Source organism: Sesamum indicum, linkage group LG15 (assembly GCF_000512975.1).
Source record: "Sesamum indicum cultivar Zhongzhi No. 13 linkage group LG15, S_indicum_v1.0, whole genome shotgun sequence".
Lineage (NCBI taxonomy): Eukaryota > Viridiplantae > Streptophyta > Magnoliopsida > Lamiales > Pedaliaceae > Sesamum > Sesamum indicum.
In genome coordinates, this window is record NC_026159.1 from 7,724,731 (window position 1) to 7,783,585 (window position 58,855).

Here is a 58,855-nt window from a genome sequence, read left to right on the forward strand (position 1 = left end):
TTGCACCTATTACATAATATTCAATTACTCTATTATATTTTCTTGTATAATTTAAAAGTTTGTACCAAAATTGTTATAGATTTGAAGTTTCAAATCTAAAAATTAATATTGAATTCCAATTTTCTTATTAAATGAAATCATATTTGATAACACTATTTTTAATTTTATAACAACCCACTGTTCATTTCAATTTAAATTTTTGGGTTCTAGATTTCCAAACCTAACACTATATGTAGGCCTGGGAGTTTAGGTAGATATACAACTCATTCTTTCTTTGTATTTTACTTTCTTATTCTCCCTACTGTATACTTTCTAGGACGGCTTGATAAGTTCTAATCATTAAATTTTTATTGTGATCGTGCCCACAATAAAAACATCAATTGTGGTATTTTTTTAATTTTATTTTGAAATGACGGTGAGCTAATAGTACCTATACAAAGGGAAAAGACATCAATATCTTAAAATAAGGTCAAGAGTACGAGTATTCAAAATTCAGTTAATCATTCAAAAATCCACCAAATTGAATTTTTGGTTCAAATTAAAAATCGAACCGAAATCTCTATTCAATTTTTGTTTTAAAAAAAAGTTTGATACAGTGGATCGATATCATTTGGCTAGGTCGATTAACCATGCCAACCAAATAAACAAAATTAAACAAATACATGTGTATATATGTATATATTATAATTTTATAAAATACATAGATAAATTATATTTATAATTAATAAATCTATATTATATTATAATAATATAGAAATAAAAAAGCTATTAAATTTCCATTTCAACGTATCGAATTATTAATTAACCAAGAAAACAGTTCGATTAGGTTAACTGAATTGCACACCCCTAGTCAAGAGCTAATGGTTTTATTTGAGAATTTTATGTATTATTTATAGGTGTCTCTTGATTGACTCGAATCTATTTTAACATAAAATTAAAGCTTTCTACAACAATATTTTGAACAAAAATAATTAACAGAAGCATCTAATTGGGTGGCCCTCATTCTTCTTCCTCTATAAAGGTCATAAGATAAGCAATCCCCATTCCATTTCAGGGCTTCCAACTTCCATCACGTACGATTCACTTCTAATGTGTCAGCCGAATTTGACGCGGAGTGGTGCGGTTACAACTATCTTAAGTGGCAAAAATACATTTTTAAATAATAATTTATTTTAAACTAATTTTTATTTTGAATAAATTACAACTTTTCTTGAAATTTCTCATAATTATGAATCCCCCTCTTTGTTTGTAATACCCCTATAATTTAAACGATCATTTAACAATTAACCTATTTTGTTAATCTCTATTAAATTTTCATCTAATTTTTTTATAGTAAATTAATACTAAAAATTATAATTTTATTTATTTTTTAATTTTTTTTATTGACTAAACAAATAATTTTTTATAATTATTTTAATTTTTTCATTCACTTCATCTGAATTCAAAAAAAGTACATTAAAGGTATAATTAACAATTTTATTACTCCTTTCAAGAACTACATAAACTATAAAAATGGTTGTTGTAATTTACTTTTTTAGTTTCTTCATATTCTTTTTATCTCATTTAAAAAATATATATAATTTTGTTGATCCTTTACATATTATTATTTTCTAAAATTTTAAATTTTTCTCTCTATTTCAAAATTATAATCCATTTCCTTCCATTTTATGAAAACACCAATCAAATACATGCCACAAAATTTTTGTACTTACTGCAATTTACATTTATATGATATTTGCAAATTAAATTACCCACTATTAAAAAAAATAATAGCAATTTACCCTTATATTTTTTAACATTTTTGCATATACATAGCAAACAAAACATAGAAACCTAACATTGAGGACCTGGCGATGTTTTTTATATAACCCTATTTTTTTAGTGCCAGAACTACTTCATATTCAGGTGATTTTTATGTTTTCAGTAAAATGTCCGTATATTTGTTTATTAAATTATTTAATTTTATTTCAATATCTATTTTAATAACTTTGAACTTTTCACTATTATATTTTAAATATTATATTAATTTTCCTTCACTCGTAAAAAGTTAATCAAAAAAATACATATAATAAAATTTTCGTCATACTGTCGCACACAAATCAAGTTGAAACCAATTTCATGTTCCATTAAAACTCAAAAAAAAATTCCACAGGAATCAAAAACACTTTTTTCTTATGAAAAACCAAGCAAAAAATCAACATAATTATTCTAAATTGTTTTACAAATTAGATATGTTTGCTGTAGAACACAAGAATATCAAGTTGAATTATTAATAATACATACGTGTCACATAATTGATTCTTTATCACTAATTAATTATCTATGATTCACATAACAATGGCTCCAAACAGGGGGAAAAAAGAAGAGATCAAATGGGCATTGGTTATAGCTCTCAGTCAAAGGCCAAAGTTTTTCCACAGGAGAAAACTGATAGGGTAATCCCTCAAAGATTTTAACCCAGAGGAAGAAACTTCAAAGAAGTTACCATCCACCTTGAATCGCTTCACAGAGCCTTCATCTTAACTCTACTGAGAAAAGATTCATAAAACCACTGCAAAGCAGATACAAAGAGAAACGGCGATAGCTTCCTCCGACCTAAAATCAAATCGGAAGTTATCCCAACAGGCTCTCTTCGGTGTGGTTAAAGCAAAATCAATCATCACTGAGCAATTTCCCAACACCAAAAATTGAAACAAAAAAAAGGGAAAAAATAAGAGATGATCGTGAGAAGAAAGTGTGGAACCTACGAGAAAACGCAGGAATCCACTTGGAGAATCAGAGCTGCGTGTCCATAAGTACCCCATAACAACGACTAATTTAGCATCCTTTCGTATTTCCTCTGCGAGTTTATGCTGAAACAGAGAAAATCATAGAAGATGCGAACTGATCACGGTCTTTTGCAAACAAAAATTGAGTTTTATTTGTTGTAGAAATGGAAATCGAAGTTGAAATGGAGAAGAAAACAGAGAAGGCTCCGCCGTTGACATCTGAACGAACAGAGAGGCGAGGCTGCTGATATATATAAGGGGAGAAATTAGGGTTTTATTGGAGCTGGAGGCTTGAAGTTGGGCTTCACTAGGGGATCAAAGATAGAACTGATGTAGCGGATGGGTTCAAATGAATCAGATTCATATAAAAAACAAACACACACACACACACACACACACACACACACATTTTGGATGCGATTGAAATATTTGTTTACGGCCCAAAGTGCGGATCTTTATTTATTTATTTAGGATAAATTACAATAATTTTTCTTAAAATTTGACATAATTATAAATATTATGTTATTATTTAAAAAATTATTAATATCCTCTTATTTTAGAGATCGTCTGAATATTAGCTCATTCAGTTAGTTTCAGTTCATTTTGAGTAATAAATCGATCAAAATACCCTTGAGGATTAGAATTTATAATTTTATTTATTTTTAAAATTTTTTAATTGACAAAGTGGATAATATTTTTATAATTTTTCAACCTTTTACATCCACTCTATCCGTTTTTTTTTATAAATTTTTATTTAAAAACAAAGAAAAAAAATACAGTAAGGGCATAGTTGATAATTTTATATCTCCATCGAATGATTGTATAATTTTATCAAACATCAGTGTAAATTTTTAAAACATAAAAAAATATCATAATTATGTCAGATTTTAAGAGAAATTATTGTAATTTACTCTATGGTGAACAATAAATTTATTTATTTATTTGGGTAAACAGTAAATTTTATGAAATAAAAAATGATGCACGACAGGTATATTAATTGAACTTGAACTATGAGATTATGCTCAAAATTCTAAAAGACAGTAACTCGATCTTTTTGTTATTTAGGCTCAATTTATGAGTTGATTGAATAGGATATTCTTAATAATTCAGTTCAAACAGTGGGTTACTTATTGCATAGCGATCTTATTTGTTTCAAATCAACATCATGTGATATTATTCATTCATATTTGTTCTTTTAAATATATTTTATAATAGAATGAAGTCCCCAAATGATACATGATTATAACGTATAGTTACACATATGATAGTGATCATGAAATTTGCGTCCAAATTCTTGGCTTAAATGTACGCACAAGGTTGGTTTTAGAGGTAAAAATCAAGCCGGGGTTGTGAAGCTTAAATTGCTCGCACAAGGTACGAACTGTTCAAGGAGACCCCAATACCTGAGTTCCATGCTAAAATGTTCATGATTGATGGCGGAGGTTGACAGTTCCATGCTAAAATGTTCATGATTGATGAGCAACCTCCGCCAAAATACTATTAGAATCTTCGTCCACGAGGTGTCTCCTCTTTGCCACATGGATTGCCCCTGGGTGTATATCAATGATGTTAGGTCCCACTCTACACTTCCTCGATAGAGTTGATGGTCTCGTTTTACCCCTTCGCACATTCTAGATCCTCTACGGTGGAACAAATCCTTCACTATAGACTATAATGGCACATTCACAAGCGACTCGACCAAGAGGTTAGGATCACCTAGGTCCTCTACTCCCATAACCACATCCAAGCTTGAGTGTAGCCGCTCCGTCCTTACGAACTTGCGGTGATCTGGACGTAGTTGGCAACTCAACTTCCTCTCCTGATGATCAATTCCTTACGTGTGGTCCCGACATGTAGTATGTCCAGTTTATTCTATTCTACCGCGCTTTGTTAATGGGGAGACTCTTTGCTTAGTTCCTATTACACTTCTTTACCCCTCGTTTACGAGCCCAGGCTTACACTAGCCCTTTCTGGCCTGATCTTACTTGGTTTTGGTCTTCTCCCCCACGAGCTGCTTTCGCATGCCATTGTCACCCTCTAAACTCATTTGTACTTGGTGTTAAGAAATTCCCAAAATTGTCCACCCCTTCGACTCTTGTCATTCGAAGCCTACCGCTTGATGCCTCCCATGAAACCCAAACCCATTGGTCCTTTCTCACTAGGTCTCGGCAAGGTAGCTCCCAGCCAAGGCCCATATGGTATCTAACCTGGATCAACGAAATTATCATAGTTTCACAATATTTACTGATATGCCCCAGCTTACCGCATAAGTAACAGAAGTGTAGTAGCCTTTCATACGTGAATGTGACCAAGCGTTTGTCCCCCATCGCCGTATGTATCTTTAGCGCCCTTTTAAGTGGTAGGTTAACGTTTAGTGAGACCCGGATACAAGGGAGGCACCCAAGGACATTTGCCCATGTTCATCTATTTCTGTGTCTCGAAATTTTCCAAGCTTGCTACCTATGAACGTCCCAATCCCCAGTGTCATCTTGCTTAGCGTAAGGTCATGCATATGCACAAAAAAGTCGCACCAATTGAGGTTCACGTGCATGGGATTTTCCTCCACTTTTATGCCATTAATAGTTAATATGTTCCTGTCAAAGCTCCACGGGGCAACCTTCAAGCGCCCTATTGCTATCAATAAGATGGCAAAATAGCAACAGTAATCGGTCCTCGGAAGCTGGACAATCTTCATCCTTTCAACAGCATTAATCATACCTTTAACCAAGCGACTTAGCCCTTTGAAATTATACGTCCGCTCCGCTAGTAACCTACCAACAAGACAAAGCTGATGACTATCTCCATCCGCATTCCACAATCCGTCCCGCATAACAATCCCTGACTCCTCATCATCCCTGAGTTCCTATGCTTCTCCCTACATCGCAGAGTCAATTCCATATCCCCGTTTAGTGTAATAGAAGGAAGCCGAAACTACTAAGACGCACCAAACGTTGAGCCGGTGCAAGCTTAGCGCCATCGAGTCTCTAGTTACGAAAAATTATAAGAAGCTAGATCGAAAGCCGTGAGAGGGGGTTCCCGTGTGACAACAACTACGAAAACTCTCAATCAGTAGACCCACGAACTGCTTCGAGACGGCGGAACGAAACCCACCAGGCACCGGCCAACACAAAGTAGTCGGATCAAGATTGGTAAAAGAGATGTTCTAAGTGGGACTCTCATACGATAGCTAGAGAACAAAACCACTCTCGTACAAGACAACTCAAATACAATTTTCAGGTCTGAATAAAACCCAACTTTGCCGTTCTTAATTCATATGTAACTGTAGTCACGGTTAAATAGTAATTATCAATTTTACCTTAAACATGATCAACTTTAGAGTACTCCATATATATATGAATTTGTGGTCCATTGTCTCTATTCTATAATATTTATATCTGTAAGTTTTCATATTTAACAATGTTTTTTATTATTCTATTAATTTAATTTATAAATCTAGAAATTTAGAAAAAAAAAAAAATACAAACAATCTTATTGTGATACTGCAAATGAGCAAAATTACCGCATATTAAAAAGAAGCAAATTATTTTCCTATGTTTTTAAAAATGTTATGCAGCAATTTTCTCCCGTGTATTTTTCAAAATGATTGCTTTATTTTAAAAGATACAAAAGATAAATTGCTATTATTTTTTTTAAGGAGATAATTTACTTATTTGTAATATCATATTGAGGTAAATTGCATTAAACGTCTTGAAAAAATTATAACCAGTAGTAAATTGAGAGAATGAATTTTAGGTGGATTTCACATTCCGTTCCTTGATGAAATAGGAAAATAATGTGATCCAAAGCAAACATGGATCAGGACTTCAACATCAAACAAATCTCTCCCTCTCTCTCTCTCTCTCTCTCTCTCTCTCTATATATATATATATATATATACATAAAACGAGAGTTTGGATCAATTAGTTTCAGTTTGGCGGGAAACAAAGGAAAGAGCAACCAAAATGGGTGGACATGCATTCTTTATTCCTGGCAGAGATAACTGTGAATCCCCTTACTCTCTCCGCTTAGCGAAGCACCTCAGTTCAAGACTACATCACAACTTGAGCCATATTTCACAGCATGAAGTTGATGTTTTCTTCGGCCGCAACGTCGAGCCCGTAACTATAACTGACGTGATCCGGCAACCAACTCAAGAAACGTCACTGGAAGAGAAAGTGCACGTCGACCGGCTGCCCGGGAGATCCTTAACAGCTGTGAAGAAAATAACTCAGAAAAATTCAGCACGCAGAGCAAAGCAAGAAGAGCATATGGATGAGGAAGCGGGGCTCGGATGGTCCGATCAGAAAGCCAACGAGAAGCTGTTGAGGGAGAAGTTCAGGTCCAAGATGATTACGCTTACAATTTGTTTGTCGCTGCTTTTACGGTCTTTACTTCTTTTGTTTTTCGTTTTGTAGTAATTAGTACAGATTTGAAATAGCATTGGTCCAAGATTGGAAGGCGTTTATCAAGAAATGATTGATCAAGAATCAAGATCTTAATGGAATAAAGAAAGTTCAATGGATAACTGCAATTTGTTTAATTTTTTTATAGTTTTTTGTTCTTTGGTTCTTTCGTTAATTTTTTAGGTAGTATAGTTTACAAAAAAGGAAAAAAAATCCATATTCGAGTACGTAAATTCTGTTTCTGGAGTATCATGATGTGTTATTTGAAATGTTCATATAATTTCTTGTGAAAAATAAATATTATTTTAGCTATCTATGCTTTTTAAGAAAGAAGCACACTGTCTCTTTGGGAGAGGGTAATTTTCTCCTTTTGAAAAAATATAAAGAGGTAAAATAGTATCTTATTTTTAGAAAGAACTTACATGAACATTTTAAATAACATAAGGAGATAATTTATAATTTTAAACAACTAACGGCTTGGACTGATGCTCAACAGCAGACTCGGACTCGAGAACATCCTCAACTGGCTATTGCGTTGGTCCCTCGACTGGGGCATCATCAACTGTAGGTGTAGAGGTCAGTTGTAAAAATATTCTGATAAAGACGTTCCTCAGTAATATCATCATGACTTTCGAAGTCATGTGCGAACAAATCCAACGAGCGCGCATAGATGCTCAAGATCGGTTTGAGGTCAAGGTGGAGATCATCAGACAGATGGCACCTCTTGATCCGGATGGAGATTGGGAGAGGTGAGGGGCTCGCGCTCTCGACAATCCCCATACATCCACGAGTGAACCATCGTTGGAAAGTCTCTATAATATTAAAGAAAATCTGGACCGCAATGGAATAAGAGCTACATCATTTGAGTCATTAAAATCTAAAGTTTCTAGAGCATGTCAGGGAATATTGGCGGGAGACCCATGCGTATTCACATTATGCTCATGCACTACTAGATTTTCTTGAGATTTGATGCGACGTGAGGATCTCACGAAGGTGGACTCAGTGAGTTATTAATTTTCAAATGTCGAAAAATATACTTTGCATAGATAACACTAATTAGAAACGTACAATCAATGTGTTTGCCCATATAAATAATATCTTTATTATATAAAATATGGAGAAAGATGTTCATAATGTTTGGATTCGTTTTTTGAGTGTTTTGTGGAGATAGAGAGAGAAAAACAAAGATAAATAAGTGTGTGTTAGAAATAGTATGTATGTTTGGATTTGTTTTTGGAGATAATTTAAAATAAGTATTATATGTTTAATGTTGTGTTTTGGGAGACAAAAATTACTATTCATTATCAAATCATGTCTTTTTTTATATATATTTATGTGTATGTGTGTGTATATATATCTGTATGTATTTATGTTAAAACAGTTAAAAACACATAAATAAGGTGTTTTTGAATAATGGCAAACATTGAATATGTTTTGACTTGTCTTAAAAATAATTTAGAAATGAAAACAAACATAGTGGTTGATTTTTGAGGAGTTAATTGAACATGACGAGTGGGGAAACACAATATATAAACTTTAGATAACAACCAAAAAAATAGACCAAAAATATAAGATAACAAAACCCCCTTCCAATTATATATAATAGAGATATTTATATAACTGATTTGAATAAATTATTCATTGATTAAAAATTAGCACAAAATTAAAGAATTACATGATAAATAATTTCATGACATTTTACACTCTTGAAATTTGTTTTACATTCATTATATTTATTCACTTGCATCTAAATAAATTGATTGATAATATTCAATCGAACTGGTGGAAAAAGCCTAATCGTTTTTTCTCGGAGTACTCCCGATCTATATTTTCTAATGGGTTTGGATTTGGATCTGGATCTAATAATATGCACTAGACCTGCTTATGAACAGGCGGTAATCTAGACAAGGATCGGATAGAACTTTCTCGTCAGGCCATTGAACTTGAAGGTTAACTGAATTTCGATAAACTCCAGTAATGCTGCAGCAATAGCTATGACAAACTCACTTCGCAGATCCATGACAATTTACTGTGCAGATTGACACAACCAGGTAGTCTAGAAATCTTCAAGTTCCGGCGGTGTAGCGGCAACTTCCATGTCAATATGGTAATCAAGTATAATATTCATTACATTTTGCCGCATAGTGAATAAATGTAGGCTGGAGAATGATTCACATAACGAATAGGGAATGAATGTAGGGGGGAGAATGATTCTCACCAACGCATTCGAGTGTGGAATAAGGCCTCATGAAATAGCTAACACCAGCAACAACAAAAGGAGGCACATCGGCAAAATGCTAAACAAAGCATCATCATATAGCTTATTTTTTAATCAAAATTCAAAATGCCGGGCGACTACAAGAAAACGGGCAACGCATACTTTGCGTGATACTGAGTTCTGATCAAAGTCCTGGATAACCAAAAATGTAGAAAAAAACTAAATGATTTGACATGCTATTATAGCCTAATAAGTTGCAATGTATCCACATGGTAATGGAGGGATTAAAAAGCAGCTGATAAACTCAAATATCAACATCCGACATAGATAACTTGCCGGTGGGAGCAGCAACAAAAAGCATGCAAGCATATCCCACCATTACAGATTGACCACCGATTTTTCTACAATACCGGATACAATACACTGAATCAAGTATTTCACAGTTTGATGGTCACTTTGCTGATTTTGAGTGTTTAATAAGCCAATTAATGACGGCATCTATGTTAACTGACTCCTTGCAAGATATCATATAGCAGCATACTTCCCTGTCTGTGACTGAATTTAGTTCCCTGGAGAAAAATGAACATGACCAACCACGACAAATATTAGTGAAAGGTTGACAAAAATAAATGCTTTTTACATAAAGAGCAGTTAGCCCTGTTTGTGCTAACTTACAGCTGATCAACCAGTGCTTGCTGTGAAAGAGCTTCTGACTTATCAATTTTGTTGCCGAGGACAAGCAAAGGAATTCCAGCCAATGAAGGTTTCTTCAAGAGATCATGTAATTCACTTCGAGAGATAGGTATGCTGTCTCGATCAGCAGCATCAACAACATATCTGTTGCACGTAAGAGAGAAACAAAGCAAAGGGAATTTAGAAGTCGAACCAGGTCCACTTCTCTGCTTCTTTTGTCTGTATTGCAATTTATGAGAGTTTTCATGTTTCCAGTTGTTCCCTTCAGTAGCTTCGTCATCAATAAATAATTAGAAACCTCAACATGCCCAGCTAAGTTAGACATGTTTCATGCGTACAGGTATGCAACATGGCAACATTACGTTATACACGTGACACAGAATTATTGTTCTTTATGACACAAATAAAATGATTATTCCAATTAAACACGTGATCTACCAAATTAGGAAGAAAATTGAAATATGGGCATTACAGTATAGCTGAGACACCACGACAATAACGCTCCCACATGGAACGAAATCTTCGTTGCCCTCCCAAATCCCAGAGTTTTATGGTCACATTTCCTTTTGTAACCTTGCGCATATTAAATCCAACCTGTTCTCCAGAATAAGAAGAAAAGTTTCTGCTAAGGATAGTGATAGCCAGAAGAAAGCAGCTGTGGTTTCATTAACAACTCAATATGATACCTACCGTTGGAATCATATCCTCGCTATAACCTCCTGTCTGATAAAAGACAATCTCCATTAGTGTAACGAAATGAGGTAACAGAAAACATGGGCACATTTACGTCTGTGCATGCATGTGCATCGTGTCAAAGAGAGAAATCAAATGTTTGATATACACTCACAGCAATGGCATTAACAAGTGAAGTCTTCCCCGCATTTTGTAGCCCCACGAGAGAGAGTTCCATCTCCTGTTTGAAGAATAAGCTGATATGGCACATAGTTAGAAATAAAAAAATTAAAATTTAACACCATCAACTAGCAAAAGTTTGAAACACTAACTAGTGACTGTTTAATGCAGGAACATACATACAAATTATCTCATGGCCGACACTACCAACTTCAAATAAATGCAAGCACATCATCCATGATTTAGATGGCACCCAACTGCTTATTCAGACATTTTTTCTTCTAAATACCCCAGACAAGAAGGCCAATATTAAGAACGATAAGAATTATTTCGGCTCCAATTTTAAATACCTCTAAAATACATAAAATAACACGGAAAGACACATAAACTAGAGGTGCTTGAAGGAGAAATGACCTAGGAATATTACATCACTTAATATATAAGATATACGAGATTCAGAGATTGTCAGGTTCTGATTCAAATTCAATTAGTTCAGTCTATTTGAGACACAGAAACACAACAAAATCTTACAGTTCGTTTATCAGTTTGTATCTCTGTAATACTCAGGCATTAAGGTGCAATGCTTCCTAATCCATTTCCCCCCGTTTGTTATTTCTTTACGTCTAAAATCTTCTCAAGGTATAACATAAACCAAGACACCAAGGGGGTTGTGCTTGGATCGAGGATTAAGATCAATTGAATCCAATACAGAGTCAAAATCAACCAAAGTTATATGAAAAATAGTTCAAGATCGGTGCCGAGAGATTATAACTCCATTACAGTTTGAATATCCTAAAAGCACAACAGATTTATTATACTGTGTTTAAGTTTCTTAGGTCTAAAATCCTTCATTGCAACTTAAGAATAACTACTGGAAGATCTTTCCTAATTGCATAAGCCACCATAGAAACTAGTAGCAGTCAGCAGCGGAGACTGGATACTGATTCTTTAATAAAAACAACATATTTTCAAGGCCATTTTCTTTTCTTGCTCAGAAATATATATACTGCCAAATAAATCCAAATCCAACATAAATAAAAATACTGCAGAATAAACCCACTTAATCCTTTAATATGACAGACCTAAAGCAGAATATACCTATTTATTCTATCCTTTGACAGAACAAAAAACTAGCATCAAATAAATACCAGCATGTTAATCCAACAAATACAAGAATTGGTAAAACATACGTCCGGCAACCATTTATTTTGAGGAAGAAAAAATTAAAAAAAAAAAAACCAAGAACTAAGTAGCCTAAAGAAACAACTGCAAACCCTTAAACTGAATACAGAGGGAATATATATATATATATATATATATGTAAGAAAAACTTACCTTCTTAGCCAGTTGAGTAAAGAATCCCACAAGCCCATGTTCGAAATATTAACAAGGAGATAATATTTTGATGAGAAGAACTCAGAGAAATTCCGAGAAAGAAAACAAAGAAGGAGAACCTTCTGGTTCTTGAATTCTCAGAGGAGAAAGACGAGAGAAGAGATGAGAAAAGGGACAAGAAAGGGATGTCTGACGTGCGAGAAAAGGGCGAAATTTCACCGACTGAAAAGATATTCGCAACCTTTTTTTGTTAGTTTCCGGGCACAATAGGGCTGAGGTTTCTCAATTACCTCTTCTTCTTTACCCTTTCCCGGGTGTTCTTAGACCCTCGTGTGGTACTGAAGTGTGGTAGGACTAAAACTTGAAACTTTTCTGAAATTAAATAAGGGGAGATAGAGGAATGATTACCAACCAAAAAACGTTTATAATTTTTAAATATTATATGCACACGGATCCATGCGAGAGTGTTTGAAAAAGTTGAAAGTTGTAACAAAATTAAAATTAAATAGCATTTGTAAAAAAAAAAAAGTAAAAAATGGATAAAAGCTACACAACTTAATCGACGAAACACTGTTTTATGCCTATGTATTGAAAGAATACTCTTTTTTTTTGTTTATAGTTTGCCTGTTGTTTGTTACTATTAATTATTTTTTTCACAAAAAATACTAAATTTTATTTTGATTATTATTTTATATTTATATTTTTTAAGTATTATAAAAATATATTTAATTTAATAATACTCCCACTAAATAATATAATTATTGATTCATACACAATAATTAAACTTGCATGATTGTAAAAAGTAATTAATTTATGAATTGATCAAATAATAATATATGAATAAAATAATATAATTAGATGATATAGCACATAAAATATAAAAAACTTAAAATATTAAATATGTGTTTAAATTTAATTATTGGTAAAATTTAAATTATTTAAAAATTCCTATATCAACTTTAAATATATAATTTTGAAAATAAATTAAAAACGGTAGAGTTGAATTAAGATTATTATAATAAGGGAAAAGTAGTATAAAATAAAGTTGAATTCATTTACAAAAAAGCAAAAACAGCTAAAAACACCCCTCAAGGTGCTTCTAGCTTTTGGCTTAAAACCGTTTTCTTTAGAGGTTTTAGAAACATAAGTTGGTATCCAAAATACTTCAAAAGTGCTTTTGGAGTTAAAAGCTGAAAAGCACTTTTCTAAAGCGCACGCAAACGCTTCCTTTATACCCATCTTACTGAATTAAACTAGTCTTATCATGGCCAAAGTTAAGTTTATATAAACTCAATCGAATTAGAGTGGGCGTCGAATTTATTGGACGCCCATCTTTAAATGAAATCGAACTCGATCGCACATAATTATTAATTAGTAATCATGTCATATTCATTGTGTATGCAAAATATAACAAGAATATATTTGATAGTTATCAAGAATTCAATGTAATGTATTTACAAGGAATATTGAAATTTAGGGATCTTGGCCATTTTATACTAGTAAGAAGTCTAGAGGCATTTACATAATTAAAAGGTACCATTATGTAGCCCCACATTAGTCGCAGCACATCAAGTTTGGCGGGATCAAATCCCTTTTCGGGCATTCATTCAACAGTAATTAAAAATAAAATACAAATTAAAATGGCTAGATTTGAAAATAAAAATTTACATGGAAACATAAATCTGGAATTTGCCTCTTGTAGTTGATCTTCAATTGGTACAAGCATTTTTTCGTTTCTTTCCTTTCGACTTTCACATAAGAGTTAAAGCAAGTTCTCTTTAGTTTGTGCACACCACACTGTGGATCTGTCCACCCCTCTTGCTATAAATGAATGGATCAATATGTATGGCCGAGTTGGATTTGGAGAAAACCCCCCTTTTGTCCGTCACTTGCGTCATGGATGGGTGAAGTTGTAGCTCTCACACATGGGCTCACTGGCTTGGGCTTGGACATATTAAATGCGAGCTTGGGCTTGATTTTAATTCAATATACAAATTAGTTTATATCCAGCTACATTTAATTGGGCCTGTAAATTAATCCCATTTAAAGGCATAATTCAAATTTATTTAATCAAATTAAATAAATCAAGTTGGAATCAATAAAGTAATAAATTCAAATGAATCAATCTCATTAATTTAATTGGACAATGCTCAATTTCAGTTAATCATATTAACTTGAATTTGGTGGGCTCTCCATTAAATAATCACATAATTTAATCTATAGAATTAATTTGAACATCTCAAATTAATTATTTTCTTTTAGAATTCATGTTAGAGTAGGTGACCAGAAATTCAATCTGATTTGATGTTTAATAATTTGTTTTACCAATTTCTTTCATTGTAATGTTGAATAACATAAATAAGTAAAGTCATTTGGCCATATTTGTTGTATTTACTTACTGCTTATATGCTATTACGGACAAAGCCCACATACCACCTAACAACCTATAGAGTTAGATTATGCATAACGGCAACTTTGGGTTTGAAATGTCCAAAGTCAAGAACCTTTGAGATAGGGCATCAAAGGTTCTATTAAGATTTGCACTAAGAGCTGCATTCATGTTATGAGTGTTGTGTTTCATCAACGATAAATGTATGAAGACTATATACTTCAATGGTGGCTGACATGAAATTATCAAGCCGACTGAATTTGACGCGTGAGGAGTTATCATATGGATATCCATGTGGCTTGAACGGCTGATGCAAACTCATCGGCTTCGACAAGACATGATTTAGTTCTCAAAATTAAGGATCTAGAGTAATCCCATACTTGGGCCAGCTATACCTAAGAAGTAATCATGTTATGACGTGGTTATGATCATAAACCTTATTCCAGTGCAGTCGAAACACATATAGCGGCCATTGAAATGCAATATAGAATTCATTGTCTACCATAAGATGATAGGGGATCTTCTATACGCTCTGAAGCGTGTTGCAGTACAAAAGTCTATAGCTACAACTAACGGTCAGATAGGAGAAGTCTCCTATGTTAAGTACATTTAAACTCCCTCTGAAAATGCGAAATTAAGCTTTCTCCCAAAGAAGTTTTCAAATTATACTTACATTTCCCTTAAAAAATTTACTATTTATACCTCACTCCCTTTCGTTAGCGTTTGGACGAAAAATGCTGACTTTATCAAAAAAAATATTTACATAAACTTTTAATTTTTATCCCTCATTTAATATTTTCACGTCTAATTTTGCACTTACAAGAAAAAAATTATAATAATGTTAACATCACTCCATGTATACATATATATATCGCATATAACCCTTTATAAGTACAAAAATGACTCTATGGTCTATTTTAACAAATAATCATTGTCTTTTGCGTAATTACAGAAATCTCTTCTGACAGTTAAAAAGTAGAGGTAGTTTGTGTAATATTATTGACGTTTTCCTTGTATGCATGTGTAATTTTTTTAAAAATTAATGATGATTTATATAAATAATGTCGACGTTTCTAATGGATGTACGTGCAATTTTATAAAAAAAAAAGAGAATTAATTTATATAAATAAACCTTACATTGATAACGTAAATTTAATTATTCCCATATAAACGGGCAGTAGGTAGTCTAATAAATTACCCTCGCATCAATGAAATGGATATGAGCTGAGTGAGTAAAGCTTATGAATGAAACAAGTCAGTTCAACACTATCCAATTGGATTTCACAATGATTATACGGTGGAATGATTGCGTTTTTATGTCGAATGAGATATTAAAGAAAACACGACTTTGATTAGCATTTAAAAATCAATCATAAGCCCACCAGATATTACGTACTCTTAACTCAAATTTCGTAACTTCGAAAGCAAAATGTAAACTACAGCTAATATCGACACTTAACAACCATCATCATCTCATCATCATCATTTCACCTCTTCGCTTCACACACTTTGATTCTATCATTAATAAATACACAAAGATATTAATTAGATGTAAACATTGTTTACTTTTTTTTATTTTAAAGGTAAATTATTAACTATTTATTATCTACTGTTGTTTTTTAATGACAACTCTGTTTTTTAAATTAATATTTTCAAAATATTCAGCAAATATATGTCTAACATGGCAAAAAAAATATCTAAATTGATGAATGATCTCGCTCGAAATATGCGATCTTGAGTGGTAATCTCGATCACAGCCACGTACTCTCCCAAGATCTAGTGATTGGGTCTTGAGGATAAAGCACGAACGTGAGACTCGTCGGATTCGTCCACGACAACGACTCTCCGACTCTCAAGTTAGAGTTATTCGAGGTAAAAATATGCGAACTGGAGAATGTAGGTTGAAAATATCAAATGTCAGTTACCTCAAAAAGTAGTGTGTTGGGGTATTTATAAGGCCCATGTGGATACTGTTGTTTGGGCCACGCGTCGCCATCGGAAGAATGGGCATCCTTGATCGAACGGCCCTCCATGTGTCGGGGTCTTCGGTCACTAAGTGGGTCTGGATCATGGACTATCCGACCTGCTTTCATTGACGTGCGGATCTTGAGCTTTCAATGACGAAAATACCCTACATCAAGGTTATTTTCGATATTCTGCATTAAAATTGGGATTCTCCCCATCAATGAAGATACATATTGTTATCCATTTTTCAAAAGTTGTCAGCCATTTAAATTTAAGAAATTAAGTACATTTTTTTGATAAGAAATTAATGATAATTTTTTTATTGATTTAAAACATCATCTATTTTAAATATATTAAATATTTATTTTTTATTTATTCAAAATCTTATCTCCAAAATTAATATTAATTTAATTTATATTTTATCTTAAATAATTTTATATTTTAAGATGAAGTTTTATTTGATATTAATTCAATTTGCATTTATCTTACTAAGTCTATAGTTTTAAGATTAAGTTTTATTTACTATATGTTTGTGTAATTCCATCCGACATCACCAATAAGAGTTTTGCTTTATGGATTATTGTTTTCTAAAAAATATATGAAAGTAAATTGTTTTTGTTTATTTTCATATGAGATAATAATTTATACATTTATAATATCACAGGAATCACTTGTATCTTTTTTTAAATTCTGAATCTGGCCCCGGGCTTCAATCGAAGGGTTCCAACACTGTGGCAAACTTATCAGTATAATTCATTGTATTTTTATAAAATTGTATAGAAAAATATACACTATTGTATTTGTATGGTTCATTGTATTTTTAAAATTAATTAAATATAATTAATTTATAAAAAATAAAACTAAACAAAAAAAAAGTTAATACAATTCACAATTTGTGAATTGTACTCATGTCATGGATTGGAACTGCGACATAATCCACGACTTGATCAATTTTTTTAAAATAAATATTTTTTTATTACATCCGAGACTCGTTATATTTATATTATATAATTTATTTAAATTATATTTATATAACTTTTTATTTTTTAATAATAAAAAAATAATTAACCCGGATTATGCACATATATATATAAATATGATTTGTTTTCAGTGTGGCATTTTAGGTGATACACAATCATAGCGCTGTTACATGTGCTACAACTATTATAAAATAAAAAAAGGACTTTTAGATTCCAAAAGATAATTTTGATACCACTATACCAAATTATGTTTTTTTTTTTTCCCTAAATTATGCTTAGAGGTTACACCATTAAGTGTTACATACCAAAAAAAATAAAAGAAAATATACCAAAAAAAGAGAAAATATAACTATTTTCCTATGAGAGGGAATTGAAATCAGTCATTGGATGAGAACTTTGTTCAAACTCGTAGCAACAATTTATTGGTTAATTTCCAGTAGTAGATATGGGCATCTCAAAGCATCAATGATCTTTATGATGGTATGATTTAATTACATATGACAATATGTGATGTGCATAAAAATTAGTTAGTTCAAGTGGTCGGTGAAAAAAAAAAAAAAAACAAAGAGATTCATAACGCTCCAAAGAAACCCAGGTCATGAGAGGTTCGAAACACCCTAAGAGACCTAAAAGGATCTAGTAGACAGTCGTGGTGGATGTTCTCCAGAGAACAATTTGGTAAAGGGAGAGCCAGCAGGTCCTCAAGGACACATGACTCCCCTAGAAAGAAGGACTCCATTCCCCAACAAACTACAATATCCTTCCTCGAATCTGGGGTTATCCCCTAACTACCCTTCAAATCCAAAGGGGATCAACCAGTACCAAATTTAAGAGAGATCAATCTTATCCAACAACTATGAGGTCATGATCCTCCAAATCCGTGATCTCCTCCAACAACCTTGTTGTTGCCTATTAAGAGGGACCTCCCCCAGCGGAAGAAGGAGAGGCAAGGTCAAAAGATGAATGACCAGAAGGAGAATTGACCTCCATACATTCACCCACACACGACAGATCCACACAATCATATTCACACGATTAGAAGGGCCTCCTCCAGACAGACACAGCAGGAGCGACATCCTTCTCACCTTTTTTGCTACTATATTAGCTTAAAACAACCTTATAATTTGTACTTAGAGCTCTGATTTCGTATCAATCTCTCTTGTACACCCCAACTCAAGCAATAACACCCTCTTCTTTACTTATTTCACTATTTTTACCTTCTAACACTTGTTTCATCACTTTCAAATTCAAGCGGACCAAGCATCTCCAATCATTTATCCAATACATGCGTTTTCTGAACACATCAATATGAAATTTTGCGATCGCCTTTGCACTGTTCCAAAAACCAGATTCTTTTTTCTTTGAAAACCCCCTTTGACAGATGAATGTCTTAATTCTACTAATTTTAGAAAACCTTCTTGGTTTTGTGTTTGATTCTAACTTGTTCTTGAATAAACCGACTTTTTTGAGTACTTCAATGTCAATTTTCTCTATTTATATATAAGAGTATAAGTTTTATATTTAATTACGATGCAAGATTTTCATTTTATTGGTGATAATCTAATTATATTGTTCAAATTATAGAGAAAACTTTTTTTTTCGGTAAATATAAATTTCATTAAATAAATGGTAGTACATCGGTACAATACAACATGAAAGGTTAGGCAATAACCTGAACAGGCTAAGAGATCCACCATAAACGAAAAAAGTGCACAAAGTACTAATAGAAGTAGGTAAATCAACACTAAGATCCGTTGTTGGACATCTTCAATAATAAATTTTTCTACAGAAGGTGCCCCGCGTATTCTTCCATCAAATCGTCGAAGATTGCGTTCGCGGCATAAGTGCTATACAAAAGAGCCATATAGTTCTTTTGTTTTGACTAAATATCAACATCAAACATTTTTCTTTGCAGCAACCTTTGTCTCCTTTCACCATTGTGGTTGCTTGAAATTGAATTTTAATTGCATGTTTGTGTTATCTTGAACTGATTTTCACCAACCCAAACATTAGCATATATAATGAATTTTCTTAATCAATTATTACATATTCTCAATTTTTATTTTGTGGAAAGGTGTAATTCTTTCTTTCTTAAAATTTTGGAGGCATAATGTCTGATGTGCTTTACTTTAAGAATAAAATTCCTATGAGTTCATATTTACATGAAAAAAGTGATGTAAATTACATAATAACCAATTTATACAATCAGTATAAGTATATTATATTCAAATAAAAATTTATGCATGTAAAGACTGCGTGCCACTATTTATAGTACCGTACTAACTAAGGGGTTTGAATCGTATAATTCAAGAAGTAATGTATTTAACCTTTATATATATTAACAGTAAAGACACAATCGATATATATCTAAACGACAAATTTTATTTTTATAGATTAAATATATATCTTCATGAAAAATAATTCAAAATACATTTTCAAGTTTCTGCCTAGTGAAATTTTACATTATAGAGATTTTAAAAATTATTTGTTTCTTTTTATTTAAAATATTTTGAATTTTCAAAGACGTCCAACTTTTTCTATGAAAAATTACATGATAAATAAAATATAATTAGCAGAGGAAGAAAGAACAGAAGACTCGTCTCCCAAAATAATGAAGCATAGATACTTTGTCCATGTGAACAAAGTGGTTGTTGATAGTCTTTGTTAAAGCAGGCAGCATGTTCTGTCCAACTTTTGCTTTAAAACACTTGAGAAAAAGATTGACACAAATGGAACAAAGATGTTTTCATTTTTAAAACAGTAATTATTTTAAATATATATTTATTTATATATATTCTCGTTGAAAATATATTAATTTGACGTTACTATTCAATATAAAGCATAATTTTATTAACTGATTCAGCGATTCTCGTTTTCACACAAAAACCTATATAAAATTGAAAAACGCTCAATGATTATGTTTATTTTTTCAGTCCGTTAAATAGGTCTAATATTAATTTTAATCCAATGATTATGTTTATTTTTTATTCATTAAGTTTCAAAATTGATGAAATTTACTGAAAGAATCAGTATTGGCCGAGACTTGGCACCTTTCTAATATTTAGTATTTTGGTGGCCCAAAAATTTTGATCGGAAAATGACATGGTATGCCAATCAGATATTTTTTGGGGAATTGAATAATAAAAAATAAATTAGATGACATGTTGGATATAATTATATTATATGTATTATTATAATTTATAAAAATAAAAATATTATTAAAAGAATAATCACCCCCACCCACACCACCCCCCTCGCAGAGGTTGCAACATCGGTGATGCCAGCCCCCATCCGGGCGATGGTGAAGCCGCTGCTGTTGCACAGGAGGGACATATATATTAATAACTTAGTAACTATTAGGGTGTTCGTTCAGGGACAACTAATTATATATATTTAGTTAGAAAAAAATTTATTTTATCCTAATAATAAATTTAATTAATTAAAAAATTGATTAAAATAGTAATTTTAATAGTTTTTAATAATTTTACAATTATAATTTTTTTCACTCTCAACCAGCTATTCCATATTCCTCTCACACCTTCTCCATCTTTTTAATAAACCCACAATTACGATTTAATTTTTGTCTGTCACTTTCTCCATGTTTTGTTTATCACATTAACTTTTATAATTTTTAATAATTCAATAATTATAATTTATTTTTTGTTTTACACCTTACCCCCACATTGATTTTTTCTCGCAACTTCTTTATTTTTTTTTTATCTCACACTATGTTTATGCGTTTTCACAATTTTTGTTTTCATCTTCATCTAATACTATATTTTTCTTATATGCTCGCGGGATCGCGTCTAACGACAACCAGTTACTAAACTATAATCATACTAATCACTTAAATTATAATATTATAATGTAGAAAAAAAATGTCAATGATACACAGAATTGCAATTATTTGCAGTGTTGCTGAATATTATCTTGCTATGAGTACTCATTATTGCAGAAATGCATTCATTTCAAATCTCTACTCAAATTCAAATGGGCAAATTTAGGTGCATCAAACGGGTTATCCAAACTTGTGGGATTTAATGTCGTACTGTTATGTCCCCACAGAAGGTAAAAGAGTTCCATCACTTAGTTCCTTTTGGACGTTTCAGAAAAACAAGAACTGAAAAGGGCTGCAGATCAAACACATTACGCCTGAAAATGACATATACTTAATTTTGAACGAATCAAACAGAATAACATCACATGAGATTGTTGTTAGTTGGCATCACATGAAATTAAACTCTGTGTGTGTGTGTGTGTGACAGAGAGAGAGAGAGAGAGAGAGAGTTTAAACAATTGTGAGTGGTATGATGAGCAATTAGCTTTGTTAGGAAGGCAGAAAAGATGTATAACAAAAGATCACCAGCTCAACAAGAATAAATTGACGTTATTTTACAGTTCAGACAATCAAGAAGAATGACATTTGAATTCTTTTCTAAGAGAATGTAAGAGGGAAAAAAAGATTACATGAAGAAAAGGAAAAGAAAAAAAAAAAAAAAATTGGCAGTTGATTCGCAATCAAAGAACTTCAAGAATGAACAAACAAGTAAAAACCACCCACTCAAAGTACCTAATTGGAAGGATACTCCTAGGTTTGTGGTGAGACTGAATGCGGCTCGTCGTCGACATCGACAATATCGCCGCTCAAATCTTGCGAACTCGAACGACAAAGCTCTTCGATTTTGCCAACCACCTCGACCATAGAAGGGCGCTTGTCAGGGTATTGGGCAGTGCAGTCGACTGCAAGCTGCAAGAGCTGAACCATATCCTCCTCGACATTCTGGTAACGAAGGAGTTCGAGATCGAAAACTTCAGCCGTCCACTCCTCTCGAACCACGGATTGGACCCATCTTGGGAGATCAACCCCTTCTTCGTTCATCAATGAATGCGTTGGAGCCTTACCGGTTAGCAATTCCAACAGCAATACTCCGAAACTGTACACATCCGCTTTCTGAGAGACTTTTCGAGGATCTGTTACTTCCGGTGCCCGATAGCCTGCTACGCGGTTGGGAGTGGAGGCAGGGCCGGCAAGCTGAGCAAGACCGAAGTCGGAAACACGGGCCTCGTATGACTTAGTGAGGAGAATGTTCGATGACTTGATGTTGCCATGGGAAATAGTAGAGCCTTGTAAATGAAGGTATGAAATTCCTTTGGCAGCACCAAGAGCGATTGCAGCCCTCGTCTCCCAGTTTAACGGCGTCCTCCCAGCTCCCTTGTTTCCTATATGAAGGGAAAGATATGCCGAGATTAGTATACAGATAGATAGATTACAGAAGGCAAGTAGACTTGCATGCATTAACAGAAAATAAAAGTGCACTTGCATCTACAATGTGAACTAACAATGATATGAAAACAACATTGTCATCAATATAACAAGACTTCAACAACAACTGGAATTGTGATGTTATTGTGATGTCTTTCTATTATATACCAATGTCAGACAAAGTTTTCAGACAGGTCACCAGATACATTGTATATAAAACCAGAGAATAAGAAATAGAAACATCAAAGGCATTAGACCGTTAGAAACGATCACTGCTGCCTGACAAATTTCTAATTGCACATTATACAAACTGTAGAATCAGTTGAAATCAGATTCGGCGTTGCAAGAGAAACTATAATCAAAACCATAGCCACCAAAACCAAAATTCAGACATTGAAGAAACTTCATAATATAACAGGCCATTCACAGTTCGCGAATGAGACACGACAGAAGATCAAACTCCATGATAAAGCACAATGCAACATGTGAGCATAAAAGGCAACCAAGATTAGCATCATTTACAAGTATGATACCAGAACAAAGAACTGATTCGATCAATCCAAAACGATGAGAAATTAGAACAAATCAAGAATATGCATACCATGTAAAAGAGCAGACAAGCTCCCCATTGGCAAGTAATCATAAACAAGCAGCTTCTCCTCTCTATTATAGTGATAAGCCCTCAAAGGCACCAAATTCTCATGATCCATTCTCCCGATTTCTTCCATCTTTTCCCTGAACTCCTTTTCCCCCATGTTAACATCCCTCAGCCTCTTTACTGCCACAGCCAACCCGCTTTCCAGCACTGCCTTGTAGGCTGTCCCAAACGTTCCCTTCCCCAAAACCTCAGCCGACGCCCTCAGCAGATCCTCCAGATCAAAATTCCACCCTGGCTTTCCCAATAACACGAGCCCCTTTTTCCCACCGCCCAACAAACTTCCCTCTCCCTTCTCTTTCTCCTTCGTCCCCATTGCAGCAGCGAAGCTGCTGCTTGTGACATCCTTTTCTCCACCGGATTCCACCGTCTTTTCTCGTGGAATCTCAAGTTCTCTCTCCTTAACCACACCCTCATCTTTCGATCTCGATCTCTTTCCCGCTAATACTCTACACAAACAGAACAGAAGCAATAAGATCAGGAGAAACCCGAGCACAGAACCAATTATAATTCCGGCAATCGCCCCACCGGAGAGTTTCTTCTTGGGTTTTTCGTTGCCACAAGAACTAAGTGGAGAACCACAGAGTGAATTCCCAGCAAATGAACTCTTGGGCTTTCCAGAAAGCCCGTTGGGAATCTGTCCAGTAAGGTTATTGTTTGATACATCGAACTGAACAAGAGCGGGCAAATTCAGGTCAGGGATGGGACCCGAGAAATGATTACCCTGCAAATAAAGCGTGCCTAAACGGGTCAAATTATTGAAGGCAGGCGAAATCGGGCCGGAGAAGTTGTTTTCTGCCAAATTTACTCGCACAAGGGACGTGAGAGATAACAACGAATCCGGAATTTGGCCACTAAAGAAATTGTGTTGTAAATAAAGATTGCGGAGAGAAGTAAGAGAAGAAAACATGTCTGCCGGAAGCGGGCCAGAGAGCGCGTTGTAGCGGAGGCTGAGCGTCTGGAGATTGGTCATATTCGAGATGGTGTTGGGCGGCAGCTGCCCGGACAGTCCCATCCCGGGGAGATGGAGCTCCACGACCGATGAGTTATCAGCGGTGCAGATGATGCCGGGCCATGAGCAGGGAGTCCGGCTAGAGAGGTCCCAGAGGAGTACGCGGCCGCCCACGGCCGAGCGGAGGCCCAGGAGAGCGGCGCGGTCGGAGGCGATGTCCGGCGTGGCTGAGGGGAGGAGGAGGAGGAGAATGGCGGCGGTGAAGAGGAGGAAGGGATGCATACTGAATCGCCTCATTTTCAAGAAAAATGTGGGGAATGAAAAAGCGCACAAAACAAATTCTGAGAACTTTCTGAAGCAATCTTTGAGTATTATGATGTTTGAGGAAGTTAAGGAGTAGATTTCATGTTGTTTGCTTTTCTTCTTGTCTGAATCTCTCACTCTGGTTTTTTCATGTTGAGAGAGAGAGAAAGAGAGAAGAGACAGTATGTGCGAAGCGTGAACTGTCACTGTTAGAGAGAGGAGGAGAGTGTGGGTGTCGGAATGGGGATTGGGCGTTCTTGTATTCATCCAACTTGAAACCCCATGTTACCCTTGTTAGCCCCACCCCCTTAATTTATTATATTTTCCTATTCTACTTCTATTATTCTAACAAATGAATGGAAACTTATATTATTCCTATAAAAAGAAAGGGTGGGGGGTGGGGTGGGGGGGGGGGGCTTCAATCCTAAAACTACAGTGGAAGTGATGTATTTAGAATTGGGGGTAGAATTTGGATAAAACAATTTAATGATTTTATTGAAAATGAAATAAAATTTATTAATATTTGAAATATATTAAGTTTAAAATTGTCCTAAATAAATTAAAAGGTTTGTTATTAGGGATTTGAACCATTATTTCAAATCTGTCAATCTAAATGCAAGCAAATATTGTGTTAGGATAAATGCAATTAAATTTGAGAAGACGATTGCGATTGACATTAGAATTTGAAATCAATCAACATTCAATAAAACATAGTTTAGACTTAGAGATCGAAGGATTTAAAATCAATTGAAATCAATCTATTACTTCAAAGGGTGGATTCAAGTTTAACCTAAGGCTATACTTTGATTGATGTGTTTGGAATTAAATATTTTAAATTCATAATAATAAATCCCCTGCACTTATTTGGGTAATTCTATGTTTCAAATAATTTAAAGTCCTTCAATTGTCATTTTGAGTTTATCTTAGTAATATTATGATGGACAACAAGTTCATTTAAAATGAAATTATTTAAAAAAATTTCCTCAAAGTCCTTGTTTAAATCAAAATCTATCCATAACAAATGTAGCCTTAGGAAATAGAATTAATAAACCTACATAGCAATCTAGTGTCTCCCGACTGAAATCGGACGCCTCGGGTGTGGTCTGACCACAAAGTAAGGTGTCGTCAGTGAAAATCAAGTGGTAGATCCTGGGAGTTGCACAACAGACTCCAACACCTTCTAGTAGTTTACCTGGTTCGCCCCTTTGTATCAATGCACTATGAGTCTTATACACAACAACAAGAGATAAGAGGAGGGGTGTCCCCTTGATGAAGACCTCGGTGGGTACAAGATGACCAAAAGAGGAACCACTAAGCATAAATAAATATGTGATACTAGAAACGATGTGCATATTCAGCTCAATAGAACACCTAGCAAAGCCTAATCTAGTTAGCACAAACCGTAGAAATTCCACTCCGTTTTATCATACGCCTTACTTATATCCAATTTCAAAGTTGTACAAGCCTTATGTCTCTGAGTTTTAGTCTTAAGGAAGTAGGTAATCTCAAAAGCTAAGAGAACTTTATATGTGACAAGCTTATCGAGCACAAAGGTAGACTGGTAAAGGCATTGTGATTTTAGCTGATTTGCCACTATCTTATAGGCAATTTTATACTCCACATTGCAAAGACCGATAGGTCTAAATTGGAAATCATTTTCGGTTTCTTACATTTAGGGATGAGAACAATATTCATCTGATTAAAAAAGGAGGAGATAATATAGTTATTCATACAAACAAAGACAACCCCACGTACATCAGATTTAACTCTACGCCAAAATTTCTTCTAGAATATAGGAGATATACTGTCGAACCCCGAAAAATTAAAAGGTGCCATCTTACGTACTTCTTGGTAGACCTCGTCCTCTGTGCATAGCTGCAACAGTTCATGGTTCATCCAGTCATCCACTTTAATAGCATCAATGCAGTGTCTTACGTCCTTAGCCGTAGAGGCATTCGAGTGGAAAAGGGTCTCAAACTACTAAGAGATCAAGTATTGGAGTAGAGACAGTTCCTCAACCCATTGGTCATCATGGTCGCGAAGTTTACGAATGTGGTTTATGTTGGAATAGGTGACCTAAAAATCAATTAGATTGGCGGTTTTGGATGTATTCTATTCTAACAATTAATCGATATTATGTAATATTATTTTAGTGAATAAAATGAGTATTCGCTTATTTGGCATTTACTCTATTGTGCTCATTCTATATGTTTTCATCTGCTTGAACATCACAACAAAGCCCACAGACCAATTGGCAATCATGCAGTTGGGTCGCACATTAAATGGCGGTCATGAAACCAATTGCCAAAATGTCAGGTTTGAAATATTCCAAGTCGAGGACCTCAAAATTGGGTATTGAGAGTCATATGAAAACTTGCATCAAGAGTTGCATTCAATTAGTGAGTATCGTGTTTCATCGGTGACAGACGTGAAACATCTATGCAATCTTGGTGGGTTGTTTGACTAGGTATCGAATCAACTGAACTGACTCACGAAAATCGTCATATTGAAGCCTTGAGGGTTGGTTGGTATGACTTCGATACCTAATTCTGATAGTACGGGAGAAGTCCTCGATCTTGAGGAATCACGGTAGTCACATGCATACGATGGCTGTATCTTGGATGTGCAAGAGAGGTGATTGTGTCACAAACATAATCATCATAAACCTCGTCTAGTGTAGTCGGAATATGTAGCGAGGATGGTGAGTTCCAAAAAGAGGATCTGCTCCCTATTAGCATATGGTAGAGGTATCTCCTATGCACTTGGAGACACAGTCCCGTTTTATAAACCTGTGGCCATAGTAATTGATCGAATAGGAAAAGAGGTTCCTATGTCGATCAATTAAGTGTAACACGGTCTTAAGTATTAAAGCATAGATGCCTAGTCCAGGATGTAAACCAATATCGAATTCCATGTCTTAGACTCCAGGAGATGATAGAGGAAAGGACTATACCGGTATGTACTCGAGAGTCTAAATATTCACACGGTCATTCACCTAGTCTCTAGTGCCATGAGCCTTTGCTAGACGGCCACCCATGGTAACGAGCTTTCTTGATCAAGGGCTGGTAAAAAATTATTAATTAAATTAAATCTAATTAATAATAGTGTGAACATTAGCTCAAGTCTAGCTGAAAAGTGAACCTAAAGAGTCACATACAAATCACTGAGAAAGGACAAGGAATTAATTTAGAATTAATTTCGTAAGTAATTCGATTACTTACAAAAGAGAGATCATTGAATGGAGAATTCCAAGAATAAATTAATGCCATTAATTTATATTGCTCTCTTCTGGTAAGGAGTTCAAGAGATTCCTATTTCTGGTGTGGTGTTGACGCACTTAGGGGGTTGCTACGTCGGAACCTCCACTGAATGTTTCGGCTAAGTTAACGAGAAAACAAGAGGTATCATCTTCACTCCTTTTTATTTTCTCACTTCACTCCAATAATTCTAGTATGGTTTTTATTTTCATACTACATCGAACACCCAGGAACTCCAAAGGTACACCCCTTGGTTCGTTGTTTTTAAGGTTTAATTGTCAATTGTTGTATGCGTTAACGTTTCCGCTTTCGCTATCGCGTTCCCAGGCTGTACCATGCGGTCCCTCAGTTTATGCGCTTTTTGTGATTTGTTTTCTATAAAAGAAGGCAGTGTTATTGTCTCCATCCTTGAGCCGATGTGCGTTAGCCCGTTGCTGCCAATACACCTCCTCTCGAGATATTTTAGCCTCCAATTCCACCTCAACTAGTCTCAGCTGAGTGTAAGGAGAGAGTTTAGTTCCTTTATTCTTTTGTTCATTGCTTTGGATTCCAAGATAGATCCCACACCTTAAATAATGTCAAGCAGATTTTCAATTTGTCAATAGGTTCATTTGTGGATTTCCGTAGCCAAATTTGTCCCAACACCTCCTAATTACCTCTGAACAACCCTTTTCGCTCTACCATGCAACCTCAAACTAGACAGGACACATTGTAGGCATATGGCATCGAGTCTTCTCAATTCCAATTCAAGCAACAATGATCGATGGTCAGACTGTGCTGACTCCAAGTATCTGACTCGTGCCCGTGGAAATAAGATCTTCCATACGTCATCCATCAAGCCCTATCAAGTCTCTCCCTATTAGCATATGGTTCAAGCTGATTATTGCACCACTTGAAAATATCACCTTCATGTCCCAAATCATGTAGGCTTGCCCCCTCCAGTATTAGTCGAAGGTCTCAAATCTGTTATCGCACTCGTATGTTCCCTCCCTACTTCTCAGACTGGGCGAGAATTTCACTAAACTTCCCTCCACAAAGCCAAGCCCTAATTGAAACTTGTTCCAAAATCGAAAAAAGTCTCCATGTTCCCTTCCGGTTGCTAGCATCTACATAATAGAATTCCTATAAATCTAAATATTTGACTATTCAAACCCTTTTCACCGAGCAATAAAAAATCTCTATAGCACTACACTTATTGATCTCTGCCAAAATAACACCAAACCACCTAATCAGCTATATCCACATGAACACCATGCCAATCAAACTTTCTTTTCAACCCATCAATTATACTTTTCTTACTCAATGTCTTCGAAGGGAAGGCTACTTGGGGGTGGTGGGATCTAACTAATTGACCCAAACCTTGAGCTATCCAGGGGTCCCAATCCCCTAGCAGTTTCACTTTATGATTTTCTTGGGTATCAGAGGGACTGCTCTACAGTCGCCGCCGCTGGTGATGTTGGTTCCTCCTTAATCAAAAGTGGGAGATTCTTCTTCTTCGATATCTTTGCCAAAACGTCCAAAGAGGTAGGACTCGAATGATTTTATTTTTTTAGCATTGGATATGATTTTACGTGGAGAGGGTCGGGTCTTGGATTTTTGGAGAGTATGTAAGGGGAAGGGGTTTGGACTGAAGAGAGTTGCAGGAGAGGTGGGTTAAGGTATTTAGGTTTCTGAGCTGCATCTTTGTGGATCAAATTAAGTTAGGTGGTGTGTTGGCTAGGCGGGATGGTTTTGTTGCACGTGGCCAGGAGGGTAGAGGTTGGGGTGAGGAGGCAGTGTTGGGTTAACGTGTTTGGATGGTTAAGTGGTTAGGAGTAGTTAAGGGATAGCGGTAGAGGTTGGGATTAAAGTGGCGAAGAAAAATCCAAGGATGTTTGCTCCCTATTTGTCCGAACCGTGATCACGGGAGACAACATGTGTGGGCTGAGAAAGCATTGGTTGAGGCGTTGCCCATAATCTGGAGACAATATCTAGTCATACTCAAAGGTGTTGCACGCAGCTAGCTGCCATACAAAGCATTTGACTCTGGGTCTTGGAAGCCCTCCTTGTATTGCGGGTTGCAGTTCCTGAAAAGATGATTTATACGTCCACATAAATAGGAGAATTTGGGGAGACATTCATACGATACTAATCAAACATGCTCATCGCCCGTGGAATTGCAGTCATTAACATCAAGATGCACTCTGATCCACAATTAAGCACCCCAAAGCTCATCAACACCCTTCAAATCCACATCAATGAAAGTTCTGAGTGGTTCCCTGGAATAGTTGTTATGTCTTTTGTCATCAAATCCAATGAGATGTCATGAATTTGAACCTGAAACTCATAGCTCCCCAATCAATCTAACCTGAGTTGTCTGTCAGCTCCAATTCTATCAAAATTAGTAGATGTTTCCTCAAAAGACCATGGACTAGTAACCATAACCCACTTTCAGTCAAGAGCATGTTCGAATCAAAACAATATACGTTGCTGAGAAATCAATTTCATATCCAAGTTTTCCTGGGATTAAATGAAGCCAACAAAGTTATATAAGAGCATCAAAGTTAAACGACTTCATTCCAACCAATTTGCCCACCAAGTAATATCCCTCGGGCATCCCCTCACCACCCCATTTTTCGATAAGAATACGGATGCCATTGACCTCCTCATTCGTCAAGCTCAACCCCTCAGTGCCACCTACATCTGAAGATACTCGAGGGTGGGAGAAATATGATCTAGGCCATATTTAGATTGGAGATGAGGCAAAATCAAAGAGGAAAAAAAAACAAAAAAAAAACAGAAAAAGCAAAACAAAGATAGAGATAGGAATTAAAATAAGAGACAACAAAAGAAACTAGTATTAGGATTTTCAATCGCCAAGGGGATCGAGAAACCAAATAACACAAGCACCATTACTCTATTCCAAATTAGAGTAAATGCCCGCGATGAACCAGTTGGAAGTCATTTGCAAGTTGGGGAGACACAAAAGAAGGACTCTAGTTGAGCAGCATTGTTTGATAGTTACCACGAAAGAACTCTAGTCGAGCGAGGAGCTCTTACAACAGAAAGAAAAACTATAAACCTACACTTAATGCAGTGACAAAGCAGGCTCTTAATAGTGAAAAACTACAACTTATGTGTAACGTTATTACATATTCCCCTTATTAGCAACACATCTATTTTGTATGAGAGTTGGCAGAATTTTTATGTCACAAGAAAAAGGAGAGTGCATACCAAACACAATAACACTAATCAATATCCAACAATCAAAATTCCCTTCTACTCCTAATAATTCTTACCAACCAAAAAACTAATTATATTTTAATTTAGTGGTTAAAATTGATATCCTAACAATAAATTCAAAATTACAGATTTGCGCCAGTCCCATTGAATGTGTGTTGTCTAACTTTGTACAAATTATTATAATTTATTTATTATATATTTAATTATATTAATATATTTTATCGAGATGTTGACGTAATAATATATGTAATTATATATTGATTGCAGCTCAAGTAGCAAAAAGAGCATTTGTAAACTTAAATGACCCAACTTCAAATTCCATGAGCAATAAATTTCCGAATTAGGAGCATAATGTTGTATTTTTATCAATTTTACTTAATGAAATTTAAATTTCTCAAAAACAATAATGTATGTAATTACCAATTAAAAAAAAAAATCATGTGCCAACCAAAAATTATGCAACATTGAGCAACGACACGAGAATAATGTGTTCAAATTGGAATTTTTGGAATTTTGCAACACTATTCGTCTCTTTTGTTTCTATTATTATTGTGTTGATTTTAATCTTTTAGGCATAAAACGCACTATCAATGCTTGTAAACTTTTTTTTTTTCAATTTAATTTGTGAATTGTTGGAAAATAGCAAAACATTTGTAGAAGCATAAAAAAGAAATGGTGTTATGTATGTCAATATAAGAAATAATGTTATTAACAACAACATAAATTCCTCGTAAGATAAAAAAAAGTTAGCAACGAAATTAATAAAAAAAAATATTTTCTTGGTAATTAGCTCGTCGCTAATTCTAACATCCAGTTCTTGTTGTCGCTGATTTTATTAGAAATTTTACTATTGAAAATATTTGGTAGCTAGTAAATTTTTGGGAGGAGCTTTTCAATTTTTTTTCCTAGGCCAAATATGAAATTTTGTAACACTAAAGTTCTTTTCTAATTATAGCAAAGAAATAACAAAAACTTAAAACTTTTATCCCTTATTAAATTCGTTGTCGATTAATTACCAACAAATTTACTCCAGTGATGATTAATATTACCCTGATTAATATATACATGTGCAAAATGACAAGAATTTTTATTTTGGCACAATAATAAATTTTATAGTGAGCGACAGTTATTTAATAAAAATATTGTGCGCAAAATTGTCGCTATAAACAATTATAATAATAATAATAAGATAATAATTCTTGTATAATCATATTATCCCTAATTATTTATAATGATAATTTCATGCATAATTATTTTTTAATAATTTTGCGGAGATAAAATCAAAATTATAGTTTGAGATAATATGAAAATTATCAATTAATGCTTTATTGTAGTGGTTGAGTATTGGACAAATGGTGCATGGAAGCTGTTGAGAAGTTCACATTGTTTAAGTATATATATACATATATATATATATAGAGAGAGAGAGAGGGAGAGAGAGAGAGGGAGAGAGAGAGGGTGTAGTGACAGTGATACAGCTGATGAAGAGATCTTGGTTTGACTTAATGAGACGCTCCTGTCTGGATTTTCGCTTCTATTTAATCCAAATGTGTTGATTTTTTCACATTCTCAGCCACCGCATTCATTGAGATTCCTGTCTCATTTATTGCCACCAAAATCGGCCGTTATTGAAACTCTAACCCTATTTTTACTTTTTCTTTTTTTATTTTTTTTCAATAAAAATAAAAATAATATAATTACGTCAATATATAAATTAAGCCGTACATAAATTCGAAAAGTACTGTAAACTCATATTACCATCAATTCCCCATATGTGATATGTTTTTTTTCTACTTAATATAAGGAAGATCAATGTTGATTTCCCAACTACCTACCAAGCGACTCAAACCCGTAACCAAAGTTATAAGTGATATAATTATATAATTATTGGATGATAAGGTGGAAACATTAACTCTAGTCTTACTAAAATTTTAAGTTTTGTTTAAAACAAGGGTAAATTACAATAACCTCCCCTCAGGTTGGTCATAATTATGAATATACTCTCGTTATTTGAAAAATTACAAATAACCCCCTGATGTTTGAAGAAATTATGTAATTTTTGAATGAAGGTATGAAATTGTCAAATTTACCCTTATTGTATTTTTTAAAAAAAAATAAAAACTTATAAAAAATCTAACAGGGTGTATGAAAAACTTTAAAAATTATAAAAAAAATTTACACTTAGTACAAGAAAAAAGAACAAATGTAAAAAATAAATAAAATTATATTCTTTAATATACAAGGGCATTTTGATCAATTCACCATAAAAAATGGATGCATACCTAACTGATTGGGCTAATTGTTAGACTGTCATTTAAATCAGGGGGTTATTAGTCATTTTTCAAACAATAAAGGGGTTTTTGTAATTATACAAAACCTTAAGGAAATCGTTGTAATTTACCCTTAAAACAAAAGCCTGATAAAATATAAAAGTCTATGATGTTGGTGACGTTATTATTACATAAAAGGTAAAAGAAATTAATGTTGAACGGATGTTGTTATGAAAAAAATATAAAAATTTTAAAAATACGTAAAATTATAATAGAGGGTCTAAAAGGGCATGATAGGTAACTCAATATAAAATTTGGATGAAATTCTACTAATAGAATGAGTCAATTTTCAGATGAGGGTTATTATGGAAAAGCTAGTATGGATAATTTCTCAAACAATAAAAAAATATTTGTATTTATATAAATTATAAAACATTGAGAGAGTTGGATGTAAAAATATGAAAACATGATCCTATTCTCATCCCATTTATTACCGGATTCTCTATATATGTATTGTAAGGGCAATTCCAAAATTTCTCAAACAATAATAAGATAAAAATGAATACCTAATCAAAACTAATAAAATAAAAGGTTAAATATACTTTGAACCCCTCACTATAAAAAATAGGGAATTTGTAACGATTTTTTTGGAACGACCAAAATGCACTGCTTTTTTTTACGTATTTGTAATGGATTGGATGTGATGACGTCATGGAAGGATTGGTAAAAGTTTACGGTATGAAATATTTGTAACAGTCTTAAGAAAGAATTAAAAGCCATTACAATTACCGTGAAAAAAGAACCACGAGAAAAATATACAATAAGGTATTACAAAAATCGCATCATTAGGGACGACTTTTTTTTTTATAGATAGTATTACAAAAGCTATCCCAAAGGCGGACATGCTAATGACTATATTTTTTAAAGGCTAGTGTTCAATGGCTATACTAAACGTTCCAAAAGCCGTTAGAAAGGTCTTTACAAAATAGATTATATATAATTGTACTGCAAGTTGTTTTCATTTATTTCATTTGTTGTAGAATTCATGATTATATATAAATTTTACCATGATTAATCAATCTTTGCTATGATTTTTAGTCACAGTCAAAATATATATCATGGTTTTAGCCATGACTAATGTTTTGGCCACAGTTGCAGAAATAATGGCTAACAGTTGTTACGAAGCTATGATTGATTTGTATTTGCCACGATTTTTTTTATTTTTACTATAATAATTAATTATAATAAAATTATATTTTTTTAGTGAAACCTTCTTTATCACACATTATAACGTAAGCTCGACCACTTGGACCGTCCATAGACGGGTGCCCCTCTCGAGTACAATGAAGGTAACCAACCTATGGCATGACTGGTTTTGATCGCCCATCGACCTCATCCAGATAAGTAATAAGTTTTCAAACCAAATGCTTCAGTTTTTCAACAAGCTGGTAGAATTGTCAAATTTAAGTCCCCCAGTAGTTCACAACCCCAACGTTGGTCCTATACCCCAATAGGTAGCACTAAAACTTGTAGAAGAAAGCAATGGTCATTAGCTAAAATAACGGGTGAATAGCAATTTATCCATATGTGATATTGAAAATGAGCACATTATCCGTTATGGGAAAAATATAGTAATTTATTTTCCCTGTACTTTTCAAACTGAAACAATTTACCTCCTTATATAGAGAAGTAAATTGCTTCATTTTAAAAATCATAGGAGGGTAAATTGTTGTATTTTAAAAATACAGGAAGGTAAATTGCTATTTGTTTTTTCATAAGATGGTAATTTGCTAATTTGCTATATCACAAGGGAATTGTTTGCATTTTTTTTCTTAAAATAAGATTTCTAGCATGTCAAGCACGAGAAATGTTATAATCAAATATAATATTAACAACAAAATATGAAATGATAATTTTAATTAAAGTTGTCGTTATATATTTATATATAAAAAATAATGATAATTTTGATTTTTTCACAATATAATTATTAGTGACGATAATTATAAATAATTAAAAATAAAGCTGTCATGATATATAATTAGTTATGTATTTATAATGACAATTAAATGATGCATCTATAGTGACGATTTAGTCATACTACAGATGTATTAATAATTATAATTTATTGTGATTACGATATTATGATATATTGTCATTAATTGTTTATTATTACAATTTTAAACATTGGTTTTTGTCACTAAATAGTAATAGTGACGACTTTTATGCAAATCTCATCACAGCTGTAAAAATTATGAAAATTATTAGGGTGATAAGATAAATGCTTTTTTCACCTAATATATATAATCAATAGCAATTTTTATGTTAGCATACCACTCATTTATTTTGGAATGTATCAAAATAAGGTTTAATTTTTTTCAAAATAAAAATTATTTTTTATAAATATCATTTCATTTAAAATAATGATGTGATAGTTAAGTACATATTTTTCTTTAAAACATATTGAATTTTTTTTTCTCTTTTCTTCTCATAAAAAAGCAATATGTTCAATCAAAATGATTAAATATTAATGGGTTGGAGAAACTACAGTATTAAACGACCACATCATCTAAAAATTTAAACTGTTAGAGAAGAAAATCATTTAATATTAACATCTTAACACGTTCCCCTCGTCTACAAACCATCATATGAACTGTCAGAGAAAATAATCGTTCAACGTTAATATCTGAACGCACCCCCATCACTTAATTTGCACGTAAAATATGTTTTTTTATAAACGGATTAAAATCAAATTTGTACCCAAAATCATTTATTTTATAGATTATAGTATCTATTAAATGATATGTTTTTTGAAAAAATCTTAGATTATTAGAGAGTCGAATCATTTATAATTAATTAGATTATTAAAAAAAAAAAAACTCATGATTTTGTCCAACATGTCCGGGCTGGATGATTGAGAGTGTGATTCATGCGAATCATTTGAATGACCACCGTCTTCATAAAGGTTGCATTTCCCACATAATCTATTAATACTTCAATTATTTAATTTAGGGCAGTGTAGGAGAGAGAGAGAGTGGACAGCTTATTACAAATTAAACAAAGATTAGTTGTAATGACAACTGTTTTAGGTCCACTTGGGTGAAGATTCCCATGTATTATAATAATGGTCCGTGTAATAAGCAGCAAGCAAAGTATTTAATGAATTTAGGATGGGGTAATTAATTATATGTTTAAGTATTTTTGTACTATTAATCACCAATCAAGCTCCACTATAATCCAGTAATTTGTATAGTTCTCTCTCACTCTCTCCACACACACACATATATATATATATACTAGTGGTTGTGAGACATGATTTTTATGTGTATATAATGAATATAAATTTTTTTATATATATATGAAAAATATTATTATGAATAAAAATAAAATATATAAATGATCAATACATTATGAGCTCATTTACTCCATCACAATTTGTATTGATAAAATTTGGGATTAAACTAAGTTTATGCTTGCTTGTAGTATTTATTTGAAATAAAATAAGTGATATTTTATTAATTTTCTAAAAATTACCCTCTCATTAAAATTTATAACCAACAAATTTTCAGTAAAAGATGAAGGGGGCTTGTTTGTATAAGTGAAGACTATTTGTAATTCGAGTTTTGAGCCCATACATATAGGTCTCGTGGGATTTATATCGTTAATTTATCAAGCCAATAACGGGCTTGTGGAATTAATAGTGGGTCAAGATATTTGTAAGTAGATGTGTGATAAGGCTGGATATCTTGGAATATCCAGCTCAATCACTTGAAGTAAACATAGCCTATATTAGAAACAAAAAAGAAGAAACAAAGAGAAAAACTAATTTATCAAGTAATGTAAAATGTAGAAAGTTAAACAAGTTAGTTATTTTATCACTTGAAGTGTATTATTAGCTTCACAAGAAATTGGTGCGGTGGTGTCATTAACTGCAGTTTGTGAGAATGGAATGTGTTTTCTTTTTTAGGGTAAATTATATTTTTCTATCCGAACTATGCTCGTTTTTACACTTTGGCATCTAAACTTTTTTTGCGTCAACTTACCATCTCAACTTTTCAAAATTTGCGCTTTTGCCATATATGACCATTTTTGTTGATTTTTCTATCTTAACAATATCACATGTTGTGGATATGTAAAAAATACCACATCACATCATCTTTAAATATCAAATGTGCACTGTATGTAATGTTTTTTCATCAAAAGACTTAGTGAAAAAATAGTAAAAATGGCAAACTGCAAAATTTTAAAAAGTTGAGATGGTAAATTGACACAAAAAAAATTTAAATGCCAAAGTATAAAAACAGTCATATTTCGGATAGCAAATTAATTCTTTTTTTCATATTGTATATATATATATATATACTATATATAATTGAATGGGGTGAATTGGTGTCTCAATTATTATCAATTTTAATGTTTAATCTAATTCATTAATATATTTATTAACTTCCCACCAATAAGCTCTTCTAACTTTCCATTCTTCCACTATTTTTCAATAGTTACTTCTTCTTTTATGCATTTCTTTTACATCGTTCTTTTTATAAGTTTAATACTAATAATATTTTGTCTATACTTAATTAAATATAAGTATTTTATTTTAAATAATATTAAAGAGTACGTACACATGTAGGATGTGCCACAAATTACTATTACTTTATTATCAAGGGAGATGGGAGATGGGCTTTTGGTGTATCACTCTTTTTGGTTTGCCAATCTATATTTTGTTATTGATTTATTTAACTTCCTACTTTGCCACTACCTTTTAGTAGTAATTTCTTGTTTTCTTTTGAAATTTTCATGCATCTATTTGTTTTTTCTTTTCTAATATTATATCATTATTTTTTTTGTTTAATCCACCAATGTCTTATAAATTTGGTATGGGCAAAGGTATTTTTAGTCCTAAAATTAGATCTATATTATTTCTGGTCTCATTAATTATCGAATTAGCACTTTTAGTCTTATAACTTATGAAAAAATTAATACTTTTGGTCCTCATGCATTTTTTCATCTATAATTTAACGATGCATGTCACGTACCTAGCACGTTTCCATTAAATATTTTTTTATTGGAGGAAAAATTAGTTCCAACAGTAGCATATGAGTACTTCATTTGGTCACTTATTCACTTGTGGAAGATATGATTTTTTGTATTTCATTTTTCATACAAGATAATAACATTATATTCACCATATAAAAATATAAAAAAATTGATTTTCTTTCTAAAAAGGACTAATTTGATATTTTACAAACTTAAAGAACTAAAGTGATAAAATCAAACTTACATTGACCATTTTACCCTCCAAAAAGTCAAACTCCCACTATATTTTCGCCGAAAAATGGTCTGATAGACCAAACTGAGACAAAAATTAAAATTTAGGAATGCTAAAGTCAAGAAATGAACTTGAGAAACTAAAATAATTTTAAACAAAAACTTAATCGATCAAATATAATATTTATCGGGGTAAATTGCATTCAACCCTAATTGAATAGGACCTAAAGTGTTGGTAATTACGACCTAAAGTGTTGTTGTCCCATGTCAATAATCCCACCAAGCCCACTAAATTTGGACAACACGTAAATTACTATGTTGACTCAAAAAAAGTGAATAATATCCTCTTTGCCTCTAATACATGGACTGTAAGCCCACAAAATAAAGTACAAGATTTTGTCTAAACAAAATGCTGTGCATTTTGAAATATGTTGGATCCACCCAAAAAGCCAAGCCGAAAAGAATAACATTATCATTGAAATAAACACTGCACCTAAAGTAAGTAAGGAACTCACCAGTCCATATAAACTTACACTGCCTGCCATTACCTTGTACAATATGCGATATTGTTATTCAACACGTTCAAATGGATCAGGAAATGGTGGATTGCTAATCATAAGATGTATTCCAAGTCAATGAAGAATTTACACACACTATCAATCATATTACACACACAAGTACACATTCAATACAGAGTGCAATACATCAATATCAGCAAGAGAAAATTTGTTAGGTTGAAATGCATTACACAAATAAATAGACATTCACAAACAAGGTAATATTCGAAATATCAGCAAGAGAACATTTGTTAGGTTGAAATGCATCCAAGTCATACATTTGTGGAACTCTCTGAAGGTACAGAATCAAAAGCAAAAACGAAATATTACACTTACAAGTTTTCTTCTTGCAGTGGTAACAATGGAGGTGAGAATGAGTAGAAATGTAGCACACAGATTCTGAAGTGGGAGTTTAAGCTTCAGGTAAACTTTTACAAATCCGATTGCGTTGCATTGCTATCCAATGCCCAAACTCAACATTTCCTAGAACTATCTAATTGACAATTCTGTTTTCACTTTGTTAAATAGAAAGTCAAGGCTGTTTCTAGACTGCAACACCGTGGATTTACACAAAATCTTAGCTTGATACTACAAACCAATACAGGACGAATCCATTGTATACCCCTTGTGGGTGTTGTATGGCTGACAAGAATACCACTTAGCCCACAAACTGCATAAAAGCTCAAACAACTGAAGAAGAAACAACAGGCAATATCCTTATTTTAATAAGTAGCCCCGTTGGTAATAGGTATCCGTCTCTACCAATGAAATGCTAAAAAACAACTAGTTAATCGATAACAAGATCACCCCCTCAAGATTCTATGAACAAAATGCAAAACTTTTCTTCTAAGAAGGATATTCGTCTTCATATTCAATGGAACTCTGAGGTTAAAGCAATTGGAGCATGTAGGAGCATGAAACTTAGGGGTGATAAATTGTTACACAGCATAATTCTTGATCATAGACTCATCGTTAATTGCCATATGACAAAAGATTTCTGTCATCTTGACAGCCATCAGAAAACCAGAACACTAATCATCAACCCAAACTGAGGATGCATTGTGATATCAAACATAACAGGTAAACAGAATGGTATAATCCATCAATGCAACACCACATAATAAAAATCATCAAACACAATGAAAAGACCATAATGTGATCGTGATTTATAACATTAACTAGAAACAAATGGCTATTCAATGACTTCACCTGAGATCCAACCAAGTTGAAATCGTGCAATCCCAGCAATAAAGAATGCACAGATTTCATTAGAAACTAAAATAATACAAGCATTATAGGAATAAAAGCATAACCAGAAACAGGGAAGCACTGTGAGCATGAAAAACTCATTAGGCAATTATTTGTGTAATAAATTCAACTATAAACGATCACTAGAAATATTATAGTACCACTAACAAGGATCATATTATTATCCCAACATGAACTCTGTTCACATCCTAATAATCACCAAAACTCATGATCAGAGCATTTTTGTTCAACACTAATCACAAAATCCAACAAATAAGGGCCACGTGATTTCTCATCCACAAACAGGCTTATCCGAGACCCGAAAAGTAAAATACACGCACGGCCAGGAACCTGGCAAAAATTAATCCTGGGACTTCAACTTTTCGATCCGCTTAGTTAACTGCTCGATCTTGACAACGAGGCCAGTGACCGAGTACAGAAGCCAGTAGAAAATGAGAGCGGAGGCGATCAGAAGGGCGTTCCGCTGCGATTTGATGATGGACTTCTGGTGGCGGAGATGCTCCGAAGGGGAGCAGGATTCGGACTCGCAACTGGGTCGGGTCTCGTACTTCCAGTAGATATCCATTAAAAGGAAGAGGCAGAATGGCACCACCGACAGGAACGGCTTCAGAAGGTTGCGAATCACGCTGATCAGGCCCTTTCGCAGTGGGTCTAGACCCGGGACGGTCATGAGGAGCAGCATAACTGCCTCGGCGCCAGCAGCGTAGCCTAGAACAACCCACTCCAACGCCATCGATGATGATATTGGTATAGGAGAAGAGGGATTTTAGAGAAATGTGGAGATTTTGAGAAGCAAGTGGAGTGAAGAAGACGATCGGTGAGACTGACACGGTTAAGAAAAGAACTTTCCGTGGGCTCAAAATCTTCTGGGCCGATTCCTCATATGATAAAATAGTGAGTCCTATTTACTTTAATGTATAAGGGCAAAATTGCATAAAAATCCTCTCCTTATATTTGGTTTTATTTTTGGGCATCGCCCGAATCAAGATAAAACACATCGAATATTTATTTTTTACACTTTATTTATATATTTTTTTATTTTTCAACTTTTATATATAATATATATATATATTTATATATATAACATAAAAGAGACATGATTTGATAATAAATAATAATTTTTATTTCTCAAAAAATACAAAATACAAAGACAATATGTATATTTATATATAATTTAACATTAAACAGTAATTTTTGTCTCTCAAATCCCAACATTAAACCTACATCACTTATTTTAAAATATTTTAAATTACCTCAAAACACAAATTGAAACATACCATCTATCACCAACACACACTTATTTATCTCTATTTTTCTCTATTTATTTCCGAAATACCAAAACCAACACAGTCCCAAAATAAAACCAAATACTATGCCTGCATTTTAAAAATTATGTGAAAAATTCTCTTCTGATTTGAAAATAATCAAAACACTTTCCTATATTTTATAAATTCAGCTCAATCGCTTCTCTCTGTTAAATATGACTAACGACATTAACTTTTTGATAACATGACCGTTATGCCCTTATTTAATATATATTAATTTTTTATATTATTGACCGTTGAATTTGTATGGATTATACCAGAGTCGTCAAATCTGATAAATTAATATTAACCGTTAAATCTAAAATTTATAAAAAACAATCAAGGATTTATATTTTATTAATTAATAATATATATTATAAAAAAAATTTATTAGAAAAAAAATTAAATAAAATTAACAAAATTTATTAGATAAATGTGTGTTGTATGTATGGGTTTGTATTTTTTTTTTTTATGGAACAAAAATGACTGTTTATCGTCAAATCATATATCCTATACATGTATTTAGATATGTATATATGATTTTGTTTGTAGGTGGGTTGAATTGTGTAGATTATTATAATTTTATTCTAACATAAAAATATTAAAAATGAACTATCGGACTCTGAAAATCACACTTCAATATGCTAAGGATTTGAAGAAGATGAACCTCATTTCGGAACGGTGCTTCACCAGACTACCTCACATTTGATGTGAAGCTTATACATGTACAAGAGGGTGAGGGAGAAACCTATTATGCCAAGAGGGGACAAAACAATTATAAATAATCGAAAAAGAAAAACGAAAATGCATGAACAATAATATTAATCCACCTTAAATAATAAGAAAATAGCCAAAAAAATAAAATAAAATAAATTCACCAAACATTCGTTCTATTTTTGGACACTTTGGAGATGGCTCGGAGATTAATCCAAACATTTGATACGAATCAAATGTACAATTATTCATTCATATTAGGTCATTTTTGAAACTCGATGGCAACATGTGAAGTTTTTTAATATGATGATTATGACAAATATTGTACTATATCATCCCCAACAATTTTTTAGTATATTATATATGGGAAAATATTTCAATTTTTAAGTGCTAACTATGTGCATGCACGTGCCAGAATATGTATATATGCAGGGGAAAATTGGACTATATGTTGCACAAATTAATTGAACTGAAAATTAAGAATTATGTGCAACTTTATAATTTCCAAACACATTTTCTTAATGGGGGAATTTCAATTTTCCTCTGAGTTATTATGCTCAACAAGTTTTTTATATCAATTTTTGATCGAAGTTAAATATATTATTGATGAGAAAATTAGAAATGGCAAGAAAAGAAGCAAAATATAATATATAAGACAACAGTATGTAAGTGTTTTCTGGCACGAGATAAATAAATAATAGGATAAAGACCAATTAAATATATGATGGGATTATGTAATGAAATGTGTATCGTGTTTAGTATTTCAATATGTTGAACAATGGATAAAATAATGTCATCGGTTACATTTATTGTGTGCTTGGTTGTATAATTTTAAATGAACGGTACAAAATACTCAAATTACCTCCCAAATAGTCAAAATACCTTAATTAGTTGTCTTTGAAAAATAATAATATGATAACAAAAGGTTAAGAACTCAAGTATTTTTACACGATTGAGTTAGGTTTGACTCAAGCCGACGACCCATTTTTTTGGCTTCTGATCGGACTTGGATCTTGCCATGTGGATTTATACATTTTCTAAATATATAAAAAGCTCTATACATACTACATCAATTTCAAAGGCACGTTTTTAATAGCCCTCTTCGATCTACTTCTAAATTACCCTATTGGTTTAGGTATCAGGGAGTTGTTGTCGGGAGCTATTCTATCAAACCTAAACTATCTTATGCATCCTGCATTCCAAATTGCTCAGTAACGATCTCAACCCGAATCAAAATCTTTATGATCGTTTTCATTTCCATAAGTTCTCATTCTTTTGGCCTCATGTGTGTACCATATCTAATGTGAGTGCAACATTAGGCGATTTGATGGAGTACATAGAGATACACATACTATGGGTGCACTGATGGTTTGAGATATGCAACAGAGGATTCTTAGTGTAGAGTTACCTACTGCTATTAGCACTTGTGCGCTTTACCGTTTATGATGGATTCCTTGGCCTGTCGAGAAAATCGCTTAGATTAAGCAAGTTTATTGTACTATTGTACTTTTTTTTACTTAATGAAAATTACCTTTATCGGAAAAAAAGTTCTCATTCTTTCTTTTCCCCCCTATTATCTCCCTGTCTCTATTTTTCTTCGCCTCTCCTCTCCTATCCCTCTCTCATTCTTCCTATTCTTGCCCTTTTTTATCTGTCATTGTGTGCTTATTTCATATACTTTGATTATATTGGAAGTAAATATTAGTGGTTTTAATTTTGAATATTCTGACCATAATTTGTGCGTATTTTTCAATGCTTTATGCAGATGCTTGTGAAACTTTGAATTTAATTTCTTAATCTAGTTTGATCTAAGTTTTTTTTATTTAATAAAAAAATTTCCTCAGATTAATTCTTGAATCATAAATTCTATATTTTGTGCTTAATTAAACTGTGCTCATAATTTACCAACAATGCACGTGCGGATAGTTATTGTTGAGGACCACCGTAACGAATCTAACGATTTTATGTACTTACATATCCTTATATTCCAAAGCATTGTTCTCGTTATCAGCCTTCTTGCCTAGCTCATTAACGATCTCAACTTGTATCAAAGTTCATCATAATTAATTTTCATTTTGTAAGTCCTCATTCTCTTCTCTACTTTTTTTTTCCTGTTCTCCTATTTTCCTCCTTACCTGTCTCATCTCCCTTCTCTTCACATTTCTTGTGTTTGTGCATAATTTGTGCTCTTTTTGTGCTGTTGTACATGTTTTTTAAATTCTAATATTAGAAGTAATATTGGTAAGCCCTTGAATAACCTAACCATAATTTGAGTTATTTTCCAATTCCATTTGCAGCTTATCTTCACAAATGGGCTCTTGTGAAATTTTGAGTTAATCTTATTAACCTAGTTTGATTAAAGTCTTACCTATATAAAGAACAAAATAAATCTGAGATAATAAACGACAATAAAATAAAATAATAACACTATATTTGAATCTATACTTTGAGTGCTATGATTTTTTTGTGAAGATAGAGAGAAAAAAATAGATATAAGTACGTACATTTGAAATTATTTTTGGAGATAATTTAAAATAGTTTAAAATATATTTTGAATGTATGGTTTTGTTTTCTTCTTTTTGGAACAAATTTTGGAATAAAAATCATTGTTCATTATGAAATCATGTCTGCTTTATATGTATTTATATATGTATATATGATTCTATTTGTAAGTAGGTTGAATTGTATACATTATTATAATTGTATTTAACATAAAATCATCGAAAATTGATTGTTGGACTCTTGGAAATCGCGCTTCAATATGCTAAGGATTTGAAGAAGGTCAACCTCACCAACCCCACGTGGCATTTCCTGATGAAGTTCATCGTAGAGGATACCGCGCTGTAGTAGAACTGCTACACGATTGATGTGAAGCTTATGTGCTAGATGATGAGGGAGAAACCTATTTTGCAAAGGTGGGACAAAATAATGAAAAATTGAACAAAAAAGTGTATGAAATAATAGTTTCAATGGACCTTAAATAATAGAAAATAGCACAAAATAAAGAAAAAATAATTCACCAAACATTCCCTCTATTTTGTGACATTTTGGAGATGGCCCAAAAATTGATCCTAACATTTGATACGATTGAAATGTACAAAAGTTCATATTAAGTCATCCACGAAACTCGACGGTGACATGTGAAGCTTTTTTAATTTGATGATTGTGTCAAATCTTGTACTATCATCCCCAACAATTTTTTCAATAGATTATGGATAATTTTTTCAACTTTATGTGCTAATTATGTGCATACATGCCAAAATATGTATATATGCAGGGTAATATTGGACTATATGTTGCACAAACTAATTGTACCGAAATTAGGAACTATGTGCAATTTCAAAATTCCCAAAATACATTTTCTTAAGGGGAGAATTTCAATTTGCCTCTTACTTATTGACGTCGTTTAAAAGCAAAATTGATTGTATTTGTATTACAGGAGTGCAGTTCAATTCACTTCACACTAGAATTCTTCTCCAAAAAATCCTCTCCATTCTGGTCCACCAGATATCACCCTGATAACTCCAGTGGTTGAAAGGTTTTCTTGGTTTGGTTTATTTTGCTTTGTCTCTCTCTTTCTCGCCCCCCCTCTCGGAGAGGTCCCGAGCTGCCTTCACGAGGTTGGTTGTTGCGATTTATGTACTCCTTCAAATATCATTGTTGGATCAACTTCTCTATCTCATCTTTCAGATGGAAGCAATTTCTGATTCTGTGACCGCGATCTTTTTGAAAAAGGCAATATTTGTCCGACTTCATCCTTTTAGATTCTCCATGGGCAATCCCTTGTTGTTCTGCTATGGCAAGGATCTCAGCGTGGGGAGCGTCAATGGGGTACATCGCGTTATATCGGAGGGCGGCACGTGCCTTCAATCTCTTTGGTTGCTTTCACTCGTGTGTTGCTTGGTATGGCCTTCCTCTTCAGCTTTCCTCTTAGAGGGGGTTGCGGTTCTTACGCTTGATGTTTCCTCAATTCGAATGTATTTCTCTACCCGTACTAAGAGTTCGTCCAACGTGGCTGGGGGTTTTTCGGCTATAGATTCATGAGGCCTTTCCCCACCGCAAGTACTGCTGCATAATACTTGCCAAAATCTTTGAGTTGACATGAGGGACCACCAGGACGGCCTCGGAGAATCTCTGCACATAGTCTCGTAGGCTCTCGTGCTCTCGTTGGATCATAGTGAATAAGTATGAGGCCGTTTTAGGTTATCTCTTGTTGATTGCGAAGTGCTGCAAAGAACGTTGAGATAGTTGCTTAAAACTGTCTATTTTTTGCTAGGCAGTCGATTAAACCAAGTCGTGCTTTTCCAACCAGGATCGTCTGAAAGATCTTACAATACACAGCATCACTAATGTCTAGCATATCTTCTTTTGCTAGGAATTGATCTAAATGATCTTGAGGGTCCTTCATCCTGTCATAATCGCTAATGTTCGGAATCTAATTCCCGATTGGATAGTTTCTGCTAGGATATGAGTAGCAAAGGGACTACGCTTGGAAGGGGCCACGGCCAGGGGGAATGTTTGAACATTTCCCATCCTTTCTATGCTGGCTTGTCTACCCGCAGTTTGATCTCTCTTTTGAGGTTTGTGCTCTTTTGGTGGTGCTTCCTTAGGCGGATGCAGTTTGTTTTCCGGTAGGGAAGGCTTGTTCTCCACTTCTTCTTCTAGTCGGTCATCTTCTTGCTGGTCTATGGGCCCTTGCTCATTGTTCCCTAGGGCCAAGCCCACTCCGAGACCTCTACGAGGGTGACGAGGAGGTTGGGGCAGGGTCGCATGCTCTGCGAGGTACTGCACGATTGCTCTTGACGCAACTGTTATAAATTATGGCTTAATGACCCATTAATTGGTAGGCCTATTTATATCTAACCCTAATTTCTACCTCTCATTTTTCCCTCTTCCTCTCTTTGTCCGCCTCCCTCTCTTCTCTTCACCGGTGGCTTTCCAAAGCCAAACCAATAGCTTTTGAAAAGCCACCCTCCACTTTTCTTTTTCACCGATCTTCCATCCCTTTAAAAGGCCTTGGCTTTCGGCCAAAGAAAAACAACCAGTTCCTTTTGAAGCTTTTTCATCTCTCTGTTCCTAAAGTTCTAAGTGAGCTAGTGGTGGGTCTTTGTGACTGTTTGTGAGAGAGAACCTAGTGATCAGAGACTGTGGTGTTTTTGGTGGGTGCAACAGTAGATCGGTTTGTTAAATATTGTGGGTGCAATGCCTTGTGACCGTGTACCTTGTTTTGAATCTGGCTCCATGAGCCTAAGTCCACAATTTCTTACTGTTATTCTTTCATTTGATTATTATTTCTGTAACTATTATAATTTTTGTGTAATTATTTAGCCTATAATATTTATTAAGGAGTTTCGTACTCCATTTGAATATGTTGATATTGTAAAGAAAATATCACGAAGGGGTTTCTTCCACCCTACAAACGATATATTATAATCATTTCTCTCGAAGTTTGGCATAATTATAAATATATTTTTAATATTTGAGAAATTACAAATATCCCTTTTCTTAAAGTCCGTCTAACAATGAGTCCATTTCATTAGCCTCAATTAGGTTTTCATTTCAATTTTTGCAGTGAACTGACTAAAATATCTTTTTGAATTATACATTATAATTTTTATATTTTTTTTAGAATTTTTTTGAAAATATTTTTATACATCAACTAATATTCTCTATGGATTATTTATTTCACCCACCCTCAAATATTCTTTTATTTTATAAAAAAACCCAGCCAAAGAAAAGTAAAAATATCCACTCACCGTATGGGGACTACATAATTACTTTTCATTTGAGGGTATATTTATAATTCATCAAAAAATAAAAAATATTTATAATTATATTAAATTTCACTAAAAAAAATAGTTGAAATTTACCCTAATAATTATTGTGTATTCTGTGTCTTGCTTGGTTTGATATATTGCTCTACTTATAGAAAATTTTTAATGGGAAAAAAAAAACTATGGATACATGCATGATTCATACCTCACCTAAAAAGAGTAAATATATACATACAAATCATACACTCATCAATGCACGCAAACACACACACACACAAATACACATACATATGTGTGTAGATATTTATAATGAATGATTAAAGCGTGACTGCAAATGAAGATCACGCTTTTGGTCCTCAATTATTTTATTTTATTTTATTTATTTTCATTAGCTACTTATAATAATAATGACCACATGAATGATGATATATAATTAATTACATGAGTATGGGTGGAATTGCAATGAATTTTTTTAAAATTTGATATAATTACGAATACCTTATTATTTAAAAAAAATTGTAAAAAAATCAGATAAAAGTGGATTGAAAAAATCGAAAAATTATAACAAATTGTCCACTTAGTCCAGAAAGAAAAAATTCAAGAAATTTTTTTAAAACTAAGTAAAATTATAATTCACAATCCATGACACAAGTATATTTTAATTAGTTCACCATGAAAAATGAATGTAAACCTAATGAAGACTAACATATTGGATTTGTTTTAAGACGACAGTTAAAATCAGAAAAATATTGATAATCTCCCAACAATGAGGAGGTAAATTTAAAAAAAGCTCATTGTAATTACCCTTCATATATACTGTATTTTAGGTGATGGGGCAATGCCAATACGGATAGTTGAATGATTGATACATACTGTAAGAATACACCTTCAAGAAATCTTGGTAGGTACGATAAGTAGTAATCAGCAGTAAAACACTATACTTGAAACTCCAACTCTTGCTCATTTCTCAAGTAGAAAAACTGCTGACTTGCAACTCTGAAACTAAAACTTGCAGTATCCCCATCCTGCGCAGAATATATATGAAGAAACAAAGGTTCAAAGAGATCCAGAAACATACATCTAGTAACAAATTCAATATTGTTTTCTCCCTTTCTTGTTATCCTCTTGCTGATGGATCTTCTTGTAACTTTCCATGTGCAGTTCGACGTCGTTACTTTCTTCTGGTTTCTGCGTATTTCTGCATTTCTAATATTTATAGCTCCGATGTTCAACTACGCCATGTGGAAGATAGTTCTGTATCTACATCTTCTTCCCACCAAGTGGCGCTCTGCAATATCAGGTTTACTAGTCAATATTCACATCCAACACGTGCATTTCAAACAAAAATTTGGAAGAAGTTCTACTATCCAATTTGTCGATACCAAAGAAAAACACACATCTATAATGAGAATACAGGGGCAGGATCAACCTTGTAGCCTCTTCGAAGGACCCTTCCTTCTTCCTCCTGCAGTCCTAGGACCCTCAGCAGTTCTTCCTTAGTCTAGCATATCAAAGTGACCAAAGTTGGTAAGGTTTCTTCTGCACGCACATTACTCAGCAGAAACTGTAACTGGTTGTGATGGCAGAAGTATATTTACTTCACCGGAGTCAAACGAGTAGTGCTCTCTGCTACACAAGCATAAGAACCATCTGCTTGCTTGAACATCACCTGCCAAGGCCCTAAACGCAGAATGTTCCGAATTCAGATTCAGTATCAGTTGTGGGTAATATGCATTAATTTTCTTCTCCACCACAATAAAGTTATAACCAATCACGAAATTACTAAAATTTCGAAGTGGACACTACTTTAGGTGTACCAGACCAACACCCATTGGAAATTGAATCCATGACATCGGCCCTAAGATCAGACTTTTGGACCGATTCAAGCGAGCACAACGGTAGGCTCTCACTGCAATAGGTCTAATAATATCAAGTGCCATGTTTTCATTGGGTTTGGACCAAGTAGGGTTTGGGTCGGAATGACGTAATCCAGGCCTTATATGGTACTACAATCACGTCTTGGAGATGTTTTAGTCATTTCAAGGAGTCTAGATATGGACGTCACATCACTATCAAAAGAGTATCAGTATTCCACGTCAAGCGAAAACAATTTATCAAAATTCTCGTCAACGTATGAATGAATCACCATTTCAAACAAGTTTCCACTTTTCGTTAGATGCGACCTCTGTTTAGAGCACCCCAAACATCAGGTGATAACACAAACCAAAAACCGTTTCATGCCATTCTCGGTGGTGTAAACTGAATTTTGCAAAGATGAGTGCATAAAGTATGTGATAGTAGAAATATACCAGAATCCCTTGATCCAAATTGAAGATATGGTCCATGACTAAAACGGTGGAAATGCGATGGGCGATTGTGATAATAGTTCTGCCTCGATATTCACTTGAAAGCGCTCCGCATTTGCAGTGCACTCGCCCAAGTAGAGTACCTGAATGTCCATGGTTGTAGATTCTGTCAGCAATATCTACCAAACCCATTAATTTTGTGCAAGTGTTCTCTCCCACAAACACCAGCATTTCCCTTAACCACGATTACATTACGGAAAACTACCCAACTAAAATTTCACGTACCTCCCTTGAGGCTTAGTGTAATTACATGTTTAGACACCCTGTAATTTAGAAAATTACATCTAACACCTTTAAGGTTTGCTTCTGTCTAACAAATAAGTCCTTCCGTTAGTCAAAATTCACCGAATTTGTTGATACTAACAAAAAAATCGGAAAAGAATCCATATTAACCCCCGATTGACTTATTACTGACTTATTGCAGGTCAAACAAATCCATATTAACCTTCCGTCAGTGCTTCATCAGCATGCTTAAAACAGCGGAAAACATCAAGATTTATCTTCATCTAACTCACCTGAAGAACCCTCTCGACCGCAACCATCTCCTTCTCCGTTTCAGTGAAGCTTGTCAAGAAGCTTCCCAACAATGATACAATTGGGGAAGCATAAGAAAGAGCCAGCCCAACCTATGAAAGAAGATTCAATGTTAGTAATGGACAAGTGTGTTCAATTGTTTCAAAGCATCTCAAATTGGTTTTTTGTCATGTTGCTGTGATTTCAGTAGCATAATGCTTACCAGCCCAGGTGTACCTAGACCGACAGGGAGATGTCAGTGCGTTCCAACAATTGCCATCACCGCGACAAAGGAGACAATAAATGTTGCTAACAACTAAAATGAAGTTCATCTCTTAGCACTTGTTAGGAAAATGCAAAACATGAGAGGACCTGAGATTACATTCAGAAAGTTCAAGCCTATAGAAACTCTAAAGAGTCCTAAACAGCTCCAAGAAACAAAGCAGATGACTCATTTTGAGTAGAAAACAGAAAATATAAGCAATGGATTTAACTTTTCGGTTGTAAGTTCACTATATATAACTGTTGAGATGAGAATTGCCTCCATGGTGATAAAGTATGTTACTTGACATGATCATACAGCATGTGCGGGTCATAATAAAACATGTCATGCAACCATGATAACCATATCAAGAACTAGCAATTCTAAATTTGCATGAGGAAAAAACTCGGAAATAAAACAACAAAGAGTGGACACTTCAAGAAATTACTGAACATACTTTTCCTCAGGTCACCATAAGACAATTCCAAGAAACAATCCAACTAATTATTCATCATACCTTGCTGCGTATCACTAGAAATCATGTTTTATATAATTTCTATCAAGTTAGTTATAGTAGCAAGAATCAATACTTTTGGTGCTAAAAATTGTATCACTAAACTACACAAGTAAAAAATGTGGGATGTTTTAGAACATAGAAGAAAGAGAAATCAGTGAAGTTGGTTCCTATTAATTTATGCTGGCTACAAACACAAGCTAGGTTTCTCATATGTAATATTAATAATCATTGAATCCCCTTTTATTATCTCCTGTGTTAAAATTCTCTTTCTTAATAATGTTGGGAGCTAACAAGATAGGTAATGCATAACCTTTAGTAGATCGGCACAAAAATATTAATTACCTTTAACAAACCTATGCAGAAATATGGCCATCCATATGCTGAGCATATCGTCTTGAATAAGGAAGGGCCACTAAGATTATTTCCTTTAAGTATGAACTTAGGTACTATGATAAACAAGAAAAGATGGAACAGTGTACTGCAAGAACTGACAAAGGTCCATCACTTTGACGCTTAACAAAGCATCTCGTTTTAGGGGCAGTATAATATTAAATATATTGTTGTGCTTAGGATGAGTTTGAATGTGTAAATGTACTTACTGAATCCCTAAATTGACGTTCTTCAGTTTCCCTTTGGTAGGGGGAAGCGAGTCCACCATTGAACTAACAATATTCCAAGGCAAACAAGGTAGATTAAGTGAATCATAAAAATAGAGGACTAACCAACTTTCACATTGCATATAAACACAAGCACCTAATGCCAAAATATCACATACAACATATACTTCTGCCATATAAAAGTATATGAACAACACTATTTTGATCTAACTTTATGAAGTATCATGAAAATGTCTAAAAGGAAGATGTGCAGCAATACAGAAAAATATAAAATCAACGAATATTTTAGGAACTTACTAGAGATTATGTCTTTTAATGTGAGCTTACAATGAATTTAAAATTATATTTATGTCTTTCTCATGCATAAGTTATTTAATTTTTCTCAAATAGGAATTAGAAGCATGGTAAAAAGACGGGCTCATCTAATAAGACACACGTAGCTATCTCGATTTGCTTTCCTTCTCCACTCCAGTTACAAATGCTTGTGGCCTTGAATATTCTATTCTAGATGTCAGTTAAGATCTATAGGTCTGATATTACCCAAACTCTAAAACATCCATCATAATTTATCTAAGAGACAACCCTTAAAAGAATTAAAAGAAGAATAGAAAGATTCCCAAGCTTTCCAAGTGGAACATAAGACTTCCACGAAATTAGTAATACCTATTTCTGTAAGATGCAACCTTCATTCTGATTATGTTTATTAATATTCCAAATATGATGTCAGTGATAGCCCCAGAGATCTCCTTAATCCATCTTACAACCTGTAACAAAAGATGAGATGAAAGATAAATAAAAGAGGGATTTCCAAGAAAAGATTTGAGGCATGCATTCCATCATTACCATTTTTTTTTCCTCTCTGGCACATTCTTGAAACTGAGGAGAAAATGGGGGCTTCTAAGAAGAACTTATGGAACAAAGGTAATGTCAGCTACTTCGTCTTTACCGACTCCGTAGTGATTAAATTGCTTAGCTTTAACTATTAGAGGTTTTACACATAGCTACAGACACCTTTTTATGATCTTTGAATTAATATTTCTCATATATGGCAACTATTTGGAAAACTAAGTTAACTTCTTTCATTTCTCAGTCTAAGCTTTCATTCCTATAGACATTTCAATTGATAATAGATGTATATGTGGATACTAAGATCCTTAAACACAATGCTGGCTCTTTCACCTCATTTCTACTTTGCAATAAGTGATGTCCATACAGCAGACAAAGAAACATAATTCAAAAGGCATTATTTAAGCGAAGACCTCTAGAATCATTTTTCCAGAAAGGATCACCTGAGGCGAAGAAAAAACTATTTCAAGTCAAGGTATCAAGAGGAGAAGTTTTATGATCCAAACAAGACATCCGACCAAGTTCCACACCTTGAATCAATCAGAATAGGCACCTGAATATCAAATTGAGAATTCAGAATATCACTCTCAGAACACAACAAGAAAGCTGCGTTTTATGGATTCTGAACAACAATATCAAAGTTTAGCCTTACCCAGACTGGGAACTATGAGCATGTATACAGCCATTCATGAAATAGAATGGATTGCACATGTAGTCTTCTCCTCAAAATCATAATTATGTCAAAGAGTGTGATGCATGCTCCAAAACCAGAAAGAATGGAGATAAAAATATTTGCTGAAAGATATACCTGTGTGATTGCGGAGGATTTAGAGCAAGGAACAAGAACCCGTCAAACAGAATGTGCCACTTAAAACTTGAAGTGTTACGTATAAAATGGCTAACCAGACAAACTAGGTTTCATTGCAATTCTAGAACACAATCCCCTCTTTATGAGTTGTAATACATGAAGGAAATTCCATTGCAATTTAAATGCTAAAGTAATATTTTCATATCAGTACACTTTTTCATAACCATTTCTGCAGTTACTATATGCTAAAGTTCGTGTTCTTGAAAGAGTTTAAGCTTCATAACAGCATGAAGCTGCAGCAGGTTGCAGAAAAGAAGAACAGAGGAAGAAACAACAGGCGCAGGGAAAAGTTGTTTTCACTTATAAAGACGTGTTCTGGAAATTACGTTTTCTCCTTTCCGTTTTGTTTGACCCTTCCCAACTGTTAGTTGGAAAGTTAGTTGCTGTCTTCCGCTTATAAAAAGGACTGTACACCCTCTGTTTTGTATACAAGAATTTTATCAGTTTTAGTGAAAGTTAAGTTCTTTACTTTCTTGGCACTCAGCTTTACTTACCAAAATTGCATACGCACAAATGGGTCACTTTCAGTATTAGTTTTTCAGCATGGTATCAAGAGCAGAAAAGATCCCCTACTCTCTTTAATTCAAGAAGCAAAAGAAAAGACATAAGACTATGGCTGACAAAAAGCCAATGGAAGGAAAGAAGCAGGATGATACAAAACCACAACCTGTGCCGGATATTATGAAGCTGCAGGCAAATGACAATCTAGGCGTCAGCCTAGTATCAGCTCCATTTGATGGAAGCAACTATCTTACCTGGGCGAGATCCATCAGATTTGCGCTTGGTGCCAGAGGCAAGGAAGGCTTCATAGACGGGACATGCCCCAAACCTGCACAAGAACCCACTGAGATGGAACAATGGAGAAAAGGAGATTGCATGGTGATATCCTGGATACTCAACTCCATTACAAGAGACATAGCAGAAGCATTTCTCTACACCTCATCTGCAAGAAACCTTTGGCTTGATCTTGAATCAAGATTCGGCCAAAGTAATGGACCGCTCCTATTTCAAATACAAAGAGAGATTTGTTCTACTTCCCAAGGTAATAAATCAATAGCTGCCTATGATATCAAGCTCAAGAAACTATGGGCAATTGAGTCTCAAGCTCAAGAAACTATGGGATGAACAATTGAGTCTAGACCCATTGCCGGTGTGCTCCTGTGGAGCAGGAAGAAAATTTGCAGAAAAGGCAGAATTTACTCAATTAATCCAATTCTTGATGGGTTTAAACGATGCCTATGATCATGTTCGTAATCAGATTTTACTAATGGATCCATTGCCATCAATGGGAAAGGCCTTTTCTATGATTTTGCAGGTTGAAAAGCAAAGAGAAGTGAATGCAAGAAGCATTGAGCTTGACAAAGAAGAAGCTATGACAGTTCAATCTGCAGATACAAGAAGACAGTTTGTACCCAAGAATCCTGTCAAGAAAAGAAACACCATCGACAAGAAACAGATGTATTGTGTTCACTGTAAGAAAACTGGGCATCTGAGGGAAAATTGCTTCGAGTTAAATGGCTATCCTGACTGGTACGACGACTTGATGAGACAGAGGAAAGGAATGAACAAACCAGTCACCAACAGATCCTTCAACGCCTGTGTTGAAGATAGAAGAAGAACCATCCAAGGCACTTCCCACAATGATAGTGACCTATCAGAACTTATTAAAACAGAGATCAGAAAAGCATTGCAAAACTCAGACATTTCACAGAATTACTCCAATAGCACATATGCAGACAACTCGGTTAACTTTGCAGGTACACTCTTCCATAAAGAATGTTTTGTTTCAAATGAAAATTGGATCATGGACAGTGGTGCTTCAGCACACATGTCCATGAATGCAAGCTTATTTCACAACTTGAGAAATCTTGATATTGTAAGTTCTGTCAAACTACCTGATGGAAATGTCTATAAGGTTAGACAGATAGGAGACATACGTATTTCTGATAAACTTACTCTCAGGAATGTGCTTTATACCCTTGATTTTAAGTATAATCTCCTATCCATCAATGCATTATGTGAAGTAGGCAACATTAGTGTTCTTTTTACAGATTCTCAGTGCTTTGTGCAGGACCTTGTGACTGAAAAGGTCATTGCTATAGGATATAAAAGAGGAAGGCTCTATCTGCTAAAACATTCCCAATGTTCTGAGAAACAAGAACTTCCAAAGCATGTGGCTCACTTTCAGAACCATGTTGAGAATCAGAATTTTGTCAAAATCAAGCATGCTAGCTTGTGGCATAATAGGCTAGGGCACCCTAGCAAAGATGTGATTTCACATTTACCTTTTAAAGTTGATATTGCAGATTCTGTAAAAGCTTGTGAAACATGCCCACTTGCAAAACAAAATAGACTCCCCTTTCAACTCAATGAAAATCATTCTGAAAATATTTTTGATATCATACATATTGATGTTTGGGGGCCTTACAATCAGTTTTCTATTACACATTGTATCTATATGTTAAGCATTGTAGACGATTGCAGTAGAGCTACATGGATCTATATGATGATGCACAAATCACAAGTTCCACAAAAGTTGGAATGTTTCTTAAATATGATTGAAACTCAATTTAACAAAAGAGTTAAAAGGATTAGGAGTGACAATGGTACTGAGTTTACTAATAAACAATGTCAAATCCTTTTTAAAGATAAAGGCATTATTCATGAAACCACTTGTGTTTATAGCCCCCAGCAAAATGGCATTGTAGAGAGAAAGCACCAACATTTGTTACAAGTTGCTAGATCCCTCATGTTCTTTGCTAAAATGCCTCAAAAGTTTTGGGTAGAATCATTATTAACAGCCACATACTTGATCAATAGAATGCCTACAGCTGTTTTAAAGTGGAGAAGTCCCTATGAGATTCTTTATAATAAAACCCCTGAATACAGTCACCTCAAGACCTTTGGCTGTTTATGTTTTGCAACCAATGTCATACCCCATAAAAGGAAATTCGAACCAAGGGCCATGAGATGTGTCTTCTTGGGATATGCCCAAGGTAAGAAAGGGTATAAAGTCATGGACTTAAGCACCAACTTGATACACATCTCTAGAGATGTGGTATTCCATGAAAATACCTTGCCTTTTAGTGATATTGAACCTATTGACAACTCTTGTCCCTTGCCCACCATTACTGAGGAAGATGATAGCCATGACTTCCAGGAGGAAAGACAGGTTCTAGAACCTCAAGAAGATGCTACAGGTCCTAGAAGATCAACTAGAATATCTCATAAACCTGTATGGATGAGAGATTATTCATGTTGTTGCTACTCTGATTGCTTTTCTGATAATTATACTAACACAGTTCAGGGCTGCTTTGTAGAGAAAACCTGTCCACTGCAGGAACCTAGATGTTTTTCAGAGGCTCAACAATACATGGAATGGAAGGAAGCCATGAAGCAAGAAATTGATGCTTTAGAAAAGAACAATACCTGGGAATTATCAGCCTTGCCAGAGGGAAAGAAACCAATAGGATGTAAGTGGGTATTCAAGACCAAACTTAAGGCTGATGGAAGTATAGAAAGGCATAAGGCAAGGTTAGTGGCAAAGGGGTTCAACCAAGTTGAAGGTGAAGACTACAGTGATTGTTTTGCTCCAGTTGCCAAAACAGTCACTGTGAGGACCTTACTTGGGGCTGCTACTGCAAAGGGATGGCATTTGCACCATTTGGATGTGAATAATGCCTTCCTTCATGGCAACCTAGAAGAAACCATATACATGACACCCCCAGAGGGATATGAAGTGGAGAAAGGAATGGTGTGCAAACTGAAGAAGTCCTTGTATGGCTTGAAACAAGCCTCAAGGCAGTGGAACAGTGAGTTTACAGAAAGAATAAAGGGATTGGGTTTCACTCAATCGAAATATGATTACTGCTTGTTTACAAAAGGGAACAACAATAATTTCATTGCTTTACTCATTTATGTTGATGATGTTCTTATTGCTGCAGCTTCAAAGTCACTGATAGAGGAAGTGAAGAGGTATTTAGATAACCTCTTTACTATAAAGGACCTTGGGGAAGCACAGTACTTCCTCGGACTTGAGCTCTTCAGGTCACAAAAGGGATTGGTCCTGTCACAAAATAAGTATACTCAAGACATTGTGAGAGATGTTGGCTTAAGTGAGGGAAAGTCTGCATTAACACCTTTGCCTCCAGGTTTGAAGTTTTCCTCACAACCTACAAAGCCTTTGAAAGATATCAGCAGGTACAGGAGACTCATAGGGAGATTGTTGTACCTTGGTTTCACAAGGCCGGACATTTGTTTTGCTACACAACAGCTGAGTCAGTTTGTGCAAGAGCCCTGTGAGGAACACTGGCTTGCTGCTGTCCATCTGATCAGATACTTGAAGGGGAATGCTACATCAGGTTTGTTTTTCCCAGCTAATAATGAAACTAATCTCACTGCTTTTTCTGATGCAGACTGGGCAACCTGCAGCAAAACTAGGAGGTCAACTACTGGCTA

The 58,855-nt window shown here is 34.0% G+C and overlaps 3 protein-coding genes and 1 long non-coding RNA gene across 5 annotated transcripts; all 4 read right to left on the reverse strand.

The window, feature by feature from the left end:
* LOC105178191 (ADP-ribosylation factor-like protein 8c) lies at nucleotides 9,597–12,650 on the reverse strand. Its single transcript, XM_011101602.2, has 6 exons — nucleotides 12,270–12,650; nucleotides 10,930–11,011; nucleotides 10,773–10,805; nucleotides 10,555–10,676; nucleotides 10,065–10,226; nucleotides 9,597–9,958 (listed from the first exon to the last, which is right to left on the reverse strand). Exons 1-6 carry the CDS (start codon nucleotides 12,305–12,307, stop codon nucleotides 9,841–9,843), a joined length of 555 nt encoding a protein of 184 aa, XP_011099904.1. The 5' UTR covers nucleotides 12,308–12,650; the 3' UTR covers nucleotides 9,597–9,840.
* Nucleotides 21,951–25,046, reverse strand: LOC105178192 (probable inactive receptor kinase At1g48480). Its single transcript, XM_011101604.2, has 2 exons — nucleotides 23,468–25,046; nucleotides 21,951–22,823 (listed from the first exon to the last, which is right to left on the reverse strand). Exons 1-2 carry the CDS (start codon nucleotides 25,041–25,043, stop codon nucleotides 22,192–22,194), a joined length of 2,208 nt encoding a protein of 735 aa, XP_011099906.1. The 5' UTR covers nucleotides 25,044–25,046; the 3' UTR covers nucleotides 21,951–22,191.
* On the reverse strand, nucleotides 40,680–41,485 carry LOC105178193. The gene has a single exon (XM_011101605.2). It carries the CDS (start codon nucleotides 41,347–41,349, stop codon nucleotides 40,957–40,959), a length of 393 nt encoding a protein of 130 aa, XP_011099907.1. The 5' UTR covers nucleotides 41,350–41,485; the 3' UTR covers nucleotides 40,680–40,956.
* LOC105178194 lies at nucleotides 49,235–54,688 on the reverse strand. 2 transcript variants are annotated; one of them, XR_849115.2, is made up of 10 exons: nucleotides 54,182–54,688; nucleotides 53,973–54,082; nucleotides 53,347–53,447; nucleotides 52,666–52,728; nucleotides 51,511–51,603; nucleotides 51,290–51,400; nucleotides 50,718–50,857; nucleotides 50,007–50,088; nucleotides 49,838–49,909; nucleotides 49,235–49,696 (listed from the first exon to the last, which is right to left on the reverse strand). It is a non-coding gene; the product is annotated as an uncharacterized LOC105178194 (long non-coding RNA). The 2 variants fall into 2 exon arrangements; XR_849114.2 differs by having other exon boundaries at nucleotides 49,838–50,088.

Excerpts from the sequence above, each read along its gene's own strand:
- LOC105178193 (XM_011101605.2), bottom strand. The coding sequence starts at position 41,349 with ATGGCGTTGGAGTGGGTTGTTCTAGGCTACGCTGCTGGCGCCGAGGCA.
- LOC105178191 (XM_011101602.2), bottom strand. The coding sequence starts at position 12,307 with ATGGGCTTGTGGGATTCTTTACTCAACTGGCTAAGAAG. Across the intron at positions 11,012-12,269 it reads TTACTCAACTGGCTAAGAAG|CTTATTCTTCAAACAGGAGA; the intron begins GTAAGTTTTTCT and ends GTGCCATATCAG. Across the intron at positions 9,959-10,064 it reads CAAGCACTGGTTGATCAGCT|GGAACTAAATTCAGTCACAG; the intron begins GTAAGTTAGCAC and ends ATTTTTCTCCAG.
- LOC105178192 (XM_011101604.2), bottom strand. The coding sequence starts at position 25,043 with ATGAATACAAGAACGCCCAATCCCCATTCCGACACCCACACTCTCCTC. Across the intron at positions 22,824-23,467 it reads CTTGTCTGCTCTTTTACATG|GAAACAAGGGAGCTGGGAGG; the intron begins GTATGCATATTC and ends CCCTTCATATAG.